The 72,089-nt window shown below is 42.9% G+C and overlaps 1 protein-coding gene across 1 annotated transcript; it reads right to left on the bottom strand.

Annotated features, from left to right (window-relative positions):
• Positions 1-45,843: 45,843 nt before the first annotated feature.
• Positions 45,844-63,114, bottom strand: FUNDC1 (FUN14 domain containing 1). Its single transcript, XM_004587856.3, has 5 exons — positions 62,971-63,114; positions 62,104-62,260; positions 58,483-58,558; positions 50,722-50,850; positions 45,844-47,348 (listed from the first exon to the last, which is right to left on the bottom strand). The coding sequence occupies exons 1-5, from the start codon at positions 62,996-62,998 to the stop codon at positions 47,271-47,273; spliced, it is 468 nt and encodes a 155-aa protein (XP_004587913.1). The 5' UTR covers positions 62,999-63,114; the 3' UTR covers positions 45,844-47,270.
• Positions 63,115-72,089: the final 8,975 nt, after the last annotated feature.

Genomic DNA, 72,089 nt, shown 5'->3' with positions numbered 1-72,089 from the left:
ATCTTAAAAACAGAATATAAAAATACAAATATGACAAAAATACAAATATGACAGCATTACCTGTAGAAAATAGCATTTGGCAAAATGCAATAAGTATTTCTAATGCATATTATCCATAAATCAGAAATACAATAGTTTTTCTTTTATTTAAAAGGAAAGAAGAAAGAGAATTTCCATCCAATGATTTCTTCTCAAATGCCTGCAGGAGTCAGTGCATACCCAGGCCAAATTCAGAAGCCTGGAACACAATCCAGACTTCCCACCTGAACGGAAAGTATCGAGGCACCTCCAATATCACCTGCTGCCTCCCGGGGTGCACATCAGCTAGGAGCTGGGTTCGGAATTGAAGTTGAAACTAAACCTCTAGCCCTGTGGTCCCAGATGTGGGTGTCCTGAGTGGTGGATTAATTACTGTGCAAATACTCACCCCATATATTAGAAACATAAAAGAATGTTCTCCTCTAAGTCATATTGTATTATATATTAATAAAAATAATGAAGACTTTCACCTTACAAGGAAGAAGAAAAGGGCAAAGATGACCATTCTATTAAACATTGTCCTAGATTCTAGTACAATACAGGGGAAAAAAGAGGGGGGTGTTGAAATAAAGAAGTAAAACTAATTCTAGGCAACAGGACATGATTGGGCTCAGTGTGATAACCCAATGGCTAAATCCTCAACCTTGCAAGCACTGGCACACCATATGGGCACTACTTTGTGTTCTGGCTGTTCCACTTCCCTCCCTGCTTGTGGCCTGGGAAAGCATCAGAGGATCACCCAAAGCCTTGGGACCCTGCACCCACACGTGAGACCTGGCTCCTGGCTTTGAATTAGCTCTGGCCCTTGCAGCTACTTGGAGAGTGAACCAGCACATGGAAGATCTTTCTCTCTGTCTCTCCTCTTCATAAATCCGATCCGCCTTTCCAATAAAAACAAATAAATCTTCAGGGAAAAAAAAGGACATGGTTGTTTAAAAAGAAAATCCCAACAAAACAATTTGGAAAACGTGTTAGGTTTGTGTACGTGTAGCTCACTGTATCTATCTCAGGGATGCTTGAATAGCACCCAGGCTAGAAGTCAGTCTATTTTTCCAGGGTGAAGCACAGGTGTGTTTGTTGTTCAGGAGACTGGAAATGGCATTGTCCTCTGAGGCCAAGGATAGGCAAGGTCTGCTAGCAGCCCCTTAACAGAACGCAATTTCCTCAGCTCAGGGTTCTTGGCCTGTGACACGAACTTGCTCTGTGAGCAGCATCTCCCCAAGTTACTTGGCTCTCAGTCATGGGCTTCAGGGGCCCAGCAGAGTCATTGAGAACATGCAGCTCCCACGGCCTACTAGGCAATGAATATGAAGGCCCTTTGTCTCAGACCCAGAACTCCTGGCTCTTCTGTTAGTATCCACAGAACTGTGGGAGGCAAACATGATGACTTGTAAGCAAGAGAAAAATCTCAACTCCTTCACGGTGCTGGCCAAATAGCTACTGTACTGATGTGCGAATTTAGCACCTTCACAGAATTCAAAGCCACTAGTTCTAGTTACAAATCAAATGCATGCATATCTGCACAGAAGTAGCAAACATCCAGAAAATTTGATTTAGTGGAGCAGCATTGTGGTGAACTTCAAACTTCTTGAAACTTCTCAAGTGATAAAAATGTCTTTACTACTCATGGTGGACCCCCTACTCCAGACAACGCCCTGCCCCCAAAATTTATGCTAACAGGGATCTCAGGGTGCAGGTTGACCATTTTGGAAAATCCAACCATGTGATTAGAAAGCTGGCACTGGGGACAATGTGATGGTGTAGCAGGCTAATTTTCTACCTGCAGTGCTGGCATCACATGTGAATACTGGTTCCTATTCTGCTGTTCCACGTCCTATTTATCTCCCTGTTTATGACCTGGAAAGCAGTCGAGGACGGCCCAAAGCTTTGGGACCCTGCACCCGCGTGGGAGACCTGGAGGAATATCCTGGCTCCTTGCTGAGGATCGGCTCAGCTTGGGCCACTAAAGCTATTTGGGGAATGAACTGGAAAATGGAGGCTCTTCCTCTCTGTCTCTACTTCTGTCCATAAATCTACCTTTAAAATAAAGAAATGAATAAATAAATATTTTAAAAGCAAAAAGAAAGGGAAATGAAAAGAAAATAAAGGAAAAGAAATGAAAGAAAAAAGGAAGGGAAGGGATGGGAAAGGAAGGGAAGGAGAAAAGAAAAGAAGGCTGGGACTACGTGCGTCACGTTCTCTGCAGGAGCTCTGGGAGAGGAAGAAGGCTAGAAGTTGAATTCAGTCCACAGACAATAATTGCATCAATCACACCTGTATAATGAAGCTCCAGTAAAAACCTGACACCAGAGTTGGCAGAGCTCCCTGGGTTAGCAATACTCCCACACCCACAGCTCTCAATTGTCAGTGCCAAGAGGAATACATGTCTGAGGACACAGGGGCTTCACCTAGAGAAACTACCCCAGTCCAAGACTCTTCCCCATGTGACTCTTCTAATTTACATCATTAACCTGTTTGTATATCACATTTCAGTGAACTCTGTGAGTCTTCTTAGCAAACAATTGCAACTGAAAGCTGAACTTGCACTTGATGTCAAAAATCTTGGGCCTCTCTTTTCTGCAGCTCAGAGTATCAAATAAATACTTTAAATAATATTTTTTAAAAAGGTAAAGATAGAGCCATCATTTATGACGCTGGCATTCCACAAGGTCTGACTGATTCCTGATTGCTCCACTTCTGATCCACTTCACTGCTGATACGCCAAAGAAGGCAGAGAAGGATGACCCAAGTGCTTGGGCCTCTGTGCCCACATGGGAGATCTGGAAGAAGGTCCTGGCTCGTGATTTGGACCAGCCCAGATCCAGCTATAGCGAACACTTAGGGAGTGAACCAACAGATGGGAGATCTCTCTCTCTCTTTCTCTCTCACACGCATGCTGTAATTCTGCACTGCCAATATTTTAAAAAATGAAATACAATACTTTGTGGCCAAATGGGCCAAGCTAGAGACCATTATGCTAAGGGAAATGAGCCAATCCCAAAAAGTCAGATATCATATGTTTGTCGGGATCCCATATGGGTGCCGGTTCTAATCCCTGCAGCTCCACTTCTCTTCCAGCTCCCTGCTTGTGGCCTGGGAAAGCAGTCGAGGACGGCCCAAAGCTTTGGGGCCCTGCACCCGTGTGGGAGACCTGCATGAAGTTCCTGGCTCCTGGTTTTGGATCAGCGCAGCTCTGGCCTTCGTGGTCACTTGGGGAGTGAATCATCAAGGGGAAGATCTTTCTCTCTGTCTCTCCTACTCTGTAAAATCTGCCTTTCCAACAAAAATAAATACAACTTAAAAAAATTTTTAAATATGGAAAAAGGATTCTTTTTGTTCTTTCATGTATACCTGACTAACATTGTTAAGGCTTTTTCTTAAATGTATTCTAGTTTCCATTTGTATTTTATTGACATTGCATTTGATCTGGGAGTACACACTGGAAGCAGGCAAGCACTGTCTTATTTGTCATGACACTTCTTACATACTGTCTAACATCTTTCATTATCATAACTGACTAACTAGAATGGGCCAAGGCACATTTCTCAAATTTTGCTGTTAGTTTCAGGTGAACGATATTTAAAAACTCATGGGCTCGGCAGCGTGGCCTAGTGGCTAAGGTCCTTGCCTTGATCCCATATGGCCGCTGGTTCTAATCCCGGCAGCTCCACTTCCTTTTTATCTCTCCTCCTCTCAGTATATCTGACTTTGTAATAAAAATAAAAAAATAAATCTTTTAAAAAAAAAACTCAATACATTTTTGTAAAAAAAAATAAATCCAATTTCAGAGGTACATGTGAGATGTCACCAAATGTAAGTGAGTTTGATTAATGCTTTTATGAATAATCATCACATAACTACTCAGATTTATCACTTTAAATTAAATAAAATTCTTTACAGCAAAAGGTTTCTACTAATCTGAAACTGTTGATTTTTGTTCTGAGTTTGAACTGCACCATATTATGACTTGCAAAACTAGTCCCTCTTTGTGCTAATTATCCAAAGGTAAGTTCAAAGTGTCATCTCATTTAACTAAATGTGAAAAATCCCAAAGTTCATTGTCAAAGGCCAAATGCAATTCAGAAGTTCTGGATTTCTTCAGTTCCTGTAGGGCAATTCTTACCATGATGACCATTTTTATCAGGTCAAAAAGGTTCTACAGCTTCAACTAGTGTTAAACTCAAGCAATAATATGTCTGATTACAAAAAAAATGCTGAAAGATTAAAATAATAAATATGATCCTTCATGTGATATTCAAGGGGAAAATGGTCAATATCACATCCTTAAAATGTCAGTCAGGAAATAGATGGGACTGCTCATAGTAGCCCCACTTTCTGGGCCAGAGCCCGACTCTAATGAAACATGAGCTCTCCTTATCCCATAACGTGGCTAGAGGTTATCTGTCCCCACCACGCCATTACCCCCACCCCCCGCAACACACATACAACCTTTGGCAGCCTCCACATAAGTTTTTGCACAAATTCCTGCTTTCCTTAGACAATTTGCTTAGGCCAAAGCACCGGAAGTGGCCTGGATTTCTAGAAGCAGATGGAGGCAGGGCTTATGCTATGCTCCACAGAGCAAGCTAGATTCCTTTTGCTGTTTTCATGTGTCCCTCACTCATGTTACTACAGGAACATTCTTCCTAACTTCTGCCACCAGGGCTCTGCCACTCCCATCTTGAGCTTCTCCTGCTTGCTGCTTCCTGATGCCCTCTCTCACACAAATCACACAGAAACGGGTTCAGCCCTGTCACAGGTCCAAGCTTGGCCCTCATCACCTCTGCAGCAAACACAGCATCCTCCACTTCTGAGATCCGCCCTCCTTCTGTCTTATTAGGTAGTATTTATAAAAGCTTTTGGGGAGTCAGGCGTTGTGATGCAATAGGTTAAATTATTGGTTGGGATGTACACATCTCAAATCAAAGCATAGGTTTGAGACCCAGTAACTTCATTTTAGGTCCAGGTCTGTGCTAACATGCCTGGGAAGGCAGTGAATTATGAGAATCTAAATGCTTGGGCCCCCGCTACACATGTGGGAGACCCAGATAGAGTTTCTGGCTCCTGGTTTCACCCTGGACCATTTCCAGCTTTTGCAGACATTTGTGTAGCAACAAAGCAGAAGAACCTCTATGTGTGTGTGTGTGTGTGTGTGTGTGTGTGTATACATGTGTTTGCATGCATCTCCTGTCTCTGTCATTCTTTCAAATAAATCTTTTTTCTTTTTCTAAAGTACTTTTTAAAGAAAAGATTAACTTTTTTAAAACAAGAGACAGAGGGGAGGGGAGATCTTCCATCCACTAGTTCTTTCCCCAAACAGCGACAATAATCACAGATGGACCAGGCCAAAGCCAGCATCCAGAAGCTTCATCCAGGTTTCCTATATAGGTGCAGGGAAGGGCCAAAGCCTTTGGAGCATTTTCTACTGCTTTCCCAGGCACATCAGCAGGGAGCTGGATTGGAAAAGAAGCAGCCAGGACTTGAACCTGTGCTCACAGGAGATGCTGCTGCTGTATCAGGCAGCAGCTTAACCCACTGCACCATAATGTCAGACTCAACAAATCTCTTTGTAAGAAAAAAGCAAGGTTGGGGGTGGGCAGTACTGTGGCTCAATTGTCTACTGCTCCTCTTGCAGGTACCAGCATCCACTTTGTGTGCTGGTTCATGTCCTGGCTGCTCCGCTTCACATCCAGCTCCCTGCTTATGGTCTAGGAAAACAGAAGACGATGGCCCATATCCTTGGGGTCTTGCGCCCATATGGGAAACTGGGAAGAATCTCTGGCTTCTGACTTCAGAGCAGCTCAGCTCTGGCCGTTGTGGCCATTTGGGGAACGAATCAGCAGATGGAAGATCTTTGGCTCTCCTCTCTGCATATCTACCTTTCCAATAAAAAAATAAATAAATAAATCCTTAAAACAAAAAGAAAAAAGGGGTGAGTTGACTCTCTTCTGTCTGCCCATCCCCCTGTCATGGATACCTCACAGTCATCCTCCTTTGGCCTGGGACATTGGTTTCAGCAACTCCCCCCCCAACACACACACACATATACCCCACAGATACCAAACCCCATGAATGCTCATGCCCCTTATATAAAATGGTATAGTATTTGCACAGAACCTACACACATCCTCCCAAGTACTTTGAACAAAAAGTCTCTAGATTAGTACTTGTACAGTACTGGTACTTGTAAATAGTTATGTCATTCAGCTTCGGGAGTCATCACAAGAACACCATTGGATCATGTCCAGGACAGATGCAGGATTCCTTTTTCCCCCAAAATACCTTTAATCCACAGTAGTTTGAGCCCCCAGACGCAGAGCCCATGAATAGAGAGTGCTGCCTATACATGCATACGAAATTGTACAACCAATGATGCTATACGCTTTTTCTTACAGATAGAATAATCTCTGCATTACAGATGAGACAACTAAAGCCGTGGGAAGTTCGATAACATGCCCAAGTAGCTACTGGGAAACACTGTTTTTAACCTTGTCCTCCAGCCCAGGGTCCTTTCAGTACTTCCATTCATCTGAACCATTGCCAGGAATTCGTGCATTTCTGGAGGCTCCACTTGCCCCATTTCCACTCAGAGTGGATGAGATGTGACCTTTTTCTTGCCTACTCTCTGTCATGTTTATGTGCAGATCCCGTAATTGAGGAGCTACTGGGTCGCAGGAGCTGTTTCTGTACTCCGAAGATGTAGCGATAAAGAAAATAGAGAGAAAACCCACGTCTTGTAAAACTTACATTCTAGTGGGGGAAAGATGTGATAAACAAATACCTAAAGTATTTAGCATGAAAGATGGTGGAGAGTGCTTGGAGAAAAAAATTAACCAGGAAAAGCTATAGAAAGTATTTTTTCTATTTTTTTAAGACTTATTTTATTTTTATTGGAAAGGCAGATACACAGAGAAGAGGGGAAACACAGAGGAAGATCTTCCATCCAATGGTTCACTCCTCAAGTGGCCACAACGGCTGGAGTTGAGCCAATCGGAAGCCAGGAGCCAGGAACTTCTTCCAGGTCTCCCATACGGGTGCAGGATCCCAAGGCTTTGGGCCGTCCTAGACTGCTTTCCCAGGCCACAAGCAGGGAGCTGGATGGGAAGTGGAGCTGCCAGGAGTAGAACCGGCGCCCATATGGGATGCTGGCACGTTCAAGGCAAAGACTTTAGCTGCTATGCTATTGCACCAGGCTCGGACAGAAAGTATTAAATGGAGAAAAAGGATGTTGAAATATTTACAATGGCAATCAGAGAAGTCTTCCATGAGGAGGTGGCATTTAAGCAAAGACCTAAAAAAAAAAAAATGAGGCATAGCCAGTTAAGCCATAGCCTATAGTGCCAGCATACCATACGGCTGATGTACCTGAGAAAGCAGCCGAGGATGGCCCAAGTGCTTGGGCCCCTGCACCCATGTGGAGACCCAGAAGAAGCTTATGCCTCCTAGCTTTGATCATTTAAGGAGTGAATCAGCAAATGGAAGATTCTCTCTCTCTCCCCCACCCCCCTTTGTAACTCTGCCGTTAAAACAAACAAATCCTAAAAATAAAAGAAAAGCAGAGAAAGCAGTTATGCAGTTATTAAGGGATTAGAGGACACGCCCACAGAGCACTGAGTGAGAAGGAAGGAAGGAAGGAAAAAAGAGAGAGAGGGAGAGAGAGAGAGAAAGTGAGAGAAGAAAAAGGAAACGAAAGGAAAGGAAAAAGAACCGGCGCCCATATGGGATCCCGGGTGTTCAAGGCGAGGACTTTAGCCGCTAGGCCACGCCGCCGGGCCTGAAAGAAACATATTTTAAAGAAAATGGCTGCCTTTTGGGGGGACATGCTTACTCCTGTGATTTCTCTGAATATGACTTTCAATATAGAAGTTTGGGGTTAGTATAACTGTTCCAGGTTGTGAAGTAATCATTCCAGTACTTTGGGTCTTTGCACAAAGACAGCCCCTAATTCTAGGTGGCTCCTCCACCTCAGCCAGCCACAAACTCAAACAAGAATTGAGGGCCAGCATTGTGACAGAGGGTTAAGCTGCTGCTGGCCATGCCAGCATCCCATATTAGAGCAACAGTTTGAGTCCCAGCTGCTGTGCTTCCAATCCTGCTCCCTGCTAATGTACCTGTGAGGATGACCCAGGTTCTTGGGCTCCTGCTACCCATGGGGTGTGGGGGGGAATCTGGATGGAGCTCCAGGCTCCTGGCTTCAGCCTAGCTGTTGCAGCCATCTGGACCTTTCAAATATATAAATAAATAAATCTGAAAAGAACAGAACAGAAAGAAAAAAAGAATCAGACCATTTTGACTGGGCAGAGCAGCCGTACAGGGGAAGGTGGGTGACAGACAGGTGTTAAGCAGGGCTTGAATATCACAATGGATTCTGCCCTGAGCTGACGGCCATTAAAGGTTAGAGGGCCGGGAATGGCCTGATGAAAATGGTGCATTTGCCTGCAGCCACCCAGGGGATGGACTGCAGCGAAGGGGTGAGGACACCAGGTTCTGCTTCCACACTGCTTCTTAGACTCTCACAGGCAGCTTTCCAAAGACTGTTGCCTTGCCCCAGTTGCACCAATTAGATCAGAGTCCAGGAGCAGTGTCCAGGCACTACTGTTCTTTCAAAGCTCCCCAGTAAACGACCGCTAACAGGCATGGGGCTTTATTTCAGGGTGACAAAATATTCTGGAATTACTGGGGGGGGGGGGCGTTTGCACAATTTTGTGAATACTGTACACTAAAAACTACTGAGTTATACACTGTAAAGGGGTGATTGTTATGCTAAGACAATTGCATCTCAATGAGAGAGAGAGAGAGAGAGAGAGAGAGAGGAGAGGAGAGGAGAGGAGAGGAGAGGAGAGGAGAGGAGAGGAGAGGAGAGGAGAGGAGAGGACAGGAGAAGAGGAGAGGAGAGAAGGAAGCAGGAAACAGGAAACAGGAGAAGGAAGGGTAAAGAAAGAGAGCACACTCCCCAGCTGGTCCCAATGTGATGCCAGAGTACACAGCAGCGGTTCTAGAGAACAGGTGCATTCTGTCATTCAAAACCAATGCTGGGCCACAGTGGGTTGTACCAGTTGGGAAGGTCCCAGGGAAAGGGTCAGCTCCAGTAGTAAAGGAAACTGGGCCAGGAGTCCAGTATTCCATACCGGAGTGGTTATAGGTGAGGAACAGGAAGAAGGGAGAATGAAAGAAGATGAAGACTTAAGCCAATATTTTGAGTCCCAGCTGCTGAAGACATGCAGCTGTGCTAGAAGGAAGCAACAGCTGGAGGTCAGCTCCTTTTGGCTGAATTGAACTGAGGTGGGGTAAAGAATTTGCGGCATTCAGCAGACAACTGCAGGCTGAAAGGAGAACTGTGTATTTTGACCAGGAGGATGGGAGGCAGCAGGTGTGGCAAGCAGGATTGGATGCTTTCTCAGTCACCATCTTATCCGTCTGTCCCTTAGAGCTGTGTGAATTTAAACAAACTACTTAACCACTCTGACCCTATTTCCAAGGCTGTGAAGTATGGTTGATAATGCTTGTCCTGCCCACCCTGCGAAGTCACTGTGGGAATGGAAACAATGGGGTCTGTGGTTTTCATCAGAGTACGAAAAGCAATTCAATAGAGGGAAAAAAAACCACTGTCTGAGCCATAAATGGAGATGTAGCAATGATATTTACAAAAGTGCCACAACCCTGACTCACTACCTCACGTGCCATGAGGAAAGATGTAGGGCTTTTCACAGGTTATCACTTGTGGAGACAAGGCCTACTCTTCAGCAAATAAGTCACTCATCCTTAAACAGCGTAAATGTTGTGATCCTATTTCTTACTGAACTTAAGCAACCATATCAAAATTGCTGGCTCCATAAATCTCTGCAATTGCCAACATCCTCTATTATAAAGAAGGTCATTGAAATGGTGCCTTGAACGGTCACCAAGGATCTTAAACATCAATTTGTTTATCTAATTTGTCAGACTAACCTTGTATGAAGTTAGCTTTAATTATTTTTTATGATCAAGCAGATAAGATCAGCTTAATGTACATTAGCTAGGTACGGGAAAGAGATGATCCTATTCAGAATTAATGTAAGTTACACTAACATCTAAGGGGCCTGGCATGATGGCTCAATTGGCCCTCATGTCCCGGCTGCTCCCCTTCCCATCCAGCTCCCTGCTTATGACCACGGCCCAAAGCCTTGGGACCCTGCACCCACGTGGGAGACCCGGAAGAAGCTCCTGGCTCCTGGCTTCAGATTGGCCACTTGGGGGAAGATTCTCTCTCTCTCTCTCTCTCTTTCTCTCTATCTATCTATCTAGATGGGTAATCCTGTCTTTCAAATACATAAATAACATGTTGCTAGATATGATAGTCTCCATTACACAGTTACTATACATCCCCTTAAATGATAAGCCACAAAACAAAATCAACAACAGGAGGAAAAAATAGAATCTTACAATTCCATGAAGTTAAACAACATACTACTGAATGACTAATGTGTCACTGAAGAAATAAAAAACAAAATTAAGAACCTTCTTGAAGAAAATGATGCTACTGTATGATCTATGAGTCATTGAAGAATTCAATCAGAAGAAAGTGTTTTGAAGAGATGAAATTAACAAAAAACATAAAAATCCATGAGATATAGTCTCTGCTGATCTTTGTTGGTGAATTGTATCTCCTGTAGGCAAAAATTAGATGGGTTTTGTTTTTTAATCCAGGCTACTAATCCATGATGTTTGATTGATGAGTTTCAGCCATTTACATTCAGGGTTAATACAAATAGGTGGTAATTTGGTCAAATACATAAATATTTCTTAATTAAAGGCAGTAATACTAAGACAATATAAAATGAGCGATGGGTGGTACAAGAGGACTTTAAAAGTTTGTGGAAAATGAAATTACAACATCAGTCTATTGGATACAGTAAAAATTTGAAGTCCACATACAGGGTTTTCATAATACACATTTTCAGTGGACTGTTTGAAGACCACCTTGGTTAATCTACTATCAAATCATATGGTTTGAAGCAGCTTAGCTTGCCAACAACATCACAATCTAAACCATAGATCTCATTTATAATGAGAATGGCATCTAAGCACTTGTTAAAGCCAACCACAGGGCCGGGCCCGGCGGCGTGGCCTAGCAGCTAAAGTCCTCGCCTTGAACGCACCGGGATCCCATATGGGCACCGGTTCTAATCCCGGCAGCTCCACTTCCCATCCAGCTCCCTGCTTGTGGCCTGGGAAAGCAGTTGAGGATGGCCCAAAGCCTTGGGACCCTGCACCCGCGTGGAAGACCAGGAAGAGGTTCCAGGTTCCCGGCTTCGGATCGGTGCGCACCGGCCTGTTGCGGCTCACTTGGGGAGTGAAACATCAGATGGAAGATCTTCCTCTCTGTCTCTCCTCCTCTCTGTATATCCGGCTTTCCAATAATAATAATAATAATAATAAAAGCCAACCACAGACTCCCAAGATTGTTTTGTTCCCACAAAATCCAGGAGCAGGTGTTTAGACTAGCAGTCAAGACATTCAAGTTCCACATCACAGTTCCAAGTCCTGGCTCTGGCTCCTGATTCTACTTTCCTGCTAATGTAGACTCTGGGAGACATCAATGATGGCTCAAGCGACTGATTTCCTGCTACTCACATGGGAGACCTGGACAGAATTTCTGGCTCCCAGGTTTGACTTTAGCTCAGCCCTGACCTTTGTGGGCATTTGGGGAGTGTGGTATGTTTCTGGATCCTGGCCCTAGCCCCTTGGCCCAGTCCTGGTTGTTGCAGGCATTTGAGGAATGAGCCTGTGGACGGGACTTTGTCCTGTCTATCAAACAAGTAAATGAATATATGTGTATGTATATATATATATATGTATATATATATATATGTATATATATATATATATACACACACACACACACATATATATATACACACACACACACATTAAATAGTTTGAAACATCTGTTTCAATATAAATAACTTGTGTTGGTTACTTAGTCAGCACTTGGCCACCATAACTAGGAAAGGACAGATGTGATGAGAGGAGATGTATTTATTTAGGCTTTTCATTGAACTGAAAATTAAAGCCTTCAGCCTACAAAATTTACCATCAGATTAAATTCTGCATGGACTATGCAAAACAAGTCAAATCAAACTGCCTCTCATATCAAGCACATATGTCCATGCTTGAATGCTTTTAAATCAAATCATAACCTAAACCAAGAGATCTAAAGAAAAAAAAAGGGGGCATATTTTGGACTTAGCAGGCATGTGGTCTCTGCAGCAACTCCTCAGCTCTGCTGTGGCTGCACAAAAGCAACCACAAATAATGCATAAATAAATGCAGTGTGGCCATGCTCCAATAAAACTTTATTTACAAAAATAGGCAGCAGATGGGATATGGTCTATAGTTTATTGGCCTCTAATCTAGACATACTAGAAGATAGCTTTTTCACATAAAATAAATTTATAAGAAGCTCTTTATTACATTTTTAAAGTCCTTTTATAATGTCCTCCCATGTCCCTCGAATGCATTTTTCCCTCTCTCTCTCTCTCTAATTTAGGATGCTAAATGAACTGCAAGCAAGCAGCAAGGCAAGCCCATGCTGAACAATGTTTCAACTGGAAGGGACCCCTGAACAGTAATCTGACTTAGTCTCCTACCGGGAAATAAACCTGTGTCTAAATTGCCTCAGGAATTTATAAGAGTTTGATGATCCAGTAAGAGCAATAAGAAAGACTGAATCGGAATTGCCTCAATCACCCACACTCCGCTCACAATAAAATTGTTCTTCCTTATATCTAACCTTAATCCCTAGCTGCTATCTAATCCCATTTCTTTTGGCCTGACTTCTGGAGAGAGACAGACCATCCAGCGTGTCACTTCCTACAACCTTACCCACCACTCTGCCGCAAGTCATCACGCAAGCATGGAGGATCCCTGGGTGTAGGTGGCCTGGTCCCCCTTGGGCAGCCCCCTGAAGACAGGAGCATTTTCCTAGAGATAGTGACGTCATTGCAGAGCGTGTCAGCTCAGTATCTCTTTAAGTGAGACTTACTCGCAGCCCCTCCCCTTCTGTCATTTTGCAGCCAGGCACAGTTATTACAGAGACAGAAATGAGGGGAGATTAAATGGTCGTTGTACTGGCTAACATGGGGTTTTTAAATTATCCATTATTTATTCATTGGCTTCACTGTAAAGTCACGTGGAGACTACAGTTGGCCTCTAAGAGCAAACTAGCAAAATCCATATGAAAATCAGAAAGGCCATTTGGGGGAGGAATGTGACAGATGTGGCACAGATGGGCCTCCTCAAACCTGGCAGGGGAGGATTCACTGTGACGCTTCCGGGCCCCTCACTGCATGGACACTTTCCAAGGCGCAGAAAGGAGTCTTCGCGGCGTGCGCTCACAACCTCAGCCAGAGCTTTCAGTAACAAGTGCAAACCGCCAACAGTATAGCTGCAACCAGTTAAGACCGATGTCTCTCTCCATGGCCACCTCCTCTTTGTCACAATTTCCCTCCTGTGGGGTAGAGGGGGAGGTGCTGTGAAATGACGTGAAAATAAATATTCACTTTAAATTAGATTTCCTGTTAAATAAAACATCACAGCTGAATTGAAGTGTAGACTGTTTTCTTTATTCTATTATTTATGTGAAAGGCAGACAGGAAGCTAGAGACAGAAAGGAACAGAGAAAGAGTTGCCATCTGCTTCTTCATTCAGCAAATGCATAAAACGTGTAGGGTTGGACCCAGCTAAAGCCAGGAGCCTGGGTGGGCATGGGCGGCAGAGACCCCGGTTCTAGAGCTGCTGCCTTCCACGATGTGATCAGCACCCAGACACTTCAGTATAGACTGTGGGCACTCTGAGTTGTGCTTTAACTGGTACACTGAACATCTGGCCTGGAAAAAAAATGGTTTTTTTTTTAACAAAGGGAGCCAACATTATAGCATTGTGCGTTAAGTTGCTACCTACCGTATGGGCGTTCCATACGGATTTTGATTCCAGTCCACTTCCGCTTCAGATCCTTATTGAAATCAGAAGATGGCCCATATGCTTGGCCCCTGCACACATGTGGGAGACCTGGATGAAGCTCCTGACTGTAGCCTGGCACAGGTTCAATTATTACAACCATTTAGGGAATGAACCCAGCCAATAAGTCTCTCTCTCAAATCTAGCCGCTTTTCAAGTAAATAACATTTTTAAAGAAAAAATGTTTATTTGTTTATTTGTTATTTGTTTATTTATAATTTTTTAACATTAAAAAATTAAGCTCTGTGATTTCCCCTTCCACCCTCCCTATTTGCCCTCCCTCCCATTTTACCCTGTATTATTACAACAGTTTAGTTTCTCAACAACAGTCACAAGTCCATCATTTTTGCTATTTAAGTGTAGCCTGACCCTGTAGGTATAGACAGTGGTAGAAAGTCCAGAATTCTATTGTCAAGATATATTTAACCACTTCATTGGGAGTCCATCTTTCATTCAAAAATAAAGATGCACATATTTTTGTATTTATGTGAGAGGCAGAGACAGGGAGGCAGAGTGTTCCCCCATCTAATGCTAAATATTCACATCAACTAAGGCTGGGTTAGTTTGAAGTGGGCATCCAGGAACTCGAAGGGGTCTCTCACAAAGGGAAGCAGAGACCCAAGGACTTGAACCATCACACAGTGCCTCCTAGCATGCTTGTTAGCAGGCAACTGGAATGGGAAGCAACGCCAGGTTTTGAACCCACACATTTCAATATGGGACGTGAATGTCCCACACAGCATCTTAGCCACTAGACCAGATGTCAGCATGCAAGCTTTCTTTCTTCATGACAGCCATTGCCTACCCCCAAACACACATGGATACACACATCTACCTCTGTGTCCTGGTTATATAGTATCAGAAAGGACAAAGACCAAATGTATATGCTGGAAATGAAATCAATGGGATCACACATGTTTAGAAAAACAGTGGCCCCAGAATGGGGACAGTAAAGCAATAGACACTACAAAACAACACAACAACAACAAACATTTCCCAAAGCTAGCCTGTGTACCCACCCTTGGCTGAGGATAAGTACACACAGCCAGGATAGCAAGTCACCACCACCATTCGCCACTCCTCCCAATTCTCCTCTTCCTGTTCTTGCATGCCAGCTCCATCTCCCCACATGCCCTCAACGAGGAGACTGTTTACACTGGCTCAGAGCCATGAGCCTCTGGCAACTGAATCAGCATGTGCCTAGGCTGAAAAATTACTGAGCTGGCCGTTCTGTTTCTTCTAAACACAGGTCATTTCCCTTAAAGTACAATCAGTGCTGTAGCCATCGACAACATTCTGAGTCTGGTTTGGCAAAGCTCAAGTCACCCTGGTGGTCTGAATTGGGCAGTAAGGGATGCTAGGCAGAAGGAACCCTAAACTGTTAATGACTTAGAGCACCAGAATCAAGCCACCTGCAGGCAGCTTTTCCCAAACAACATGAGATGAATACTTTTTCAAAAACATTCCCACTCCTGTGCTGATGAAAGAGAGTCTCAAAGCATACAGGAAAATTAATTTTCTGCTTGGTTATCATCGAAGCAAAATCCTCTCTGCTACAGTCATGAAGATTTTTCTCCTTCCAATTTCCTGCCCTTTGGACCTACAACCCTATCTTCTGATCATTGCCACCCTGTGCCAGGCACCAGATGTGCAGTTCTTCCTATTGCTTTGACAAAGAAGCTGTGCTATTTCCCTTCAACAGATGAGGAAACTGTCAGTTACAAAGTCAGTAAGAGGAGTTAAGGGCCTGGTGTAATAGCTTGGTGACTAAATCAATCCTCATCTTGCATTTGCTGGGATCCCAAATGGGCACCAGTTCTAATCCTGGCAGCTCCACATCCTATCCAGCTCCCTGCCTGTGGCCTGGGAAAGCAGTTGAGAATGGCCCAAAGCCTTGGGACACTGCACCCACATGGGAAAGCAAGAAGAAGTTCCTGGCTCTTGGCTTTGAATTGGCTCAGCTTTGGCTGTTGTGACCACTTGGAGAGTGAATCAGCAGATGAAAAATCTTTCCGTCTCTCCGTCTCTCTATAAACCTGCCTTTCCAACAACAATAACAAAAATAAATAAATAAATATTTTTTAAAAAGAACGAGATGGAATCAAACTAAGAAAGCTATTCATACTATACTGCCTCTGTCGACATTTCAAGCATTTTGCAGGTTACCCTGAATCCAGGAAAAATGGTGAGATTTTAGTCTCAATACTTACACTCTTTGAAGAATTAAGAATGTAGTTACAACAAATGTCACACACCCAGGATCTGTGATTGACTTATCAAAGCAGCAAAGTTACAGAGGCACATGACTATATAGGAACATTTTAAAGGATTTATTAATCCAAAAGACAGAGTAATGGAGGGAGAGATAGAGCGAGAGATTCTCCATCTCCTGGCTAAATGGCAGCAATGGCTGAACCAGGCCAAAGCCAAAGCCATGAACGCCATCTGGGACTCCTACATAGGTGGCAAGAGCCCAAGCACTTCTGTTTTGTTTGTTTTATTTTGTCTTTTTTCCCCAGGCATCTTACCTGGACACTGAGTCAGAACTGGAGCACTTGGAACTTTAACCAGTGTCCTGATATGGGTTTCCAGCATCCCAAACACTGGCCTTTAACCTGCTGTGTTACAATGTTGATATCCATACAGAAACCTTTTTACTATAAAAAATATATGTATACATGTATATTTGTATATGTTTTATATTACGTATAGGAATGAGAATTTGGCACAACAGTAGGTATCCTAACTTCAACCCATATCAGAGTGCCTGGTTTAAGTCCTGCCTGCTCCTGGTCCAGCTTCCTGCTAATGGACACACTGGGAAGCAGCAGATGATGAGTCAATACTTGGACCCATACCAACCATGTGGGAGACTTGGATGAAGTTCCTGGCTCCTGCCTTCAGCCTGGCCCAGGCCAGGTCAATGCAACCAAATGGGGAGTGAACCAGCAGATGGATAATCTCAATCTCTCTCTCTCTCTCTCTCTCTCTCTCTCTCTCTCTCTCTCTCTCTCTTTCTCTCTCTCTCTCCCTCCCTCCCTCCTTTCTCCCTCCCTCCCTCCCTCTCTCCTATTCTGGAATGCCTAGAGGAGCTGACACTATTATCTTCTTATTTGGGAAGGTGGCTTTACAGAAATACACTTATATTAAAATTCATTGGGCCCGGCGGCGTGGCCTAGCAGCTAAAGTCCTCGCCTTGAATGCACTGGGATCCCATATGGGCGCCGGTTCTAATCCCGGCAGCTCCACTTCCCATCCAGCTCCCTACTTGTGCCCTGGGAAAGCAGTAGAGGACGGCCCAAAGCCTTGGGACCCTGCACCCGCGTGGGAGACCTGGAAGAGGTTCCTGGTTCCCGGCATCAGATTGGCGCGCACCGGCCCATTGCGGCTCACTTGGGGAGTGAATCATCAAGGGGAAGATCTTCTTCTCTGTCTCTCCTCCTCTCTGTATATCCGGCTTTCCAATAATAATAAAATCTTTAAAAAAAACTTCATTGAGTTATATACATGAAACTTGTACCTTGATTGCAGTATATTTCAAATTGTCCAAAAGCCATGGCACACAGCTGGGTGCACAGAAAGCCTTCGTTTGAATAAAAAAGGAGCAAGGAGGCTCATGTATAACTCATGAGAAGTCTCTATAAAAAAATGAATTACAAAATGTTTCCTTTAGTGAAAAATGTTTGAAATCTATGCATACTTTCGCCATAATACATTGTTCCATGATCTGTTTGAAGACACCTTGTATATATTTGGATAGGCAAAGGAAATATCTAGAAAGATGAACAACAGCAGCAACAAAAGACTGGCAACATCAGTCGTATGGGGACAGTCAAATATGTAAGGAAGACATAGGCTTATTTCACCATTCCTGGTGGATTTGCACTTTGCAAATGACTTATCTGTTTTAAACATTGGTAAAGAAATACCTTCAAGGACAAAGAAGCACAGAGCCATTAAGTCAGTCTGGTAAGCTGATCTGGGCTCTTGATGCTCTGAGGGAGGTCAGGAGGGAGGGGAGACTCATGCTGCAGGCGTTCTGATGGCCAGTTAGTGATGGAGACCAAATGAGAGGCTGGGGAGTACATGGAAATGGAACATCTTATTCCTAGGCAAACACGTGTTGATACTGTGAAGTAATAATTGTCACTGAATAGAGTTTACATTTTTGCTCATGTCCTTCAAACCCTTGGCTTTCCTGCTCCCACTAGCTTTTTTTTTTTTTAAACTCTTTCGACATGGGTGGGCTTCTGCACAGCAGTTCAGCTGCTGCTCAGGATGCTCACATCCCACAATGCAGCACTTGAGTTTGAGCCCTGGCTCCACTCCCCATGGCAGCTTCCTGCTAATGCACATCAAGTACTTATATTCCTGCCAACCATGGGGCAGACCTGGTTGGGATTTCTGGCTCCCAGCTTGGGCCTGGCCCAGTCATGGTTGTTGCAGGCATTTGAGAAGGGAGTTAGCTATTGAAAGATTTTTCTCTGTCTTTCAAAAGTAAAATTTTTCAAAAAGTTGCAAAAAAAAAAAAACTATTCAGATAACCTAAACCAAAGTGCCATTGGAGTTAAAAGAAATGTATATGAAAACAAGAAAACCAGAAGACCCCACTCCTCTTTCAGATTCCTTTTCCGAAACCACTTGTCTCTCACTCTGTAAAGAGTGTGGTGGAGTGCCAGTTATCATCTCAAAGACCTAAGGGTTTTCCTTTGTGATATGCAAATTTCAGCTCGATTTCCCCAAAACACATGATTATTCTAGTTCTAAATGAGAAAAAAAATGAGCAAGGGAAGAAATTAAATTCATGTACTACATCAGTAAAATAATTTCACAGGATAGTTTTTAAAAACATGTGTTCTTCAACTCTTTGTTTACTCATCATTTTCTTGAAGTTTTCTTCAGTATATTAAAAGAACCTTATACTCCACTCTGTTGCTGGGTTTTTCTATAGCTAAGTTAACCATTTCCTAGAACAGGTTTTCTTAACCTCAGCACTATTAACATCCTGCCCTGGACAATTCTTTGTGATTCAGGTTGCCCTGTGAGGCCCAGAGTGGTTTTTTGTTTTGTTTTCAGATTTATTCATTTATCTGAAAGGCAGCATAACAGAGAAGGAGAAATAAATCTTTCATTATCTAGTTGATTCTCCAAATGGCGGCAAAGTTTGAATGTAGCAGCTTTTGCGGGTCTTCCACGTGGGTGCAGGGGCCCAAGCACTTTGGCCATCTTCTGCTGCTTTCCCAGGCTCATTAGCAGGAAGCTGGATGGGAAGTGTTGCAGCCAGGCCTCGAACTGGTGCCCATATGGGATGCAGCATTGGTTTTTTTTTTTTTTTTTTGAGATTTATTTACTTTACATTACAAAGTCAGATATACAGAGAGGAGGAGAGACAGAGAGGAAGATCTTCCATCCGATGATTCACTCCTCAAGTGACCGCAAAGGCTGGTGCTGTGCCCATCCGAAGCCAGGAACCAGGAACCTCTTCCAGGTCTCCCACGCGGGTGCAGGGTCCCAGTGCTCTGGGCCGTCCTCGACTGCTTTCCCAGGCCACAAGCAGGGAGCTGGATGGGAAGCGGAGCTGCCGGGATTAGAACCGGCGCCCATATGGGATCCCGGGGCATTCACGGCGAGGACTTTGGCCACTAGGCCACGGCGCCGGGCCCGGGATGCAGCATTGTTAAGCAGCGGCTTTACTTGCTGTGCAGCCTAGAATGTTTACCCATATCATCAGCCTCTGCTCCTGAATTGCCAGTAGCACATCCCAATCACGACAACCAAAAGTGCCTAGACATTACCAAATGACAGCTAGGTGGGGGACAAGGGGGCAAAATCATGGCTGGTTAAGAGGCACTGCACTCAAGGATAATATCTGCAATTAGAGCCGCATTAGTTATTTCCAGAAAACAGCAAGGTAGCAAGTCTATTTAAAACAGAATTCATGAAAATACTGTATTTCAAAAAGTTCACAGAAAATGGAATGAAAGAAGTTTGTTTTGGTGCTAAACAACTTTAGAATCCATGCAGTTTCATCAGAATATGCATTTTTTTCATAAAACTTTAGAAATGTCTTTGTGTAAGTTTTTGGAGAGGTAGTAATGTCTGTCATTTACTTTGAAATATGTCATAAGAAAACTAAGATGGATTGAGTGATAAATGGATAGATACCAGATATAAAAGCAAGTAAAGTAGAATGTTCATTGTAGAATCTAAGTGATGGGTGTGTAAATGTTCATTTTAACATTCTTTCAACCTTTCTGTATATTTGAAAATGTTCACCATAAAATGTTCTGGAAGAAGAGTTTATGCACCTTTAACTGTCATAACTAGAGAAATCAAGAGGTGCCTTTCACTTACAAAAAATTTCAGGGAAAGATCTTTGTCAGCACTGTAATAGGGATTTTTATTTTTTGGTCACTTTATTTTTTTTTTCATTTTTAAAATTTTAGTCTTAATATTGTTTACATCGTTAAGGGGCATGTTTGCCCATGTGGGCCTTAGATTAGAATAGGGAGTATTGAGATATGGAGGAAGATAAGTGGGGAAAAATGTTTCAGTTTTTTTATTTTCCTGGTCAGCTGAGGAAAAGAGAAGACTGCTCTTTGCAGCCACACTATATTAGCTCCTGGGGATAGTGGACAGTCATTTGATGATGCCATAAACATCATAATGTGAGGAGGAATATTCTGAGGGTGTTACCTGAGTGGCTTTGATGATTCTGAGACGTCCTCTGCTTCATTGCAACGGGGTTGAGAAAATCTTTTTAAGGTCTATTGGCTGACCATGTTCACCTTAGCGCATCTCCAGACCCAGGAACATGCTGCAAAGCTTTATCAGGAGAGTGGTTCAACCTGTTCTGCTTTCCATCCTCTGATGAGGCAATCAACATCCCCTGCTGGCCTAGATGTGCTGGCTGCAATGTCCCCGTGTGCATCTGCAATTCTTCACTGCACAGGCATCAGCAACTGAAGAGTCCCAGTCTTGATACATGGATTCCAAGGTCAGACCACATATATTGTAACTTTCTCTACGACCAGAGTTTGAGTCCAGCAGTCTAGCTTGGGAGTCCCCCAAAATATCTCTCCTAGAGTGACCTTAGATTTGACTTTTGTGTGTGGCAGCCAGTGCAGGGTCCAGTTCAGTCACTTGCACCAGTCAATGTATATATTAGTGGATGCAACCTGCCTGGCAGTTCCACCCCAGCCCCACCTCTCACGTAAACAGATGGGTGCTGTAACCTAGCCCAACCCAGCCCACCACAGGCCCAGTCTTTACACACATTAGCAGGTGCCACAGTCTACTCAGGGCGACCTCCAGAAGTTTCCACCAGGCCTCCTCCTAGTCCTGATTTATGTGTGTGCCATATGTGCTGTGGGGTAGCCTGGTCTGTCTTGCATCCCATCTGGTTCTCATGCACATCCATACGTGCTGCAGCTTAGATCAGCCTGACCTGATGCCAGATCCACCCCACATTTATGCCAACAGCTGCTGCTGCCTTGACCAGTCTGGCCTGCCCCCAGCCTGGCTGTCATGCTCACCAGCAGGACAGCATATCAATTCCCTTACCAGGCCTACTTCCAGCCTGACATGACCAGCCCCCAGTATTGGCACTCACTAGTATGTAATGTGGCCTAACCCAACTGGCCTGCACTCACTCTGGCTCTCACCAGTGGGTGCTGTAGCCTAATCCAGCCTGATCCACCCTCACACCTGGCTTTCATGTGACCTGGTAAGTGTTGCAGCTAAGTTTGAGATGACCCACCACAGTCTTGGCATTCACTAGCAGGTGCTACAGCCTGACTCAGCCTGGCTCACACCAAGTCCCAACTCTTACCAGCAAATGTAGCAGTGTAGCCCATCCTGACACACTCCCAGCCTCGGCCCGGACGTGAATTGGCAGGTGTTATGGTTCAACCTGGCTTGTACCCCATCCTGGCTCTCACTCATGACGTGTGCTGCAGACTGACCCAACCCAGGCAGAGCCCAAATATATGCGGATGGGTGCTGCAGCCAAGTATGGCCTGGCCTGACTTGACCCAGCCTCAGTTCTTGCACTCACCAGCAGGAGCTATGGCCTAGCAGGGAAATTCCCCAAGATCCCCTACCAGGCCCACTCCCAGCCCCGGTTCTTGCATGTGCTGGTGGGTGCTTGGACCGAGTCCGGCATGGCCTGCCTGTAGTCTCAGCTTTCACTGGCAGTCGTTGCAGCCTAGCCCATCCAGGCCCAGTCAACACCCTATCCTGGCTCTTGTGAGTGCCAGCAGATGCTGTGGCCTGGCTCAGCCCGACTTGGTCTCAGAAATGGCCTAGAATGTCTGCCAGTTACTGGCTGCATTTCTCCCAGCAGTAACACTTGTCTAGGTGCAAGGCAGCCCAGGCAGTTGCTTACAGCTGGTGGATTGATTTTGTTTTTAGTTTTGTTTTTGTTCTTATTTTGCTGCTTTATTTCCATCCAGGATTGTGCTAACCAATCTAACTAAGCTAATCACATGGAAAACCTAATAGTCAAGTGAAAATATTGAGCACCGGGACAGGTGTTGCAGCACAGTGAGGGAAGCTGTTGTATCCCATAACACAATGCCTGGAATTGACTCCCAGCTCTGTGCTTCATTCCAGCTCTTCTAATGTGCATCCCAGGAAGCAGACATTGATGGCCCAAGTACTTGGGTCCCTGACACCCATGTGTCAGGCGGATGGAGTTCTTGGTTCCTAACTTTGGCTTGGCTGAGCCCTGAGTGCTGTGGGCATTGAAGGAGTGAACCAGAAGATGGAAGACCCCTCTTGCCTTCCTTGCTTGTCATGTTGTTTTTCAAATAATAATACATATTTTTAAATGCTGATCATAGACTTGAGTTGCAAGAGACCCCTGTCCTATTCACTGATTGCACAGCTTTTGTAGATGGAGAAATGAAGTCTTAGAGTGGTCATGCCCTTGTCTTTTCAAAGAACTGCTTTACACTGGAAACTTTTTCGCAGTCTTCCAATTTGAAGGATTTTCTTGCTGTTCCTGACATTTCATTAATTAAAAACCATCTGAAAAACAATTTCCCCTCCAGAAGTTTCACTGCCTAATATAAATCAGAAATATTAAAAATCTTCAAGTTGAATCAGATACGTCACCTTCTGTAAAAACTTCTGCTGCCTTTAATTATGATTACCGTTGCCTTCAAGCATTTCATTAAACCATAATTCATCACACCATAATTCAGCCAATGTTTATTTGAAACTACCATATGTCAGGAACTGTGTGCACAGTGCCCACCCAGAGGGCATTGTAAATTGCAGGGATTTATACCAATATGGAATGGCTATGCTGTTGTCATTTGAAGACTTTTAGATTGACGGCTCCATGGCTGCAAGCTGGGACCTTTGATTCCAGTATTCTTCAAATTTTTGAAAAGCAGGTACAAGAATGCGAAGTCATCCAAATCATTAGTCATCAGAGAGATGCAAATGGAGAGCTTGGTGAGATACTGCTGCACCCCCACTGCAGTGTCTACAATATAAACATCTGCTCCTTTACTTGATGGCAAGGAAGCAGCACAACCTGTCTGAGTTGCTGATAGGAATGGAGAATGGCACGGCCACTTTGGAAACCAGTGTGGCTCTTCCTCCTACAGTTAAAAATTACCGACTGTCCATTCCAGAACTTCCACCCTTCTTAGATATTTATCTATAATAGATGACATGATAATAAACTTGGTACATTCATACAATGGGATACTACACAACAGAGGAACAAACAACTAATACACACAACGCTGACTCTCCAAAACAGTATGCTAAGGGCAGCCGTACATTGAGACCCACCACTTTACTCCATACTGACAAAGTGTCCAATCCTAGAGTGCTATTCCATTTTCATGATATGTTTTCTCTCTGATATAACACAACTCACCACCCCATTTCATTGTGGGCATATGGAGTCACTGCAACTGTGGAATCAGTTTTAGAACTCTAAGGGAACTTTGAGGTCATCTACTACAACTTCTCAACTTTTTAATAAAATCTCCTTAAAATCTGGATAACAAGTACCAAAGTAGAGTGAGATACAAGTAAGTCCTAATGGCCTATAACAGGAGGGTGACAACTATGTGAGTAGTATATGACAATTTTATATTTCTACTTTATATTTCTAAGAAGGCTTCAAAGGATTCAAACTCAGAAAAATGATAACTGAGAAGATGGAAGTGCTAAGAATTCTGATATGATCATTCATTACATATTACAGACACACATATCAAATCATCACACTGCACCCCATAAATTAGTACAATCATTCTGTGCCAATTAAAATCTTTTAAATAAAGGATTAAATTTTTTTAAAAAAAATCTTCCTAGGGGCCAGCATGTGGCAGAGCACGTTAAGTTTCCACTTGGAACACCAGCATCTTGTATGAACAATGGTTCAAGTCCCAACTACTCTACTTCTCAGATAGTTTCCTGCTAATGCACCTGGGAAAGCAACAGAAGACGACCTAAAATACTTGGGTCCTTGTACCCATGTGGGAACGCTGGATGGATTTCCAGGCTCCTGGCCTTGACCTGGTTGAGCCCTATTGTAGCTATTTGGGAAGTCCAACAGCAAATGCAAGTTCTCTCTTTCTCTCTCCCTATCTTTCTTGCTCTTGCTCTATGTCTGTCTGTCTGTCTCTCTCATTCACTCTCTCTGTCTCACCCTCTCTCAGAAACCCTGCCTTTCAAATAAACACATAATTTTGAAAAAAAAAAAACCTAAAGTATACTAGTACTGTTCTTCACCTTATTAAACCCAAATTGTGGAAAAATAGACTTTTCATCAGTTTAGGATTTTACTGTTCTTCTATGTGTTCACCCAAGAGAGAGAGCTTGTATCTGCTGGTTCACTCTCCAAGTGTCCATAACAGCTAAGACTGTACTGAGGCCAGAGCCAGGAGCTGGGAACTCAACCCGTATCTATCATGAATGTCGGGAATCAAATTACTTAAACCATCCAGCAACTGCTGTTTCCTGGAGTCTGCATTAGCAAGAAGCTGAAATCAGGAGCTACAGTGGAAAATTGAATCCAGCCACTTCTAAGTGAGGTGTGAGCATCTTAACTGCTGAGCTAAATGTCTGTTCCTGATACACAAGTTTTCATTTTACAGAATGGCCCTTGCCATATGGACAGCAGAATTGTAGGTTAATCTGGATGCTTTTGATTATGTTGTATTTCTATGCCTGCTACTTCCTATTTTATTTATTTATTTATTTATTTATTTATTTATGAGAATGACAGAGGCAGAGGGGACATACACAGGTATATATTCACCTGCTAGCTCACCACCGAAATGCCTACAGCAGCTGGGGCTGAGCTACACCAAAGCCAAGAGCCAAGAACTCCATCCAGGTCTCCCATTTGAGTGATAGCACCCTACATACCATCATCTGCTGCCTCTCAGGCACATTAACAAGAAGCCTAATCAGAAACAGAGAAACCAGGACTTCAGCTGGTGCTCTGACAAAGAATGGGAACATCCCAAGTGGCAGCATGAGCTGCTGAGCCTCGAGGCCTGCCCACTGCTACTTCCTGTCGTTAGTACCCACCCTCAGGCCTCTGCATCCCTCCTTTCCCACCTTTTACGTTAAGCTCTCTAGCAGTTCCTCCCCTCCCCTCATTTTGGTTCACTCTGCTCTGATTAAAGGCATCTTTTCCATAAAAAAAAAAATTTTTGGCATTCTTCAGTCAATAAATGGCCAATACTGAATAGGTTTTCATTCCTTTGAATGGTTATTGCTGTTATGCTTTCCTGTGTCTTTAGCTATAAAAATTCTGCTTAGGGTGGTATAGCAAGATAATTCTCTGCCTATGACACCAGCATGCCATATGGACACTGGTTCAAGTCCTGGAGACTCCACTTCTGATCCAGTGCCCTACTAACGTACCTGGCAAAGCAGCAGAGATTGGCCCAGGTTCTTGGGACCCTGCACCCATGTGGGAGACCTAGAGGAAGCTCCTGGCCCCTGGCTTCAGATCAGTTCAGCTCCAGCCAGTGAGGCGATTTGCAGGGTGAAGCAGTGGGTGGAAGATTTCTCTCTCTATCTCTCCTTTTCTCTCTGTAAATCTGCCTTTCAAATCAAAACAAACAAATATTTCCTGAAAGCCTGTTTCTACAGGTTTGCAGGTCTTGCTTCTGGTGAGATTTTCCAGATTCTCCAGAAAGTTGGCTACTCAGTGGCCATCTTCTTGAATCTTTCCTGAATACTTGTATGACATTCTCATATAAAATACATTCTCAAATAGCCCTGGCTTTGGGGGGCGGGTAAAGGATTATACATGACATGACCATCCCCAGGCAGCTAAGCAGACTTGACTAACAAGCTCATCCCTATTGATTCATATTTGGTTTCCCTTAAAAAGAATCCATCACTGGAAAAAGTTCTCAGCTTGATTGAAATTCCTAGTCATCTCTTGGCTGACAGAGAGTGAAATGACCTCTACTCCTTTCAATGAGCAGATAACAGTTTTGTTTCTTGGATCACTACACACCGAGAACTTTCCAATCTCCGCGAAAAATAAAGACACCCCAAAATAACAAAGCCATTCATTCAAAGGGATGGATCAAGTTCCCAGTGGGGTTGTAATAAATGATTACACTTCCAATGGAGAAGCTGTGTCCCTTCACTCAAGTTGAACAGTAAACCTGAGGCTGTCGGTCAGTCCTCGGGTTTATGTTATTTGGTATCGCTTTTTTTTTTTTTTAACAGCAGGTTAAATGTTTCTATGCTTCAAGGAGCAAACTGAAGTGGAACTATTGCGATGTCTCATATCCAGTTGATCCCTATGAAAGTAATTTCCTCCCCTTTCCCATGTAGAGAATCCTGATGTGTTTTGCTTGCGTAAGCACACGCACCCCAGTCAACAAAAACATATTTCATACCCTCCCGTCCTGTTCCATAGGCGAGGAAGCACACACACTGCTCTTTATCTTACTTTTCTCATTTAATAATAAAGCGTGTTGATTTTTAAAAATTTTTTACATCTAAAGCATTTTCTCATGTTCTTATAGCTAAATGGTACTCTATTATGGAAGTATATCACATTTATTTAATTAGCTACTGATTCATGGTGTTGTTTCCAAACTCTGGTTACAATAAATAATGCTGCAATAACCTTGCGTGTATGGCAAGGAAACTGAATAGGGATTATCTTATCTCCGCAATACAACAATATAGACGGTTTGCTGTTATTATACTGTTTTCCTTCTCTAGATGCCTGAGGATTTATTAGATGTAGTAAGGGAGTCATGAATGTTCTCATTTCTACAGTACATACTTTTTGCCAACACGATTTTACAGTTAGAATTCTTGGAGCTATTGAAAGCTAGCAATCTATTGGGTATCTTGGCATCTATAGCCAATTTCCAACAGTGGATTTGGTCATTCCAAAGTGGCTTTATGGGAGCTCACTAAGCTTCAAATATCAAATCCCTATTTTCACTCACTTCCCCCGAAAAATCAAAAATAAAGATTACCACCGACTGTAATGAGACACCACTTGCCACCACAGTGAAGAACAAAGAAAAGTCCAGAATGATTTGTGTGTAGTTCCTGCTCCTTCATTTATGTTTTGTGGTACTTGGTAATTCCCCTAACTTTGGAATACTTGCTGCCTGCCCATGACACAGATCATCTATGAACTCATTAAGACTCTGCCCACACCAAAACAAAACAATATATTTAGCAAAACATGACTAGTTCATCTCTTTTTTTTATTTACTTGTATTTAAGGATAGGCATTTGTGCTAGCAGTTAAGATATGCCCCATATCAGAGTACCGGGGTTCAATAGGCATTCTAATCCCTCATTCTAGCTTCCTCTTAATGCAGACACCAGGAGGCAGCAGTGGTGGTTCAAGTCATTGGGATCCTGCCACTCACACGGGAGACTTGGATAGAGTTCTGGGCTCCTGGCTTTGACCTAGCCCAGCCAGTGTCAGCTATTGTGGATATTCAGCAGGTGGACCAGTGAATGGGATCACTCTCTCTCCCTCTCTCTTTCTGTATGTGTGTGTGTCTCAAATAAATAATCTTTTTAAATGATCTATTTATCTGATTAGTTATTTGAAAGGTGTAGTGACAGAGAGCAAGACAGAGAAAGAGAGGAAGAATCTTCCATGTGCTGGTTTACTCCCCCAAATGGCTGAAACAACCAGGACTGGGCCCAGGCTGAAGTCAGGAATCAGGAGCTCCATCCTGCTTTCCCACATGGGAAATCACTGGTCCACTGCTTCACTCCCCAGAAGTCCATAACAGCTGGAACTGGCCTGTCCAAAGTCAGGAACCATGAGTTTTTTCCAGGTCTCCCACAGGGGTCTGCACCTTGGAACCCTGTGTCCCAAGGCCTTGGGCCATCTTCTGCTGCTTTCCTAGGACATTAGCAGGGAGCTGCATAGAAGAGGAGCAGCTGGGACTTGAACTGGTGCCTACATGAGGTGTCGGCACTGCAGGCGGAAGCTTAATCTACTATATCATGGCACTGGCCCCAGAATTGATACTTTAAGAGCATGGAGGGGAAAATCAGAACAGCAGGAAATTAAACAATGATGGGGGTTAGTGGTGATTATCAGATGTGAAAACATATTATAGACTCCAAAGTAGAAAATAGCTGAGACCAGTCTGATATTGAAAAAAAGAGGAGGGGGGAGACAAATCTCCTGTGCATGATTCCAAGGAATTTACGTAGACACACCCAAGTACACAGACCTCCCTGGCCCCAGTGGGGGCTGCACACAGTGTCTTCCTTGCCAAAGGTACAGAATGGAAAGGAGAAAAAGGAATCATTCCATAGAGAGGGCAAAAGGGGAGGGAGGAGGAGAATGTCATTGTGTCCTTACAATTGCACCTACAAATCACATTGAAATCTCTTTAATGTTCATTAAAAACAGAAACTTCACAGAGAAGAAATCTGAAAAATAAGCCCTTAGGCAGGTGATCAAGATCAATATCAGCACTGAGGGGCTGGCACTGGGACCCAGCACATTAATCCTCCTATAGTGCCAATGAGTCTGGCTGCTCCACTGCTGATCCAGCTCCCTGCTAACACACCTGGCCCTCACCTGTTGTAGCCATTTGGGGAAATGAACCAGGAAATGGGGAACCAATTTCTCTCTTTCTTGGTTTCTCTAACTCTGCCATTCAAATAAATAGGTAAGCAAATAAATGAATAAATCTTAACAAAAAAAATCAACCCTTATAAGTCCTGTCTGTAATATGTGCCCTGGACATGATATGAGAATAACACTTCCCCTCTGTGGTGTTTCTCCCCCCCACACACAAACCTAGTCTAATCTTGCGTAAAGGTGTCATACAAATTCCAGCCCCAGGGCTTTGTGCTCGGCCATATGGCGGCGTGGTTAAGACACTACTTAGGACACGGGTACTCCATACCAGAGGGCCTGGGTTTAGGTTCTGGCTCTCTACTCCTCATGCCAGCTTCCTGGCAGTGTGTGCCCTGGGAGGAAGCAGGTGATGGTTCATGTACTCACACAGGAAACCTGAATTGAGTTCCTGGCTCCCAACTTCAGCCTAACCCAGCCCAAGTTGTTGTGGGCATCTGACAGTGAACCAATACATGCAAGGGTCTCTCTCTCTCTCTCTGTCTCTCTCTCTCTCTCTCTCTCTCTCTCTCTGCATTTAAAATGAAAAAAATTTAAATTTATTTTTATAGCAAAGTCAGATATATAGAGAGAGGAGCAGAGACAGAGAGGAAATCTTCTGTCTGATGATTCACTCCCCAAGCGGCTGCAATGGCCGGAGTTGAGCGATCTGAAGTCAGGAGCCAGGAGCTTCTTCTGGGTCTCCCACATGAGTGCAGGGTCCCAAGGCTTTGGGCCGTCCTTCACTGCTTTTCCAGGCTGCAGGCAGGGAGCTGGGAAGTGGGGTCACTGGGATTAGAACTGGCACCCATATGGGATCCTGGCATGTGCAAGGAGAAGACTTTAGCCACTAGGCTACTGTGCCAGGTCCAAAAACAGATAAAATTTTTAACTATCAGAGTCATCAACAAGAAAGAATGCCTGAGAACTCGTCACAGGCAGAGCCAGTGCTGTGGCATAGTTGGCTAAGCCTCAGCCTACAGTGCTAGCATCCCATGTGGACACTGGTTCTAATCTAGGCTGAGAAGGCAGCAGAGGATGGCTCAAATGCTTAGAGCCCTGCATCCATTCGAGAAACCTGGAGGAAACTCTGGGCTCTTGGCTTCGGCCTGGTACAGCCCCAGCCACTGCAGCCATTTGGACAATAAACCATCAGATCCAAGATCTTTCTCTCTCTGTCTCTCCTTTTCTCTAATTCTGCCTTTCCAAACAATAAATAAGCCTTTTTTTAAAAGCCTTAAAAATAAACTATGACAGCTAAGAGTAGTGTAAACAGACAGCAAAATCAAATGTCATGTAGTATCCTGAATGGGAGCTTAGACTGAAAAAAAATATATTAAAAACTAAGGACTTATGAATAAAGTATGCATTGTGCTTAAAAATAACCTATCAGTATTGTCTTCCTAATTGTAACAAATGCATCATACTAATGTAGGATGCTGGCAATAGGAGAAACTGGGTATATGGGTATATGGTGTGTGGGACTCTATATACTACCTTCTCAATTTGTTTTAGTAAATGTGAAGCCATTCTTAAATATAGTCTATTTTTTAAAATTGTGCATGGAACATTTTGGTATAGCTGTCACCTTGTGGCCTCTGCTGTAGCTTAACTGGGGAACAGACCTGGAAGTGAAATTGGTGGGTCACATAATTCAACTTTGCTAGATGTTGTCAAATGGAAAATGCTTGTCCCAGTTTTCATCTCCATCATCAGTGTGTGAGAAATGTAATTCTCTTTCCCAACAACACATACACCCTCACGGGTTTTTATGATTTCCAGAACTTTCGATTTTTTTTTTTTTTTTTTTTGCAAATGTCCTAGGGTGAAAAGGTTAGACAGGGTAGAACAAAAAAACATGAGGCAGACAGTTGTTTTAACTTGTATTTCCGTGACTGCTGGGATAAGTGATTATCTTTTTATTTATTGAACATTAGGACTTCCTCTTCTATACCTCCATGTTCTTCTACGCTCACCATGCTTTTCTATTTGTTGGGTTGCCTAGCATCCTTTTCACTTTGGTTTGTAAGAGCTCCTTATAAGAGGGACTTTAAAAAAATTCATTAAAATGGAAGCTAAAGATAAGCTTATTTTGGTGCAAAATAAACTAAAATCCATGCATACATGATATCTTCAAAAAGTTAAAGAAAATGAATATCATTTTTAAATTGCATGGATTTAAAAAATTATTTGCACATAAACCCGACAATTCTGTTTTTCCTAGGAGCTTGTGGAATTGCCTTTGTGTATTTTGGAATATTTGACCATGTGTCAAGCATTTTTCATATCCTTGATTCTGTATCTTGCATTTGGCCTTTGATTTATTTTTAAAATATTTAAAATTTTTAATATTTCTAAAAAACATACTTACTCTTTGAAAAGCAGAGATAGAGAGAAGAAAAGACAGAGAGATCTTTCCTCTGCTGCCTGACTTTCCAAATACCCCCAAGAATGAAGGGGAGGGCAGGTTGCCAGGCTCTCCCACAAGGCTGAAGCTTTGGTCTCCCACAAGCGTAGCTAGAACCCAAGTATCATCAGCCACTGTTTCCCAGGCACAGCAGTAGGAAGATGGATGGGAGCATGAAGTAGCTGAAACTGGAACCAGGCATTTCAAAGTGTAATGCAGGCATCTCAACCAACAGCTTAACCCACTATGCTACAACACCCATGCATATGGGACTTTTTTGTGACACCAAACTTTTAAAAACAGGATGAGTAACCTTGATCCAAAAATTTTAAATCTGGAAAAACTCCAAAATCCCACATTTCCAACTCTGTTGCTTCACGTATGTGAGCATTTGGGATTTGGAATTTTGGGGTTAGACATTGTTGAACCAGTAAAAACTCTATGCGATGGGCCTGCCACAACAGCATACTGGCTAATTCCTCACCTTATATCTGCCAGGATCCCATATGAGTGCTGGTTCATATCCTGGCTGCTCCACTTCCCATTCAGCTCCCTGCTTGTGGTCTGGGAGAACAGTAGAGGATGGCCCAAAGCCTTGGGACTCTGCACTTGCATGGGAGATCTGGAAGAAGCTCTGGGCTCCTGGCTCCAGATCAGCTCAGCTCCAGCCATTGTGGCCACTTGGGGAGTGAACCAACAATTGAAGATCTTTCTCTATGTGTCTCCTCTCTGTACATCTGCCTTTCCAATAATTTTTTAAATCTTTTTTAAAAGTCTATACAAACTTCCCAAACTACACAAAACTCTGAAATGGGCAACACTTCTAGTTAAAAGCATTGTGGGCAAGGACAGTCACCTGTACTAAGACATCAGCGCTTTTGTTCTTTGTCCTATATACATCTTAATGCTGCTTCAAGAAATCCATGACTGAAATAATACAGTGTGTTCCCATATTTCCATCTGAAAAAAAAAGTAAAGATTAAAAAAAAATAGGGCCCAGTGCAGTAGCCTAGTGGCTAAACCCTTGCCTTGCATGCTCTGGGATCCCATATGGGCACCAGTTCATATCCTGGATGCTCCACTTCTCTTCCAGCTTCCTGCCTGTGGCCTGAGAAAACAGTCAAGGACAGCCCAAAGCCTTGGGACCCTACACCTGCGTGGGAGACCTGGAGGAGGCTCCTGGCTCCTGGCTTTAAATCAACTTAGCTCTGGTCATTGCGGCCAATTGGGGAGTGAACCAGCAGATGGAAGATTTTATGGTCTCTCCGCTCTCTGTAAATCTTACTTTCCAATAAAAATAAATAAATATTTTCTAAAGAATGGTAAAGCCTCAAAAAGCTCAGTATCTATTCAATTGACAAGCAGGCAGATGTCCAGGCTTGGTTCTCCGCAGGGTTCTGCCAGCTCAGAGCCACAGCCAGGTAAAGACCTCTTGCCAATGGGGCTCAGCAACAGCTGAGTGGAGGTTGGCTTCCTTAACTGGGTTGAAGTTTGCCACTTACAAACCAGCTCCTCTCACGAGGTTTCTGAAATTCTTAAGCAAAAGTTAATATTCCAGAGGCTTGATGGCTTAGTTGGCTATTCCTCCTTTTGCATGCATTGGGATCCCATATGGTCACTGGTTTGTGTCCTGGCTACTCCACTTCCCATCCAGCTCCCTGCTTGCAGCCTAGGAAGGCAGTGGAGGACGGCCTGGATCCTTGGGACTCTGCACCCGTGTGGGAGTCCTGGAAAAAGCTCCTGGCTTCAGATCAGATCAGCTCCAGACGTTGTGGCCACTTGGAGAGTGAACAAGCACGTGGAAGATCTTCCTCTCTGCCTCTCCTTCCTTCTGTATATCTGTCTTTCCAATGAAAATAAATAAATCCATATTAAAAAAGTTACTGTCCATTCCAGTAGGTCAAGTAATTCACAATAGCAGTAACTGGTATATCAAAGCAGTAGTCTTTTATATAAAATATGGAAAGAAAAAGATTTAAAACAAGGTCTGTTCAATTCCAAATCAGAGTGATTCTAAAACTAATAATTAAAAGTGGGCATTTATTGTCAGCTTTTTTGGTTAGGTTTTAGGATTTTAAGGTTCAAAGGAGAGGAGGTAGCTGGCAAAAGCAGAGACAACTGTATCTTAGGGAGGACAGAGTGGGGTGGAGATAGAGAGCCAGCGGGGTAGAGCCTGCCTGGAGAGAGGACAGGAGCTTCCTGTAGTCTGAGCAGCAGGCAGAGTCCCCTCTTAGGTGACTTGCTCGGGGAGATGCAGAGCACGCCAAGGACCCTGATGAGGTGGCAGGGGTGTGCAGAAAGGCTCCTGCTGGAAGTGGACAGTGTGTCCTCTTAGCACTTGGGAATGTCCCCAGGTGTGGGGCTTTCCCGAGCTGTGAGCATTCCGCTAAGCCTTGGATGAACTATCTGTGCCAAGTTTCATCAGGCCTGGAGGCTCAGGCCCAGGGTTCCAACACTGCATCCTACATAGCAGGGCTGGGTTTGAGCCCAGGCGTTGGTTGGTCCCCATGCTCCCAGCCCCCCAACGCCAGCTCTGCTCCTGTGTACCTTGGGTTCCCTACCATCCAAGTAGGAGGACCTGGATTGAGATACTAGCTACCAGACAAAGCCTGGCCCAACCCCAGCCAGTGCAGGCATTTTGGAAGTGATCCTGTGAATGAGAGAGCTCTCTTTCATATCTCTCTCTGTCTTTCAAACTTTTTTTTTTTTATCATTTTTAGTACTTAGGCCATGCATGTTCATGGAATCATGTGTGAATTCTATAACTCAAGAATACAAAAACAAAACAAAACAAAACAAAACACCTTTCTTTAGTAGGACTAAAAAATCAGAAGAATGGAAAAATCATGTTAAATTTAGCTATTTAGAAAATGAAAAAGAAAACTGCATGCAAAAAAAAAATCCCACCAGAAACCATGGAAAATTGCAAATGGGAAATTGGAAAAAAAAATGCAACTCACATTACAGCAAAAGGTCTAATTTCCTTTAAACTTTGTTTGAAAATAGAGAAGAGGCCATCTACCCCATAGAAAAATGGGAAAGGGAAATGAACAGACATTTCAAGAAAAAGAAATGCAAATGATCCTTAAGCATATGAAAAAAGATGCTCTTCCTGGTAATAAAAGTGCTGAAAATTAAAGTTACACTGAGATACCATTTTCCACCTATCAGATTGGCAGAGCCCCCAAGTTTAATAACACACTGGCTAGAGTCTCCAGTACACTGCTGAAGAGAAGTGGCCAAAATAGATTTTCTCATCTCATTGCAAATACAATCAATATTTCACCATAAAGTATGCTGAGCTGTAGGTTTTTTGAAGATAGTCTATCAAATTGAAGTTCTCTTTCATTCTTTGTGGAATATTTTTATACTAAATAATTATTTCAATTCATTCGATACCTTTTTTTGTGTCTGGTGAGTAATAATACGGTTTTTTCCTTTATTTTGTTAGGGAGGTGAAATACACCAATTGTTTTATAAATGTGAAACCCTTCTTGCATTCCTGAAATGAATCTCCCTTGGTCATACTGTATTGTCTTGTTTTTACATGTTGTTAAATGTTGTTTGTTTTAACAGGATTTTAGATAGATTAAGCTTTAATCTCTCTCACAATGTCCTTGTTAAGTTTTGATATTAAAATCATGATGGCCTCTCTTTAAAAAAAAAATCATGATGGCTTCATAAAATAACTTTGCTGTTTTTATTCCTTGCAGAAATATTCCTACAGATGATCTTATTTCTTCTTAAAATGTTTGGAAGAATTCACGATTAAAGCCATCTCAGCCTGGAGTTTTCTTTCCCACAGAATTGAAACTGCACACTAAAATTTCTTTACTGAATGTAAAAATCTTTAAATACTATTCACATGTTTTATTTCTGCTTGAGTTGCTTCTGGTAAATTGTGGTTATTGAAAATGTAGCCTTACTATGTATTTCCATAACCTGCCTTTCCTGTACTAACTATACCTAAAAGTGACAAGACAGTTGATAAGGAAAAGTTTTTTCTAAAAAAATTCAGGCTCAGGACATTGCGGCATAAAAGATTAAGCCATTGGCTTTGAAACAGGCATCCCATTTTGGCACTGGTTCATGTCTTGCCTGCTCTACTTCCAGCCCCCTCCTTATGGGCTGGGAAAGCAGCAAGAGATGGCCCTACTCCTAGGGTCCCTGCACTCACGTAGGGGACCTAAACAAAGCTCTAGGCTCCTGGCTGCTCCCTGGCCCAGCCCTGGTGATGCAACCATTTGGGAAGCGAACCAGCAGATGGAATATCTCTCTATCTCTCCTCCTCTCTGTCTTGAACTCTGCTCTTCAAATAAATATTAAAAAAAAAAAAAAAAAACAGAATCCACACTCCTAAGTTCTTTGTTCAAGAGCAAGTAATTAAAAAAAAAAAAAGAGCAAGTTATTGACTTGGAACACAGTTGTTTTTTAAGGCCAAATGAACTCTGAAGGGTATTCAAAAAGCTGGTAGAAAGATACATAGGGAAAACTATGCACGGATTTCCATTTTCTGAATCAAAATATACTTAACTTTTAATTTCATTTCCTCCACCTACTTTTCAAAGCCTCCTTTCCATAGATCTGGGCAGTGGTCATTAACAGCAGCTCAAAACATTCAAGTGACACATGTATGATGACTGACATATGCTCACACCACCTGCAGCCACTGCCCAAGCCTTTCTTCTTCCTGATTTGGACAGTGCTGAGACAGAAAGGCAGAGATCACCTGCCCTGTGGCAATAAGGAAGCCCCTTGTGATGGGAGAGCTTCCAACGAGGGGGCGAACCACGTGTTTGAGTTCCTACCACCCACATGGGAGACCTGCCTGGGCTGCTGCGGGGATCTGCATAGCAAATGAGCAGACAGATGACCTCTCTCTTCCTCTCTGTTTTGAAATTTGAAAAGTTATTTTTAAAAAAATAAAAAATTTTCTTTAACCAAAATGAACTTTCCTTTTAATTGTGTCTTTCAACAAACTCCTACTTCCCAATAATTAGGGATACAGTTAGAAGTAGGTAGGGAATATCACTAAGATTGACATGTGGTCATCACTGTTGGGATTTCATTATATTATCCCTTGTACACATACATATGCTTGGAAACTACCATAATAAAAGATTTTCAAAGGCTCTGGTGTGGTGGCTCAACAGCTTGATCTTCTACCTGCTGGCACTGGCATCCCAGATGGGCGCCGGTTTGCGTTCTGGCTGCTCCATTTCCAATCCAGCTCCCTGCTTGTGTCCTAGGAAAGCAGTCGAGGATGACCAAAGTCTTGGGACCTGGCACACAGGGGGGAGACCTGGAAGAAGCTCCTGGCTTCTGGCTTCAGATCAGCTCAGTAATAGCCACTGTGACCATTTTGGGTGTAAACCAGCAGATGGAAGAGCTTTCTCTCTATCTCTCCTCCCCTATGTAAATCTGACTTCCCAATTTAAAAAAAAAATCTTAAAAAAAAAAATGGAGTGTCAAAACCTGAGAATGCAGAATTGTCACTGCCGTAGGGACAAGGACAGGGAACAGGAAAGCAATTAAAAAGGCTGCTTCCCTCTAGCTGTACAGGTTGGCCTTCCTGCGCCAGAACGGCATTGGCATACCCTTCTGGGTCCTCACCCCACCTTTCCCACTCTGCACCCCTTCACTTATCAAGGAAGTCCCCCTGCCCCCCGCTGCTGTGACCTATTCTCCTGGCAAACACAAACACCACGTGATCTTGTTCATACCTGGGATCTAAAACAGGCAAGCTCATACAAATGGGGTGGAGCAGGGGAGGGATGAGAGTGGGAAGAGACACGCATATTGTTTAAAAGATACAAAACCTCAGGCAGGAAGATTAAGTTGAAAAGAACTACTGTGCACTACAATGGCTACACTTAATAAACTCATTTATGTATTCAAAAATCATTGAGAACAGATTTTTTAAAAAAGAAGATTTTGTTTTTGTTTGAAAGGTAGAATTACAGAGGAGAGACAAAGAGAGGAGTCTTCCATTTACTGGTTCACTCCCCAAATGGCTGCAAAGGCAAAAGTTGAGACAATTCTAAGCCTGGAACCAGGAGCTTCTTCTAGGTCTCCCACATGGGAGCAGGGTCCCCAGGCCACAAGCAGGATGGGAAAGTGGATCAGTTGGGAAACAAACTAGTGCCCATATATAATAGTGTTGTCACAGGCAGAGGCTTAGCCACAATGCTGGTCCCAAGAATGGATTTAAGTGTTCTTATCACACATAGAAGCGATAATTATACAAAGTAAGGCAACATTATCTTGATTGCACTATTTCACTGTGCATACATATTTCAAAACATGTTGCACACCACAAATACACAAAAACTTTCCTTGACAGGGCCAGCACTGTGGTATAATAGGTCAAGCATGCATCTGCAGTGCTACATCCTATATGGGCACCGGTTTGAGTACCAGCTGTTCCAATTCCTATCCACCTTCCTACTTCTGGCCTGGAAAAGCACCAGAAGATGATTCAATTCCTTGGGACTCTACACTCATGTGGCAGATCTGGAAGAAGCTCCAGGCTCTTGACTTCAGATCAGCCCAGCTCTGGCCATTGTAGCCATTTTGGGAATGGACCAGTGGATGGAAGATCTCTCTCTCTTTATCTTTCCTTTTCTTTCTGTAACTCTGCCTTTTCCAAGAAAAAAAATATTTATTAAAAAGACATTTATTTCGTTATTTATTTATTTGTTTGAAAGGCACAGTTACAGAAAGAGAGAGACTGAGGGAGATCCTCCATCTGCTTGGAGATTGGACCAGGATGACGCCAGGAGCCTAGAACTCTGGAACTCTGCGTGGGTCTCCCATGTGGGTGGCAGACACCCAAGCACTTGAGCCATCTTCTGCTGCTTTCCCAGGAACATTAGCAAGGGGCTGGCCAGGACTCAAGCCAGAGCTCCCATGGATGCCGGTGTTGCAGGTGGCATGTTAACTAGCTGTGCCACAATGCCAGCTCCTTAATTGTCAACTTTTAAAATAAATTGAAAACAAAACAAAATAAGAAAAAGATTCACCTGTCAGGAATGCGCACCAGCACAGCTGCCAAAAGAATCCACCCTGACTATCTATAACACCAAGAGAATCCTTCGATTAGTAAATACAATGGGAAAGTGAGAAATCACCAGATTTTGAGAAAAACTTATAACAGCCTCTGTAAGAAGTAATAGAACTAATTCTTAGAGGACACAGGGATTTCAGAGAATAAAGAAGTATAGGCTGCAATAGAAAAACAGCATTGCAGTGATGGAAGTTTCTTTGAATGAATGATGGCTGACAAATATGCAAAATAATGCAATAAAAAAGAAGAAGAAGAAAAAGAAAACACTGAAAAGTTATAAGGCAGGGTAGGTGTGTAGTCCAGCAGGTACCTGCCAGTTAAGACTCCTGGCTCCATGTCAGAGCTCCAGGGTTTGATTGGCCACCCGACGGGAGATCTGGATTTGAGTTCCTGCCTCCTGCTTTGGGTCTAACCCAGTCCCAGTCATTGTGGCAATCTGGAGAGTGACTCAGTGGATGGAAGCTCTCTCTCTTGCACTCTCACTCTCACTCGCTCTCTCTGCCTTTCAAATAACTGAATACTCTGTTTTGAAGTTATAAAGGAAAAATCTACATGCCCCAATGCCCAACATATCAGTGGTTAACAGACATTGCATCACTCAAATACACATTAATGAGGGTGTTGCATCAAAGAGACAGAGCAGTACATGGAAAGAACCACCAGTGGACAGAGAACAATTCGAGCCACAAAATACAGTATTAGATTACAACTCAAAGGATAAAACCAGTGCCCATGAATCTCTATGGAAATGACTGGATAAACCAATGGGGGAGAAAACATTCCACTCTCATGCAGAATTCCAAAGACTTTATGCAGACACTCCACCCCAAAGTGGGGGGACTTCATTCCACACACCTTCCATGTAGACTGCTTATGATCATCTTCCAAAGAGCATTGTATGGAGAGCAGGAGGGAAAAGAGTGACTTTACAGCAAGAAACCTGAGAAACAATCTCTCGGCCAGGTGATCAACCGCAATAGTAACAAGTCATTGTGACCGTTATGTTCCTTTGATGTGATGTGACATAATGACACTTTATGGTTTTATTCTTCAAAGCCACCTTAACTCCAGTCTAATTTTGGAAAGAAAAAAAAAATCCTGCAAGATGGGCATTCTGCCACATTACAAAACTGTAACAATGATCAAAAATAAAGTACGAGCAGTGGTCACGGCCAAGAGGAGCCTAAGGAGACATGAGGACTAAATGGAAGGTGGTAACCTGGATGTGATCCTGAAACAGAAAAGGGACATTAGGTAAAAACCAAATCTAAGGGGCAAGTGTTATGCTATAGTGGATTAAGCCACCATTTGGAATGCCTACATACCTTATCCAAGTGCCTGAGATGAGTTCCCCCTCTGCTTCCCACCCAGCTCTCTGTAAATGCCCAGGACAGCAGCAGATGATGGTCCAAGTACTTGGGTCCCTGTGCCCCATGTGGAAGACTCATGCTGACCCAGCTGGATGTTAGGATAAATCAATCTCTCTCTCTCTCTCTCTCTCTCTCTCTCTCTATCCCATCACTCTAATGTTCAACAAGTAAATTAATTTTAAAAACTAAGTATGAATGCACACTTTATTTAATAATGTCAGTATTGGTCCATTAATTGTAACAAGAATTACAACAATGTAGACTCCCAACAGTATGCAGATGTAGGGACATTCTTTATGGGAAGTCCTTTACTTCTTGCTCAATTTTTCTGTGACTCTAGACTGTTTCTAAAAATTAAAGTCTAATTTTTTAAAAAGTATAATTTGCTTGAGGCAAAAACAAGAATCTTCAGAATGAAAGCGCCCGAAGAAAGTTGAGTATAATGAAAGAAAAACATTCAGAAATTGTTACATGTTTCGTTTCCAGTATTCTGAACCCCTCCCTCTCAGAGTTAGTGAATGCTTCTTTTGGGGCTTTTGATAATGTAGAGAGTGAATTTTGACCCTCCCGCAGGCCCTGGCCGTGATTTTTAAATGCTGTTAAATGTTAGCTATGTGTATCTTCTTTGTGACAATAACAACGCTCAGTGAAAGGACACTAATGTGTTTTTTGTAAGTCCTCTAATTCCATTTTCAAAAATTGAATTAGAAAAAAAGGTTTTGAGTTTCAAAAGTCCAAGGTGAAAGGAAAAATTCAAAAAGCTTTCAGAGAAAACAAGGAACAAAAGGTTACTGAGAAAGGTTCCAGAGCCGCCTGGCCTCATTTATATGACACTAAGATGAAGAAATACAATGAGGTAATATCTTCACAATTCTAGGGGGAATAAATACTACTCGTTTTGAACTGCACAGGGACAAGGTATTTAAAAACATACAAGAACTCAGCAAGTTTACCTTCCACACTCCGTAAGAATTAGTCATGAAAATAATTGAACAAAAACACAAGCAATCCAGGAAGGACGAGTTAGGAAAGAGTAGGTACCGAGTCATTCCAAACTGGGGGAAAGGACAGGAAGATTCAAAAAATAATAAATTAAGAGGCTTTATGCTATCTTGAATGGTGAAGTTTCATACACATTTCTTTTTCTCTGGGGCCAATCCCACCACTTCATTCCACACGGAAACATGTTTATGAAAACATCACATAGTGAATTCTGTTCACTTTCCCTCTTGCACTGTGTTTACTGATATATTTGCATTTCTTTTTGCCAAATGTATTTTATGCTTCTTGCTTATCTTGTTTTCTCCATTTCTCTGTTTCTTTCTTCTTCCTTTCCAGTCTACACTTAGACTACTTGTTGAAACGTTATTTGTTCACAATTATTAGGGAACACATTTAGGAATTTCCCTTAGAATTCGTGATGCATATAACCCTCAAAGTGTGAGGTGAATCAACATGCCATGGAACAATATGTTTTTTATACAGCAGCTCCAAATATCTAGTATTTGTTTTGGGTCCTCCACACCCGCCCCCCAGTAGCTGTATCTATGACTACAACCAAGAACATGTGGTGCTGCTTTAGATTTGCCCACTGGAGTGGGTACTGGTGCCACACCCTTTTTACTGGGCCACGGTGCTCATGGGTCAGCTCAAGTGCACCCTGCTAACTCTGCTAGCAGCTCCATCTCCTCCTGAGGACATGGCCCTCCTGCCTGGGAGGGTGCCTATGCCCACCCCTGAGTGCACAATGCAAACATCTCACCAATTCAGAAACAGAAAAAGGCAGCCCCACAGCATTCCAGGTACCTGTTTTCCATCGCAGCTGTAACAAATTACTACAAACTTGGATATGAAAAAAAACAAACACAGGTAGATTATCTTAACCGGAAGGGGAGAAGCCTGGCCTGGGTCTGGCTGGGCTGAAACGCAGAAGTCAGTAGAATTGTGTCCACAGCGGCAACAGGAAAGAACACATTTCCTTGCCCTTGTCAGCACTAAGAAGCCACTAGCATTCTTGAGCATGCGCACCCACCTGCTCCATCTTCAAGGGCTGTAACCCAACATCTGTCTGATACCTTATTCCATAGTCATCTGCCTCCCTTTTCTTTAAAGATTTATTTATTTTTATTGGAAAGCAGATCAGATTTACAGAAAGACAAAGAACTACCATCCACTGGTTCACTCCCCAAACAGCCGCAATGACTGGAGTGGCTGGAGCTGAGCTGATCCAAAGCCAGGAGCCAGGAGCTTCTTCCAAGTTTCCCACATGTGTACAGGGTCCCAAGGCTTTGGCCCATCCTCAACTGCTTTCCCAGGCCACAAGCAGGGAGCTGAATGGGAAGTAGCAGTCGGGATATGAACCAGTGACCATATACGTAGAGGATCAGCCTAGTATATACATAACTGTGCAGGCACCACTATCAGGTTTCTTAAACTATGTATATTATATTGAGAACAACAACTTGAAGGGGTGGGTATTCAGCTTTGTTTAGATGTTGCTCAGGAAGCCTGCATCCCTTTATCGGAGTACCCGTATTCAAGTCTCAGCTCCACCCCTAATTGTACCTTCTGATAAAGCTCAACCTGGGAGACAGCAGTGGTGGCCACGTGACCAGATTCCTGCCACCCACGTGGGAGACCCGGATTAAGTTCCAACCTCAAATGTAGATGGGGAAAGGAAAACATCGTGCACATATGGGCCGTGATCCAGCAGATGGGAATTCTCAGTCTCTCAAGTCAATAAAAGAATATAAAAAAGATTTGAAACTACTGTTTTGGGTGCTAAATATTAACATACATTCACTGTAAAAATGTCAAACACCTGGCCCAGCACAGTAGCCTAGTGGCTAAAGTCCTCGCCTTGCACATGCCGGGATCCCATATGGGCACCAGTTTGTATCCCAGCGACCCTGCTTCCCACCCAGCTCCCTACTTGTGGCCTGGGAAGGCAGTCGAGGACGGCCCAAAGCCTTGGGACCCTGCAGCCACCTGACTCCTGGCTTTGGATCAGCTGGCTCAGCTCCAGCTGTTGTGGCCACTGGGGAGTGAATCAGCAGACAGAAGATCTTCCTCTCTGCCTCTCCTCCTCTCCGTATACCTGACTTTCCAATAAAAAAAAATTTTTTTTAAAGAGAAAATCAACTACTAAAAAAAACTTAAAATACAGTAAAAATGTTGAAAAAAGAAAGTAAAAATCTGTATCAACCTGAGAAAAGCAACATGAACACTTGGTGTGTTATATTTGCCCAAATGTCCTTCCAAAACAATACAATCACATTGTTTGCAATCTGATTTTGTCATGAGGTGTGTGGATTACTCGCAGATCAATTATACAGCTCTAAATTGCTCTTAATAATTCTACAGAATTCTATCATTTGACGATACCACTAAAGCTAGCAATAATTTAACAAAAATCAGAATGCAAGAGAGACTTTATGGCTTTTCTTCTCTCATTGGAGGGAATTAGGAGATATTATATAATGCTAGTAAATTAAGACAGAAAACTAAAGTACAATATTTAAATAAAGACAACCTCCATGATGATGTACATTTTTTTCTGTAATGAACACATTTCATTTGTGTTGCATTTGAAAAACGAAAGCACATTAAAACATCTTTTGTGAAGCAGAGTGGGAAGCACTGCAACAATAAAACAAATCTGTCAAAATGTTCCCATATATCTTTTAAAACCTAGACCACAAAAGAGCTATGTTCTATATACTCAATTTTTAATAAATCTTGGGAACAGCTTTTATGGCTTCAAACGTAAAAATCCCCATTTTACACAAGGGCAAGCTGATGTAGACTTTTCATTGCTACCAAGCCTCACAAAGTCATTTCTGATGGTGCCTGGGACTCACTGGGCTCCAACAAAAAGAAAGTGCACAGGTAATCCCATTGGGTGCTGGTTTGTGTCCTGGCTGCTCCAGCTCCCTGCTAACAGCCTCAGAAAGCAGTGGAGGATGGCCCAACTACTTGGGCCCCCGCACTTGTGTGAGACACCCAGAAGGAGCACCTGGCTCTTGGCTTTGGAGATGCCAATCCTGGCTATTGCAGTCATTTGGGGAGTGATCCTGTGAATGGAAAGATCTCTCTGTAACTCTGCCTTTCATATATATATAATATATATGATTAGTTGTGCATTTGTTTCAAAGGCAGTGACAGCGTCTAAGACTCGGAGATCTTCCATCTGCTGGTTCATTCCCTAAATGGCTGGAACTCCATCTAGCTGCCCCATATTGTGTGGCAGGGACAAAACTTGAGCCAGCATCTGTTGCCTCCTAAGTACATTAGCAGGAACCTGAATCCAAAGCAGAGGTGCCATGACTCAAGCCGGGCACTCTGACATGTGAACAGGGGTTTGAAGCCACAGAAGAGCCCCTCCCTTCCTATGTTGTTTATAGCTCCAAGTTTGCTTTCTTTCCCCTCTGACCCCAATAGGATAGTGGTCACACATGCCATATAAAATTTATATTACAATCAATTCTCACCTTTTCATTTGTGATATGGATGGAAAATCCTTCAGGAAAGCATTTGAGATTTGTTATACAAATTGCACAAATTCTTTGTGAAAAGTAGCAAATTGTCAGGACACAAATAAGAGACTGATGGCTTTTGACTGCTTATGAAAGACTACACTATTGTAATAATATGGGGAAAATCAGTTGTGGGAAGGGAATTTGGGGAGAGGGTTAGGCAAATTCCAGAGCCTAAAGAATTGTACCATAAAATTAAAAATAAAAAGGAAACGAGCAGATTGTTAAAAAAAAAAAAAAGAAAAGAAAGAAAAAGCAGCAAATTCTTGGGCTTCCAGTTGATTTACTGATCAATGAATGGCTCTAAGCAGGGAGCTCATCTGATATCATTTGTGGTTAGTTCTGATAATATTTTGACTCTCTAGTTAACCCTAAGAGAAAACAGCATCTGTGACGAAGGGGATAATGGTTCACTGCTGTTACAGTAAAGCCACGTGCGCTCACATCCTCCTTGCCAAAGGACGGCACTCCGATGCTGTGAGGCCACCCTGCTAGATGAATTTGTTTATTTTACATCAAATGATTCTGCGGATGAGCTCACCTCCTGTGATAGGTGCAACACAGCCAAGCTTCTTGTTATGGTCTGACATGCTCTAATCCCACTGGCTACAGAACTGATGAACTGTATGCCTTGGCAAGAGAGAAACTGTGTTCGGGCACTCGCTTCAGTTTGATGAACACATTATTCACTGAGCCCTTGAGAAAACTGTGAAAAGGAAAAAAAACAGTCAAAACCCAATTTGAGCAAATTCCATCTACAGTGGTTAGAAAAGTCTTTTCAAATCCAACTTTTTATTGACTTAAGGCTAAAACAAATGAATGACTACTCTTGTAAATATTCAGATAAGAAGGTGAAATGGCAAAAAAATATAGATAGATAGATAGTGCTATCTTTTCCAGGTTTCATTTGCGTATCTGGACTCTGAAAGTACTTCTCTTTCCAGGTAGCGCTCATTTGCTGCTGAGTCATAAGTTAGGTTCTCCTAGTCAAGCATTACACAGTTCTTCATAAGTTTATTGGGGCATCTATTCAATTGAAAAATTGAGGCAAATATTTTGTGTCCTGCAGCTTGCTGAGTGTACAGTGTATCATGCACAGAAATGAACACACTGAGCCAGCTAGAAGGGTTCCCAACTGCAGCCTGCTGCCTTGTATGGGCTCACACACAAGTGGTGCCAAGAAGTGCGGTCAAGGTCCTACCCACGGTGACTGCCATACTCATGCATAGTTGCCCCTTTCAATGCAAAAGCTTAGCCAACTGGAAAGAAAAGACGCTTAGAGAATAACAAACATTTATAAACAAAAGCACTTCGTATTAAGAAAGTCTGAGATTTATTCAGCATTATATTTGAGGCACTAATGACAATAATGCAGTAAATTCAGATTGAGTTCACATTTAATTGTCAGGAGTCTTGTGATAATGCAAACACACAGCCTGTAACCAGTCCTGGAAGCATGATATGTCCTATGTTTATAATACACACACAGATTACAGGAGCTTCCTATGAAACATACATGGTCAAGCCTTTCAACCTAAAGACTCCAATTTACATTGCCCTACCTTTTTGCCCAACTCCAGCCTAGAATTCTGTGGACAAAACTAAAATTCAAAAAGCTTCTATGGGTCAAGCAGCCTCTGAGGGAGTGTGACACCGGCCCTGAGAAATAAGTAAACTGTTCTGGTGTTCAAGCAACATAATGAGACCAAAAAAAGCCTGAAGTCTTGGTAGTTACATCGCGGACTAGATGAGGAAGACAATTCTCTTTAAGTGACAATCTTTTGATTACAAAGAAAACTGAAATGCTCCAGAAAGGAAATTCACACTATACTACCAAATAGTTTTAAATTATTTTTTAAACCTTTTGGTAGAGAAGACAGGGCCAAATTGAGGTTTTTAGAATTAAAATGGAGGCACATACAAAGTTAATAGTATGATGATCCAATTATATGTACCCTCAAAATTACGAGCTTTTCTCGGGCTGCAGACACATAAAACAAATACACAAAATAAAAGCTTACATACAAGAAGACACTTTCAAAACTACAGACATCAATAAAAGGAAAAAGAGCTTCAGACCATGATTTTGTCTTTCCTTAGAAGAGCCTTCTTTGAAATGTGCAGCTGTTACACAAGCAAAATAAAAATTGCAGGAAAAACAACCTAAAAATTGTTTTTCAATTCCATCAGCAGAATCTATTAAATATCATTAATAATTCTATTATTTCTAAAGTCTTCCACACAAGGGCATTGTGGTTCTCCAGCTTATTACAAAAAAAAATTTATCTTAAAAGAACAAAAATTCAGCTCTAATATTGAAGCAGTAACACAAATTTGCAATTATCAGTACTCTACTACTCTAAAGCACAATGAGTAACACCACATTTAAACAGATTTTAACATGTCCCTGGGCAAGAAGTCCAACTGCTCTTTTTCTCTCCAAATGTTCATCTAATAGTGATATTTCACAGGCTAGTTTCTACACAGTTACAATTAAAAAAATGATGGAAGCCACGTTTTGCTCAGGAATACTATTATTCACATACTAAATGGGTTGTTTTACAGCAGATACTCGTTTGCCAAGCTTCAGATGGCAAAATGCTAAGTTGAGAGTTCAGTTTTTTCCAACAAGTTGTTTTTCTTTGCCCTGGAGATTCTGTCGGCAAGTACTATTGAGAGAGCACCCCGTTGGCTCCACTTCTCTTCTCACTTGGAAATCCACTAAGGTGGAACCTTCGTGGTCTTAAGATGCAAGGCCCAGCAAAAAGCCTCCCACAAATCCACTGGATATCACAATGTTCTGTTTGATAAATTCTGTTGCCTGAAACAGAAAGTCCACTTAAACAAAAGTACTTTTAATTATGGATGCAACTTGAAAACATACTAAGTGAAATAAGAGACCAGAAACAAGGACAAACACTACCATTATTCCAGTAACATGAATAGTCAAATTCATGGAGCCAGGAAATACACCAGGGACATGCATTTGGCCCAGCAGTTAGAATGCCTGCCTCCCACACTGGAGAGCTTGGGTGTGAATATGGGCTCTGGCTCCTGACTTGAGCTTCCTGTTGCTGCAGACCCTGGGAGGCAGTGGGGATGGCTCAAGCAACTGTGTTCCTGCCACCCATGTGGGAATCCTTGATTGAGTTCCCAATGTTCAGATTCACCCCGGCCCAATCCCAGCTGGCTTATGCATTTGAACAGTAAGCCAGCTGTCTCTGTGTCTCAAATGAATAAGTTAGAAAAAGAAAAGAAAAGAAAAGAAATTTTTTTTTTGTTTAAAGATTTATTTATTTTATTACAAAGTCAGATATACAGAGAGGAGGAGAGACAGAGAGGAAGATCTTCCGTCCGATGATTCACTCCCCAAGTGAGCCGCAATGGGCTGGTGCGCGCCAATCTGAAGCCGGGAACCTAGAACCTCTTCCAGGTCTCCCACGCGGGTGCAGGGTCCCAATGCATTGGGCCGTCCTCAACTGCTTTCCCAGGCCACAAGCAGGGAGTTGGATGGGAAGTAGAGCTGCCGGGATTAGAACCGGCGCCCATATGGGATCCCGGGGCGTTCAAGGTGAGGACTTTAGCCACTAGGCCACGGCACCGGGCCCGAAAAGAAATTTTTAATGAGGCAGGCATTGGGTACAGTGCTTAAGAAACCCTTGGAATGCCTGCATCCTGTATCGGAGTATCTAACTCAAGTCATGGCTACTCTACTTTCCCATTCTGCTTCCTGCTGACCTGGGGGTAGTAGACAGATGACAGCTCAACTACTTGGGTCCCTGTCACCCAGATGGTTCCTGGTGTCAGCCTGGCTCAGCCCTGACTACTGTGGACATTGAGGAAGTGAAAGAGTAGATGCAAAATCTGTCTTTTGAAATTAAGCAAAAGGAATAATTTTTAACAAATGTAATAACAAAAAATAGACACTATAAAAGGCTGGGGGAAGAGGAAATTGTGGGAATTGATATTTAATGGGTATAGAGTTTGTTTGGAATGGTAAAAGTTCTAGAAATGGACAGTGGTAAAGACTGGAGAAGTGTGAATGTACTGGATGCCACTGAATGGTAAACTTTATTATTACATATATTTCACAATAAAAATGCAAATTTTAAAAATAATTTGAAATAATAAAAATAATAAAAATAATTTGAATTTTAAAAATACATTGAATGTGGAGGTAACTAACATTCTCAACTATGTTCTTTAATTCAATATTCAGCAAGAACTGCTACGCATCTACTATTGCAGGTGTCAATGACCACACAAGATCCCAGAGCTGGGACAGGTGTATAGTGGGTAAAGCTGCTGCATCAGCATCCTATACATTCACTGGTTCAAGTCCAGGTTGCTCCACTTCTGATTCAGCTCTCTGCTAACGCACCTGGGAAAGCAGCGCCTGCACCCAAGTGGAAGTCCTGGAAAAAACACCTGGCCTTCCGACCAGCCCAGCTCTGGCCACTGCAGCCATTTGGAGAGTGAACCAAAGGTAGAATTCTCTGTCTCTTCCTCTGTCCCTCTCTCTGTAACTTGACCTTTCAAATAAATAAAATCGATCTTTTTTTTTTAATTTGTAATTCATTAATTACATTGTATTATGTGACACAGTTACATAGGTACTTGGGTTAAATAAAATCAATCTTAATAACAATAAAAATTCCAGAGCTGCCCAATACAAGCTGCAGGAGCCTAGAACTCATGGCCAGGCCCAGGAAGCTCCTTAGCTGTCAACATAATAAGTCTATGGGCAGCAATAGTCTCTTGGACACCTGTAGAGAAGATGCAAACGGTCTATTCATCTGAATGCTAACACAAAGAATTGAATAAATCGCCACAGCAGGCACAGACACATTTGCTAATAGCCCATTTAGCCAGCTAGAAAAAATGTGCAGGATCAAAAGAAACACCACCTTGGTAAAATATTTGACCTAATTAAGATCCTGAGGAAGCCATTAGACAAGGCCAGAGTACGAGAAAGTTTGCCTGGAAGCCAGGAAGGGAAGGGGAAAAAAAAGCAGATGAGAGGAACAGTTTAATCTGAGACTAAAGGAGACTTCAGAGACATGACAAGCAAAAGTAACAAAGAATTCTTCATAGGGCAAAAAGGTCATAAAAGGTACCGTATAGAACCATTTCAATGTGAACTATTTGTTAGGCAGTCTTACAGTATCCTGTTACACTTTTTAATAATAATGGTATTTGGAGTTATGCAAGAGAACATCTGTATTCTTAGGCGATACATGCTGAGATATTAACAAAGAACAGCCATGTTGCCTTAAATAGTTTGGCAAAATAAAAAAGCATAAATCTCACCCAGAGAAACACATGCACTAAATCACAAGTTGGTGATCTGGGCATTCAGAGCATTTGTCGTTCTGTTTTTCAATTTGGTTTCAATTTTTGAAATTAAAACGTTGGGGGAAGTCAAAGAATGAAATAAAAACAAAGGCACGGGAATATTCAATTCAACTTAATTCAATCCAAAACAGGAAATAAGAAAAGAAATGCACCAAGATGTAAATGTTGACACTGATACATTTAATTATATTGATAAATAGAAGGCATATATTTTCAAACTATTCTACCTCAAGGAAAATATCTATTATAAGTTTTACTGTGTTTTGTATATACATACATATTTTAAAAAAGAGGAAAAAAATTTTTTTTGTTTTTTTTAATGTTTCTTCTTCTACTTGAAACGCAGAGAATATCTTTTAGCCGCTGGTTCACTCCCTAAGTGCCTGCAACAGTCATGGCTTGGTTAGGCTGAAACCAGGAGCCTGGGCCTTCATCTGGGTCTCCCACACGTGTGGCAGGAAGCTGGATTGGAAGCGGAAGAGCAAGGACTCTAACCAGCAATCTACTTATTTGAGAAGAAAGAGGGATGGGGAGTGGATTTGGGCAGCATAGAATTCTTCCATCTGCTGGTTTACTTCCCAAATGCCCAGCAGCCAGGGCTAGCTAGGCTGAGCCAGGCTAAAGTCAAAAGCCCAAACTTGCATCTGGTCTCCCCATTTGGGTGGCAGGAACCCAATCTATGATAATTACCATAACCATAAGCCACCAAGTGGCTCATCTCAAATTTGACTTAATACTCCAGATATCATTAAGAACACATTTTAAAAAAACAAGATAATCCCCACATTTTTGGCTGAGACCACCATAGTAACAAAAGTCAAAATTACTTATCATCTTACTTCTTCGATTATATTGTTGATTTCAGGTGCTGCTTTATTTGCTCGTTTCTTAATCTGTCTTTTTGCTTTGTTTACATCTTTTTCAACCCTCTTCCAGTCAATCTGCACATAGCCACTGTGACTGGCAATCTGAAAACCATAATAAAAATGGTGAATTCAAAACCAGTTCGGTTATTTTAACTAATCTATTACTCAGGAACATCTGAACATTTAGAGTTCAAGAGCTCTACAAAATATAAAGGTAAGACATTACTACTTATTCATTAATGTATTCATTCAGCAGGCATTGTCTATTCTGTGCAAAGCACTAACTAGTGATTTATGCTTCGTGTCTGTTTTCCCTAAATGATTTAGAGTTCCTAGTTAGAGGTAATGAATACAGTGTTAAGAAAAGTATAGAGTAGGATGGGAAAAGATTCCAAAAATTGTAGTATAACTGTGCTATAAATCTATCACACCCTTTGGAATAGAGAGCTGGCTAAAAAGACAGACTATGCAAGCTATTTAGCAGATAAAAATATCTTTGAAGTAACAAGATGCTTAATTACTAGGGATCAGAAGCTCATTAGTTCCCTAAAAGAAGTCCAAAGTAATCTGATAAAGGCCCTTCACTAATTCTGACCTGGTACTTAATAATCAAAAATATTTTCTCATAATTGCATTTGAAAGTATACCTACAAAAGAAATATGCTCTGCCCAAGTTCCAAACATAAATGCTCTTAATAAAACTATAGCTAAATGCATATGAATCATAAGAAAAGCCCCCCATGGTGCTACTGAGATGCTACCAAGTCCACACAGAAACAATTCTGTGTGTGTATCTGTCTGTGTAGGCTAGTTCAGGAAGTTAGCACCTCCAAATGGCATCAAAATATAAACACATGAGAAGTACACAATTAAGCACATATACCATTGCAAACCAGTCCTATCAATCATATGCTTCATTCTCTTGTATTGTATCACTTTGACTTTTTATCACCCACAAAATATCTCAAATAATTAAAAACATCAGATTTTCTATAAAAAAACATCAGATTTTCTATAAAAAAAATCAGATTTTCTAGAATCTTAGATTCTACTTTGTGCATAAACGAACAGAATTTATTCATTTACCTACATTTCCTCCTGTATTTAGTCACCTGCTATCACTTCAAACTCCAGACTCAGCAGGATAGAGTGGTAAACACATCAAACGGCAAATGCAAGCCCCTTGGGATAGAACCTGACCCAGCATTTTGGATCAAGGGAGCGAAATCTTTGGAAAAGAAGCCTTTTTTACATATAGATTGAAGACTCCTCCCTTACTTACATTAAGCAAACTGGCTGATTACTCTGAAGCTTTTGCAGAATTTAATTTTGCCAAATCTTAACATATCTTCTTACTGCAAAGCTTGTGAGAATACCAAGATTTTATGTAGGTATATGGCAATCCCCAATTTGTCATTTTCAAGACCTAACATTTTAAGTTACAAAGCTTTTTTAAAAAAATGTGTCCTCATACTGAGTTATCCTGGTGATAAAATAACCAAAATAACTTAGCTATATTTTCTGGGTAACCCCTTACCTAACTCCCACCCTCAGCTAATGAGTAAAGGAAGCTAAGACATTGTAAGCTAATTCTCACAAGTAGTATTCCACACAATATTCAAAAGTATTTTTAACACAGCCACTGGTCACTGAAAAACTAATAAATCCGAGGTTATCTGAGACAGACAGACTCCCCCATGTTTTGGGATAAAATGTCACACAGCTGCAAGAAAAGTCAAAACAAAACAAAAGCAAAAACAACGAGCACACACCATGAAAGCCCTCTAGGGTCTCCTGGCTTCTCCTAACAGCAGCAAGAGTCTCTCTTAGCTCCACATGCACCCTCAATGTCATCCCACCAAGTACCCATCTCTCTCGGCAGGCTGAGAACGTTGCCCCTACAGTCCCATTGAAATAATGCCAGGCAAATGGACGGGGCATGTTGAATGGATGGTACAAAGATAATCAATGAAAATCAAAATCCCCAAAGCTGTATTATCTGATCTGACTCAAATATTAACTCTTGGCACCAAAGCGGACAAGCTAGACTATTCTAAAGGGCCCTATCTTGGCTGCTAGTGAGTGGTCTCTCGGACACTCAAGGGAACTGCTGCCACTGCAGTTTTGCTGGGGAAGTTCATGGCTGTGTTCCCTTGAAGGCAAATCTGGCCAAATTGCAGGACACAAGTCTAAACGGGGCAGCATGCAGAGATAGGCCAGCACAAGCAACCTATCCTCAGGGGGATTCAGGTACCTGAACCTGAGCTCCTGTAATCTACAGAGGAGACCCAAGACAGTTTTGGACTCCGAGTCTCTGCCTGGCCCAATCTTGGCTGTGGTGGTCATCTGGAGAGTGAATCAGCACACGGAAGATCTGCGTGTCTGTCACAAGTTCTAAAAAAAAAATCTAAAAACCAACAACTATGTATAGATTAAAAAAGAAAAATCTCTTTGCACCAAAATAGTTTTTTAAAGAGATTTATTTATTTATTTATCTGTTTGCTTATTTATTTATCTATCTATTTATTCATTTATTGAAATTTGAAGGGCAGGTCTACAGAGGGATCTTCTCTACACTGATTCATTCCCCAAATGGCCCCAGTAGTGAGAGCTGAGCTCAGCCAAAGCCAGGAGCTTCTTCCATAACTCCTACGTGGCTGCATGGGTCCAAGGACATGGGCCATCCTCTGCTGCTTTGCCAGGTCCTAAGCAGAGCTGGATGGTGAAGTGGAGCAGCCAGGGTTCAAACCGACGCCCCCATGGGATGTCATCACTGCAGTCAGAGCAATAGTCTGCTTAGCCACAGCACCAGACCCAACTGTCTCTTAATGTTCCATGGGCTGAAAGATCATTTGAGCGGCTGATGACATGGCATAGCAAGTTAATCCTCTGTCTGCAACATCTGTATCCCATATGGGCACCAGGTGAGTCCTGGCTGCTCCACTTTCAATCCACCTTCCTGCCTATGGCCTGGGAAAACAGCAGAGAATGGTTTATGTCCTAGGGCCCCTGCACCCACGTGGGAGACCTGGAAGAAGTTCCTGGCTCCTGACTTCAGAACAGCCCAGCTCAGGCCACTGTGACCTGGGAAGTAGACCAGTGGATAGAAGATCCCTGTCTCTCTATAATTCTGCCTTTCAAATAAAAATAAATGCATCCTTTAAAACATGTTTGATTTACTTATTTGAGAAAGGCAGATAGATGGTGACAATTCCCATACAATGAGTCACTCTGCAAATATACACAAGGGCAGGCAGGCTGAAGCTGCAAGCCAGAATTCAATCCAGGCCTCCTGCATGGGTGCCAGGAACCCAAATAATTACTTGAGCCATCACAGTTGCTTCTCAATGTCCTCATTAGCAGGAAGCTGAAGTTGGGAGCTGGAGCTAGAAATCAAAGCCAGCTACTCCAACAAGGGACGCAGGCATCATAAACAGAGGCTTACTTACTAAGCCAAACACCTAACCCTTTGTAAATCAGTAAACAAGCAGGGGGGCAGGGAAGGGGCAGACTTAGAACAGACAGTATATAGAAATCAGCTTGAAAACAATCAATCATTTATGTCCTCACATAGATTAAAAACATTATGTGTAATTCAAAGAGCTCTCAATGGCCACAGCGGGAACAACCTGAGCAACCAAACATTACTAGATATAAAGCACTGTATGAAACAAATGTCCATGAGTCCACACTGTAAGTGAATTGGATAGATCACAGTATAAAACTATTTATATTCAACAACTGGTTCAGGGGACCAATGTAACAGGAACTACGGGTGAAGGAAATGTTTTACGGGGCAGGAAATTAGCTGAATCAATCTCATGAAAAGTCTCCCAGACTGAAAGAGCCCAGCTTAATGCATGATAGGGCCACAGAAAAGTACATCAACGTGAGAATTACAAATAGGCAGCGAAAGGCTGAGCTTCGGCCACTGCACCCATCTGGGGAGTGAACCCGCAGATGGAAGCTCTCCGTCTCCCTCCCTCTCTGTAATTGTGTCTTTCAAAGAAAGAAATATTCAAATATGTAAAGTCTTAAAAGCTATATCCCTTGGGCCCGGAGTGATAGCTCTGTGGCTAAATCCTCACCTTGCACATGCCAGGATCCCATGTGGGTGCTGGCTCATGTTCAGGCTGCTCCACTTCCCATCCAGCTCCCTGCTTGTGGCCTGGGAAAGCAGTCAAGGATGGCCCAAAGCCTTGGGACCCTGCACCCGTGTGGGAGACACAGAAGAAGCTCCTGGCTCCTGGGTTTGGATATGCTCATCTCCAGGCATCGTGGCCACTTGGGGAGTGAACTGTATCTCCTCTGTATATCTGTCTTCCCAATAGAAATAAATAAAATCTTAAAGAAAAAAAAGCTATACCCCTCGTGCACAATTTGTCCAGAAGATACTGGAAGATGTATTCCTCTCAAATAGATCCAACAGAACTAACAGTAAAGCAAACGATCCATGACAACAGCAAAAGAAATATCCCAGAATGGCACTGTGGGGAGATCCCAGGATAACGTACAGTAGAACTCTGGAATGAAGCTTGTCCCCAAGGTTAAACTGACAGCCTAGTTAATGCATGCAACCACGAGTGGAGATTTAGACAACTAATAGTTACTCTGTGAACAGTGATCCGACACAATGGTGGAATAATACATGGATGATGGGGTAGAGGCAGAAAGCACTCAGTTGTGTGGCATGGGGCAGGGGCAGGTGGCAAAGAGGGAAGTGCTATAAATAGCCTGCTTTTCATCTTCTATAATGGGAACTGTTCCACACTCCAACAGTTAACACCTAAAATTCAAGGACTAAGAAATGCCCAACTGACTTGTTTAAGGAAAAGGAGATTCAGCTGAGTTCAAGGTGGCTGGAGAGAGTAAAGAAAAGCAGAGGGTGACTCTAACCTGTAACAAGCCTTGTATGTTGACCCTATCTATTGTGTTTATAATCCATCCCTTCCCCCAAAAATAAAACCAACCAAAGCAAAAGACTTATATCATTGCCTTTTTTAAAAAAGATTTATTAATTTACTTGAAAGGAAGATTTACAGATATTCCACCTGCTGGTTCACTCTTCAAATGGCCACAATGGCCAGGGCCATGACAGGCCAAAGCCAGGAGGAGCCAGGAACTTGCTCTGGGTCTTCCACGTGGGTGCAGAGGCCCAAGGACTTGGCCCATCTTCCATTGTTTCTTCAGGTGCAATGGTAGGGAGCTGAATCAGAAGTGGAGCCCTCGACTTGAAACAGTACTCATATGGGATGCTGGCATCAAAGTAATGGCTTACCCTGCTGTGTGCGCCACAATGCTGGCCCCTATCATTGTCTACTTTAAGATGGAATTGTGGTAAACCACTACTGGAAAACACTTAATACTGCTACTGTAAGTTTTTAAGTTCTAAATAAGCAAACCTTTATAATTTAGTGTAAGATTATAAAAATATGAAAATGAGGGCCCGGCGGCGTGGCCTAGCAGCTAAAGTCCTCGCCTTGAACGCGCCGGGATCCCATATGGGCGCCGGTTCTAATCCCGGCAGCTCCACTTCCCATCCAGCTCCCTGCTTGTGGCCTGGGAAAGCAGTCGAGGACAGCCCAAAGTCTTGGGACCCTGCACCAGAGTGGGAGACCTGGAAAGAAGTTCCTGGTTCCCAGCTTCGGATCGGCGCAGCACCAGCCCGTTGCGGCTCACTTGGGGAGTGAATCATCGGACGGAAGATCTTCCTCTCTGTCTCTCCTCCTCTCTGTATATCTGACTTTGTAATAAAAATAAATAAATCTTTAAAAAAATATGAAAATGGGCTGACGAAATACTAGGTAATTAGTCTAAAGGCCACTTATTACTCTATTTCGTCTTTGAGTTTCCTCCCACTAACTTTCCAAGACTGGTTACCTTTGTGGGCAAAACTGCTTTGAGGTGGACAGGTTCTTCTACATTAAAGGCTTCAAGGAACACATGGACCAGGTAAAAAACAGCAGGTGGCAACGGTAAGCCGGCTTCCCATGATGCACACGGAGGGCCACTGAAATGGACTACACTGACATGCAGAGTGGAATAAAATACACAATGCTGAGGCTAGTGCTGTGGCACAGCAGGCTAAACCACAGTGCTCTGTATCAGAGTGCTAGCTGATATCCCTTCCAGCTCCCTGCTAATGCACCTGGAGAAGCAATGGACAGTGACACCAGCACTTGAACCCCTGCCACCCACGTGGCAGATGAAGATGGAGCTCTGGGCTCCCAGCTTTGGCCTGGCCCTGCCCTAGTCATCAGAGTGAATCAACAAATGCAAAATCTCTGTGTTATTCTGCCTTTCAAACACATAAATATGTGTGTGTGTGTGTGTATGTGTGTGTGTGTATACACAATGCTCTCTATTCTAAACATTTCTGGAAAATCTGCCTTAGTTTACCCTTCTACAGTAACAAAAGTGACAACTCAATTTTCAAAATGCCTATAAAATTAAGTACAGATGATGAGCTGCTTACTAAAGGGCTTTTTTAAAGACACATTCCTTCTGTTGGTGCCTTTATTGGGAGTAATCAAGTTATTCCTTGTGCTAACGTCTAATTTTAGTCCTTTACATAAATATGCCAGCATTTGTACCGAAGTGAATTTTACTTAACCTGATTCTGACCTGGATTTCTAGCAAATCAAGTCGACACTTGGCACGGAGGCCTGCAGCCCCTCTGTCCTCCAGGTAGGACACTGATCATGGCTCGTCAGGAGCTCAGGTGCTGATGGCAGATTCTAATTGCTGTGAACAACCACTTTCTTTTTTATTTTTATTTTTTTTATTAAATTTATTCATTAATTACATTGTGTTGTAATTTCATAGGAACTGGGATTCTCCCCCCACTTCCCCACACCCTCCCCCCATGGTGGATTCCTCCACCCTGTTGTGTAACCATAGTTCAAGTTTAGTTGAGATTCCCTCTTAGCAAGCACACGCCAAGCATAGAGTCCAGCACCCTATAGTCCAGTCAAGTCCAACTACTTATCATCAACCACTTTCTAAAGCGGGTACAACTGACACTTCCCTATGTCTTTAAAATTATTGCTAACATTTATTCCCAGAGATTTTTCAATTTTAACATTTGCTAGATTTGATCCTCAGAGAATATTTTTGAGAAAATACACAACAAACAGACACAAATGCTAGATAATATCCTGATAAACATCATCTGGTGGCAAAGCATTTTAAATTTCAAACCCACGTGCCTCAAAAATAGAATTACATATGATTTTTTAGACCCATTTTTCCATTTTATATATTATTACGGCTCTCTTTTTTTAAGTTACAAATTGCTGATAGTAGTTTTATCTGGAGAAAAAAACTGTATGTCTAAGAAACAGGGAAGAAAGCATTTGAATTTTTCCAGGCTATGTTTAAAATGGTCAGTATGAGTAAATCATACTATTGAAATATTTGATTCGTTAGAGAGAGGCTTCAATGGAAATTTGGACAATAAAAATGGATTTTTAAAACTCAATCTTTTGACTTTAATGTCTGTCTTCTTAAATAGCTGGGCTCCAACTATGCTTATTAGAGAGCTTAGAAGTATTTAAGTTGTTTTTCATGGCAACTGTCAGTTGTCAAAACTCATATTCTTTCATAAACATGCTTTTAAGAGTTACTCCTTCCATTAAAATGGACAGGAAAAAAAAAATTAGGAGTGAAATGGCTAACCTTGACTTTCTCAGTTCCCAAGCGCTACCCATGTAAACCAAGGCAAATCACACATACCTGAAGGAGAAGAAAACCACCGCCTACTGCAGTTGCTGCAAGTTTTCCAACCTTCTGGAACAAAAATCCTGCACACCTTTAGTGAAAGATAACAAAAGATGACAACAATCAATGACGACTCCACCTTCCCTACTTTTCATTCCTTCCCTAATAAAACTTGAGAGCCTTCCCATTTCTTTTCATCATGTCCCTTACCTGCTCAGAAACCGTCAATGTTTTCCCTTGGCTCTATAGGCTACCTAAAATATCTGAGATGTGCTTCAAAATCAAGGATGGAGAGAGGGACCGTATGGAGGGGAAAAGCAGCTACTGAAACTCAGGGTTTCAGTATACTCCTTCTGTATTTGCGTAAAATGAAATTTTCCATGATAAAAACATCTGTTTAGTTTTGCCTAATAGAATCAAGATGGTCTGAAAGCCTGACTCATCTCCCCCCTACCCGAACCTTCTGCTCCAGCGCTAGTAGCTCCCAAACCGGCCATCACCTTTTTTCCAACAATTCATATCCCTGCTTTCTACCCAGCTCTGCCAAAGCATTCCAATCCTTGAGGGTCCAGCTACAGTTCCACCTTGGTAACACTTCAGTCCACATTTCTCATGGCTCATCTATCCTATCAAAAAGTCTCAGCCATACTTCTGTTGTGATTAATTCTCTCCATCAGTGAACTCACACCCCCTCCAGTGAGATTCATACTGTGCAAAAGAATCATGAATTTCTAACTCTACCCTTTAGCACTGAACTGAATGGTGTCTCTCCAAAATTCATGTCCTTTCTTAAACCTTACCACATGATCTTATTTGAAATTAGGGTCAAACTGCAGATATAATTAGTTAAGATGGGGTCACACTGGGGCAGGGTGAGCCCTTAATCTGAGTCATACCATATGAACACAGACACAAAGAGTCAAGACGACCCAGCGACAACAGAAATTGGAGTAATATATTGTCCACAAGCCAAGGGACGACAAACGCTGCTGGCAACCTCCAGGATCTCGGAGACAAATATGGTTGTCTCAACCTGCCGCATTTATGGTACTTTATTACACAGCCCTAGAAACTAAGACATCTTCCTCAGCGGAAACTCCACATTTTCAACCACACAACAGACTTCTCAAACACATCTTCAAAACGTCCCAGAGCACAGAGCATCTTCCTAGCCAAACTGAATGTTGCTATGGTCCCAATGTGTGAGAACTCCATTCTCCAAGTTTGCCACCTGATACTCATCTCGTTCATCCTTGGTACAACTGACTGCAAAGTTCTCTATACCAGGAGTCTCCCAAAAGCTCATGGAAAGCACACGTTAGTAGTGGATTTCAAAATCTTTAGCACCAAAATAAAACTTATAATTCCATTTTCCCACACACGTTCTGAAGTTCCCTAGCACACTATCTCCAAAACATTCATTGACTCTGTCTTCTCCTTTCTATTCTCAAGGGCATCATTACCTTGCTTCCAGACTACTCTAAGGGCCCTCTTAACTGGTCTTCAGCCCTCGTGTCTCCTAGCAACCACCCACCCTGATTAGCAGTTTTAACTTATCATCATCAAAAATCTATAGCTACCTATAGCTAAATATAATCCCTTCAGCCTCCCATTCGTGTCCTGAATTGTTAACCAGTTAGGCTAACACCTACTAACAGCTCTCTCCTCAACACCCAGCACAATATGGTAGCAGTTTTACACCCTAAGAAAACTGCAAGAAATTGACTGCAGTGAATCTAAACTCACTGCGGCACATCATTCGTGCAATGATTCGAGTCCTAACACACAGCTCTGGGCTGACACCCGGCTAGAATGCAAATGCATGCGTTTCCCATAAAAAACCTGTCCCTAGGTATAGCAGTCAGCAACAAAGGCGCAACAAAGGCAGTGAGAGAGACAAGCAACCATCAGGAGTGCGCAACCCTGCAGGCAAAGAGCCGCACGAGCCCGTGTGACCACTGCCTTACGGGCACCAGGCTCGAATGCAAACCTCCTTATGCCCACTGCTCTGTCTCATAGGCTCTTCAAGCACACTTCTGCCACACTTCTCACCAACTTCAGTCTATCACAAGAAAGCAGATAATGACTTGATAATGCCATTTTTCAATTCTATCTACAAAAAAGAGAGGGGGGGGGACTTTCAGCTTGGATTCACATTAACCACTCACAGATTAGATAACACCAAATTTTGTGAGCTTATTATTTAAGCAAAGGGCCATCCATTGAATTATGGGGATGGAGGTACAAGCAGCCTATGCAGAATTATCTGAAGAACCAGGGCCCAAACCACACCTGTCTCTTCCAACAGCAGTCTTTCCTTATGAAGTCCTATTAAGAAGTACGTAGCATGAGTCACTGCGAGACCTCTGTGTCACAGATCCACACAATGAGTTTCCATCATCAAATGCAATTTACCAAAAGGCACTGAATGTGACACTGTCCCAAGAGGCATGTACAACACAAATTAGCCTATACTTACTGAGCAGAGATAACGCAATGTATAAACATTAACTCAATGGAAGATGAATTTAACTTAATACCTAAGGAGAAAAAAATGACCACTCACAAGTTAAGCACCCTTACTTAGTTAACTTCATAAAAATTCTGCCCACTCATGAACATTTAAAATAAAAGGGAAGGAAGAGGCGTGCAAATTGGGGTGGGGTGTTCGGTGTGGCAGTTCCGTTTCTGTGTGGGCTACCAACATCCCACGTGAAGAGTACCTGATTCAAGTGCAGGCTGCTCTGCTGCTGATCCAGCTTCCTACTAATGTGAAGCCTGCGAGAGAGGGAGCAGGTGATGATGGCTAAAGTGCTCGGGCCCGCCACCCACGTGAGAGACGCCGACTACGTTTTAGGCTCCCGATTTCAGCCTGGCCAGGCCTAGGCTGCTGTATGTAAGGACAAAGCCAAGGGATGGAAGGTCTCCGGCTCTTTCTTTCTGCTGCTTTTTCAATAAAACTAACGGAAAAGAATTCAAAACAAACACCAAGTTGGCTTTGCCCCTTTTTGCCTGGCTACACTTCTATTTCAAGGTCAATGGAGCAGCTAGCGTGTCATCATGTCATCTGAAATGCTAGCAACTTAGGCTAAAGCTTAGGCTAAGTGCTTACTAAAAAGCACTCCTCCTTCGTGCACCCCACAGTATCACTGGAGTAAGCAATGAGTCCCTTTCATTTCCGCACAGAAGCAAGGCTCTAACAACCGTCACCTGCACGGGCCCCAGCATCAGCCGCACCAGCGGCAATCAGGTTCGAGCGTTTTCTGCTGTTCTCTACAGCAGCTCAGCGTCCTCGAGGCCGGTCCCGCGGAAGGAGCTCCGACAAGGAACACCGACAAGCACAAAGCTGCACATAGTGAACTGTCCCTGACCTCAGACCCACCGCAGGGGTTCAAAGGGAGAAAGCCGGCCATCCTGAGGGAAGACGGGGGGGGGGGGGGGGGGGGGACCCACCCAAGCCCCACAGGGAGCCTCTGAAGAGAATACAAGGAGAAAAGGTACAGACAAAAGCCTGAAGAGAGGGCTGTGCTGGAATGAACAGTGCGCACCCACTGAATGCGCATGGGGACTCCGGCCCAGGAAGAACAGGACAGCAGCGACGCCACCAACGCAATGTAACGAAAAAGATGTTCTCACCAGCCAGTCACGCCACCCATGACAATCTGGGTGGCTACTGAGTATTTTTCTACCATAGGTCCCGAGCTGTGGCCAAACACTCGAGTCCACCAATGGTGTCTTCTCGCATACTCAGTCAAATCCAACACTTCGTAAGAGTCGTCGTCGCTTTCATAGTCTTCAAAAGACAAAATGGAAAACACAGATTTACAGTCAATCCAAAGGCACAAATGGCCCAGCCCTTTGGGTCGGTGACAAGTAACTGCTACTTTTGGCCTATAGCTTAAGGAGAAAAAAAAAAAAACAAACAAGCCCATATGGAAAGGAGTTTAACTCGGCTCCTGGCATCTAGGGCCTCGAGAATAAAGGAGCTGGCAATACCAATCCAGTCTCCTTTGCAAAGTCCCGGGGCTAGTTCAAAGTTACACAGCAATGAGGGATCAACCCCGAGTCGCAGCAGGGTCAGGGTCAGAGCAGGGTCTGTTTTGACCATTTGGAGAGCGGGATCTCCACTCGCAGAAAACCAGGCAGCAGCAAATGAGGAGAACCACTTTCGAATCAATACTCATTAAAAGAAAAATAAAAAAGCGTCTGAAGATGGGAGATGAAGGGCTAGGAATAAAGGTAGGCAGGCGGGTAGGGCAGAAGGTGGACTGTGTGTGTGTTTGGGAGGGCGGAGGAGGGTGCTGAGTGAGGGTCGCTCTCCGCCCGAGTCCCGCAGGCAGGGGAGGGAGAAGGGGTTCAAACAGCGCTGCTTCTACCAAAAAAAAAAAAAAAAAAAAAAAGACCCTGGGAACCCTTAAGTCGAGGAAGAAAAAGGCGACCCGAGAGCAAGGTCGAGAGCTGTGAGCCGCGTCCCAGATATTACTTCGGGCCCTGCCTGCTCACCTTGGGGAGGGGGGTTCCGGGTCGCCATGATACCGCCGGCGGCCTGTTCTGGGGTGGTCCCCGCCCGCCCTCCTCTCCCTGGCACTTTAAGGGCCGCTCTAGGCCAAGGTAGACGTCTATGGTTTCGTTTTTCCACCCCCCTCCTCCTTCTCCTTTTTCCCCTTGGCCTCCTCCCCCTCCAGCCGCGTTGTCCTGTCTCCGCCCATTCCTCGTCACGCAAACCCTTCTGCGCAGGCGCAGGACTCAGACTTGGGGGAGGGGACGGTGGGAATTGCAGCTCCGCGGGGGCTTATAGGAATTGTAGTCCCATGCCACGCAACTGTGACGGAGGCGGCGTTGCGGGCTGTAGCGGCGATTAAGGGAGAGGGAGTAACCCAGATGAATTTACGTAATCTTAATTTCTCGATTTTGTTTTAAAGAGCCTCGAGGATTGGGTCGAGAGGCGTCACATGGAGGCATAAAGGGGAAACTAGCTTGACATTGACCACGTCTCCTTGATCAAACCTCATTCTGAAGGCTGTTCTGAGCTTCTTATTTGTCTGGGCCTGCGTCTTATGCCATGTTTGACCTGCCAAGTCCAGTTGCGGCGAGAGTACAGCTGAGTCAATTTAATGAGATTTCCCTGCCTGGAAGATCTAATCATTTTCGTATCTACTCAAATTCCTCACCCCCAGCCTTGCTACCTGCTCATCCAAGCAAGGATGTTTTCATTAAAAATACTGTTAAGTCCACCTTGCAGCCATGAACCTGCCCTTAATGCCTCCTGTTGGTAATATTCCACTCTTGGGTTCCTCGCTCTGATCATTGGCTATCCTTCCATAGTTGTCTGCATTTTTCTTGAGTCCAATGAATTATCCCTATAAGTCATGGCCTTAACACCTATTTCGATAATTCTGAATATAGCTTTCCTCAGTATTTTAGTAAATGTCAGAAATAAATTTTAATAGTATTTTCCGGTATCAGAATTCCAACATCTGAAGAAAGGGCTTTTTTCTTTTTTTAAGGAGTTAGTTATTTGAAAGGCAGAGTGACCCAGAGAGAGGGAGAAAAGACGGAGATAAAAAGCTCTTTCATCTTCTGATTCACTCCCCAGAGGGCTGCATTAGCCATGGCTGGGACAGGCTCAAGCCAGTTCACTCTGCAAGTGCTGGGGATTCGGTCAGGCTGAAACCAGAGGCCCCACGTGGGTGGCAGGAGCCCAAGAACTTGGGACATCATCTGCTGTCTTCCCAGGCGCATCAGCAGAGAGCTGGATCAGAACCTCTGTGACATGGCATGCCAGCGTTACCAGGTGGGTGGCTTAATCAACATCATACCACAGCATTGGCCTCAGAAAGTACTTTTTTTTTTTTTAAAGAAATGAGAGAAATTCGTCCTCATACTTTTCTAGGAGGCAAGGGTGAAAAAGAAGGTAAAGGGTGAACTGTTTCTGAGGTCCTGCTACAGGGAATGGGAAGTTGGTCCCTCACTGCACATTTACTGCCAGAAACCCGAAGAAGGTAGACGGTCCTGGGAGCTGACCTGAAGGGAACTACACAAGAGAACATCATTTTGCAGTCTCATTCTTGTTACTTGACTGTGACACAAGAGCAAGGAAGCCCCTCACCCGGAAGCCCCAAGAGCTTCTGTACAATGGAAGGTCATGTTGATCACCAAACAACTGACTCGAGCTTACCTAAACCAGCCCCTGGCATGTTTGGAGCTTGCATTGCATGCACTTTTGCTTCATAATTAAACAAAACAGCCCCTCTAAAATAAGTTTTAAAGGAAAAACAAAGAATTCTGGCACAAATCACTTTACTTAAAATATTGACTTGCATAATTCAGTTGATTTTTTTAAGCTCTGATATTTTAGTTTTTTGACATTGCAAGATTGCTTCACTCATTTTCTGACCAAGAAAAGCATATAGTTTTTCTAAGCATGTAACATCCCTATAAAATTACTTAGCTTCCTTACCAATTTGTTTTAGGAAACTAATAACTATTAAGTAACTTATGCTTACTTCTTATCATACCCATACAAATAATTAACCTGTTAGTTTCAATGATATGCTTTTCCTTTTTAAAATTGAAAACAAATTTTCTGTTGCCATGATACAATACAATGACCCAATCTAATGGAGACGAACAAATCATGAAAACAGGAAAATTCTGGCAATCATTTGACTTAATTAAAATTTTATTTTTCATTTATTTATTTACATCTAATTTGAAAGGCAGAGATACAGAGATCCTCTGTTCTGTGATTCACTGCACAAATGTTCTCAACAGCTGGGGATGTGCCAAGCTGAAGCATGGAGGCTGGAACTCCACCAGCATCTGGCAGAAACTGGATCCGAAGCAGAGGAGTGAAGACTTGAAGCAGACATTCTGATAAGAGATGCAGGAGTCTTAAGTACTGTACCAAATGTCTGTCCCAATCATTTGATCTTATCTATTTTTTAAAGTTGTATTTACTTATTTGAAAGGTAAAGTTAATGAGAGAGAGAAAGACAGAGATCTCCTATCTGCTGATACACTCCCCAAATGGCTACAACAGTCAGGTCTAGGCCAGGCCAAAACCAGGAGCCTGCAACTCCATCCAGATTGCCAATGTGGGTATAGGGGCCCAAGGACTTGGACCATCTTCTGCTGATTTTGCAGGCACATTAACAAGGAGTTGGGTCAAAAGTGGAAAAGATGGGGCTGAAACCAGAGCCCAGATGGGATGCTTGGGATGCCAGCAGTGGCTTAACACACTGCACTATAATGTCAGGTCCCTACCAGCAACTATTAACCAATTAACATTTTTCACCATTGTGACAGTTAGATGGGCAGGTAGTCAGCATCAATATCCTGTCAGAATGAGAAAGGGGGAGGGGCATCTCAAAAAATTTTAAGATGCTTGCTTCTGCTCAAAAGGTACTTTAAAAATTATTTATTATTATGGGAAATTCAAAATTACAGAGAGAAAAAGAGACAGAGAAATATCTTCCACCCACTGGTTCACTCCCCAAATGGCCACGATGGTCAGAGCCAAGCCATTGTGAAGCCAGAAGCCAGGAGTTTCTGGGTCTCCCACATGGGTGCAGGGTCCCAAGGCCTTGGGCTGTCCTCACCTGCTTTTCCAGGCCACAAGCAGGGAGCTGGATGGGAAGTGAAGCAGCTGGGACATGAACTGTTGCCCATTTGGCATGCCTGAGCTTATAGACAGAGGATTAGCCAATTGAGTCTTGGCACCACCCCCAGAAAATATCTGTTAGCAAGACAAAAGTGCTGTTTTGCCCTTCAGAGTTTTCAACTTATCATGAGTTTGGAAAGAAGTTATCAGTCACTCCCTTCAGATGGCTTTTTGTTTTATCAAGAGCAAGCTGATGAAATGGCTCAGTTTGCTAATCCTGCCAGGCGCAGCTACTCAGGAGGCTGAGGCCAGAGGATTGCTTGAGTCCAGGAGTTCTGGGATGCAGTGTGCTATGCCGATTGGGTGTCCGCACTAAGTTCGTCATCAATATGGTGACATCCCGGGAGCGGGGGACCACCAGGTTGCCTAAGGAGGGGTGAACCAGCCCAGGTCGGAAATGGAGCAGGTCAATTTGCTAATCCTCCACCTCCAAGTGCCAACACTGGTTCACGTCCAGCTGCTCCACTTCCCATCTGGTTCTCTGCTCATAGCCGGAAAGCAGCAGTAGATGGCCCAAGTCCTTGGGACCCTGTACTCATGTGAGGAACCTGGAAGAAGCTCCTGGCTCCTGGCTTCAAATTGGCTCAGCTCTGGCCATTGCGGCCACTTGGGGAGTGAACCAGCAAGAGGAAGATCTTACTCTCTGCATCTTCTTCTCTCTGTATATCTGCCTTTCCAATAAAATTAAAAAAAAAATCTTAAAAATAAAATCCATTCTTTAAAAAATAAATAAATAAAGAGTCAGACAGGATCCCAGCTGTGGCTTTCTAGTGGCTTTCCCCTGCCCTCTTGTTGATTGTTGGCCATTGTTCTGCTCACTAGAATTGTACTTAAAGGACACTGCTTCCAGCATTTTCTTGGGTCTTTCTTGGCTTACAGCCCCTCTCCTGGTGCTGCGCATGAGGGCTGCATCGTTCATATCTTTAATAAATCTTGCTTTGCCCACTGAAATTGTCCACGTGAAAATTCTTTTGTGTGAGACAAGAACTGAAGTTGCCTGCAATTTCATCTCCCTTCCATACTCCAGCCCTTGTGATTAACTTCCGAGCATTTATTTTATTTATTTTTTTTTTTGGTTCAATACACTACCCATTTGCCAGCCCATTCCTAATGAAGTACGAAAAGAATAGAAAAACAGCAAATGACCATGGAGATATGAAGAGGGGAAAAAAAGCATGAAAAGAGAATACTATAATTAGGAGAGCAAGATAGAGGGTTAACGGAGTCAATGACAGACAAGTGACACTTTGACATATTTCTCACCATATCTGCCAACTACACAAAGGTGTCACTTTCCTGTGAAGCTTCACCCCTTAGTGAGCCTTTGCCATTTAGGATCAAATGACTATGGAAAAACGAGGGTGAGAATGAAAACAGAACTGTATCTTTCTAATGCCAAAGAATAGAACTTTGTATCCAACTGTACTAAATAAATAAATAAATAAATAAATAAATAAATAAATAAATAAATAAAAGGAAATCACTTCTATAAAGACTCAGAAGCCAGAAGAAAGGTTTTCTCTTTTAAGTGTTCTTTTTATCTGCTTGAAGACAAAGGGAGAGAAGAGAGAAAAAGCAGGAGAAAGAGAGAGATTTTCCATCTGCTGGGTCACTTTCCCAATGCCCAAAATAGCCGGGAGTGGATTAAGGCAAATCCAAGAGCCTGGTACTCCATCTGAGTCTCTCACATGGGTGTCAGGGGCCCAAATGTTTGAGTCATTATTTTTTGCCTCCTAGCATGCATTAGCCGGAAGCAGGATTGAAAGTTGAGTAGCAAAAAAAAAAAAAAAAAAAAAAATAGCTACGACTCAAACCAGTGTTCTAATGGGATGTGGCTGTCCCAAGCAGCAGCTTAATGCACTATACCACCGAGCCTGTCCCAGGAAGGAAGTTTTTAATGCCATTCCCTTCCATGTGGTGGTGATACACCCTTACCATTATCTTAAAGAAGTTTGTTGTAGAACATGCTTTTCTAGTACAATTTTTTTTTCCTACTCCTTAGTAACAAAAATGCTGGCATTTTCTGGGCTGAATGACCGGTGCTCTAGTGTGTAAATTGTCCACACAGACTTCAAAACTACCATCATCCTCCTGGTTTGTTCCACAGGGTGATTTTTTTTTTTTCAATTCCCATTTAAAACTTTGTTTTGTCAGCACAGATAAACATTTTCATTATAAACACTTGTATCTGTGACTGTGGCCAAACTTTTCAGTGGCTTTTGTTTCATTGTACATGGGTGCCAGCTGGAGACCTTCTACCCAGCCCAACCTCAACCACTGCAACCATTTGGGAAACGAACCAGTTGATAGAAGAGCTCTCTCTCTAACTCTGCCCTTTGAAAACACACACACACACACACACATACATACACACACACATACATACATACACACACACACATACATACAGAGCCGCAATAAAATATTCAGAAAAAAAGTTTGTGAGCAACCTATTTGAGCGTTTTCTCTAATCCATAACGATGCTGAAATGAACCCTTCCTCAAGGTCTCCCCTTTGGAGACCTCATTTGTTAAAAACAATTTAGTCAGAATTAAGAAACAATAATGAAGCAGACAGGACAACAAACAGAAAATTGAAAAGCCCCTGGGAAATCTTGCCTCCATACCTTAGCTACACCTGTCACACCCTACTAGTTTCTGCATTTGAAGGAGCTGCAGAATTTAACCAGCTCAAAACCATCCCTGCTCAACTGGCTAATCCTCTGCCAGCAAGCAACTGTATCCCACATGCGACCCAATTCATATCCTGGCTGCCCACTTCTGACTCAGCTTCTTCTTGGTTTGAGAAAGCAATTGAAAATGGCCTAACCTCCCTAACCCGCATAAGCTCCTATAAAACTCAGATTAAAAAAAAAAAAAACCAACCACTGGATGGACAAATAACCAAAGACATATAGAGAAGTCATGGAAAAAGAACCGTACGTGATTCTTCATGATTCTTTAGCACTTACAAGCTCTTCAACATAAATCCGAATAATCCAGCACAGTAATTCTCACTTAGCAGATAAGCCAAACCTACAAGCACTAAGGACAGTCTTGATGTCTTCATGTGATATTTCCATAGGACTGCACAGTTAGTCACTGTAGCACTGTCGAGAACAGTAAAATTGGAAACAACCCAAGAGTTCAGCATTAGGAGACTGGTTAATAAGCCGTAGCATAGCCACGCAACCACAGCTGTCATAAATAAATCAGAATGAATGAGGAAGTTCTCCGTTGCCTGATTTGGAAATCTCTCTAGCATATGTTGTTAAAGGGGGGTGAGGGGAGAAAAGATGGAGAACATTGTGGTGCTTTCTTTTGAACAGCTTCATTGAATTTTAACTTGCATATTTGTCAGTTCATCTATTTAAAGTGTATGCCTTTTATCATATTGCATTATTGACTTTAAAAAAATTGCGCAGCAAGTATGTACATTGTAAAACTTCCCATTTTAACCATTTTTTAAATGTGTGTTTAATTTCATCTACTGAAAGGAGGTGATGGTAGCAGGAGACAGAGACAAAGTCAGAGAGAACAATTTTCCATTTGCTGGTCCACTCCCCAAGTGTTCAGAGTGGCCAAGGTTGAGCCAGAGCAAAGTCAGAAACTTAGAAGCACTTGAGCTATTATCCGCAGCCTCCCAGACTGCCTGAGCAGGAATTTCAATCAGAAGCAGAGAAACTGGCCCTCAAACCAAGCACTTCGACATGGGGTGTGGGCATCCCAAGCAGGAACTTGGAACTAAGCCAAAACTAGGAGCCTGCTCCGGGTCTCCCACATGGGTGCAGGGTCCCAAGGCTTTGAGCTGTCCTCTAATGCTTTCTGAGGCCACAAGCAGGGAGCTGGATGCAAAGTGGAGCAGCTGAGACATGAACTGGCACCCATATGGGATCCTGGCACATGCAAGGCAAAGACTTCAGCCACTAGGCTGCCGCACCAGGCCCCTAGTCTACTTTCTGTCACTATGAATTTGCCTATTCTGAGTACTTCTTTTACGTGAAATTGTAAAATAGTTTTCTTTTTATGTCTGGCTTATTCACTTAGCAAATGTTTCCAAGATTCATCCCTGTTATTATTGGAACATCCCTTTGTATTGGAGCTTCATTTCGTTTTAATGGCCACACGGGCCATGCAGGTCTTTCTCATGGGTTGCTGGGGGATAGGGGGTCAAGCACTTGCGCCATCATCTGCTGCTTCCCAAGTCCGACAGCAAGAAGCTGGAGCAGAAGCAGAGGAGCTGGGACTTAAACAGGCAACCATCTGGGCAGCAAAGGGCAGATAGACGATTCTCCGTGTAACTCTGCCCTTCAAACACATAAATACATCTTTTAAAACAGCAGCAACAACAGCAATAGCCCTGGTTTCACCTTCTGAGAAAGAGAATGCTTCTTACCGCTGCAGGCTTGTGGGAGAAAGAAGCAGGTCCTGTCAAAGCCCAAGTCAGTCTGCCTGTACAGAGAGAAGTTTGGGAGTTTCTGGAGTTTAGGTAATTTGGAAGGAACGGCGTGAAACAAAACGATAGAACATGCGTGACAAGTGCAGCAGACAGGGATGGGAAAAGCCCTGCTAGCACAGACCTTCACAAATCAGATCTTCACGGGCACACTATTTTCAAAGATGGCTGCTGAGTGGCATTGGAGGCACGTCATACAACACTGCAGTGAACTACCAAGTAATCCCTGTTAGTCGACATCAAACTGCACAGGCTCTAGGCACAAGGTTGGCTGCAGCTGATTGTGTCCAGTTTTATCAGGGACCCTGGAAAGATAGATAGTTCAGAATTTCTCTCTCTCTCTCTCTCTCTCTCTCTCTTCCTCCTCCCTCCCCCCCCCACCGCTTTTGCAAAATTAGCTATTATGGGATGGTTATTTACTCTGCAACATTAGGCAATTATTATGGGCTGTTAGTATTTCTGGCAGCCACGGGAAGCTGGCTGTTTGGCAAAGGGTGGGAAAACCCTTTGTTAGCTTTAGTTTCGAAACCTACACAGGCTAAAGGAAAAAAAAGTAGACTTGAATAGCAAGTTATCCACTCTCTGGTCATTGAACAATTTCTGCAAGTTCCAAGTAAGTAAAGAATAATTTACTTAAAGGAGTACTTTAAAAAATGCATGGCAGGGGAACCCTCATGTTTCTTCAAAACAATGTTAAGTTTTTCCTATATACAAAGTACAGGAATGTCAAATTACACTGATAGTTTTTACCCCTAATGTTATATTAAAGTAATGATTCTTGTAAACTGCACACAGCATTGCAAATAATATTATCTTGCCATTTCTCAAGTTACAGTATTCTGGAATTGAAAATAAAATAACTCCCATAGGAGAACAGCGGTTGAAGAAAGTCTGTTGTCCTAGGAAATAAATGAAATAAAAAACAAAGCTGACTTTTCCTGATCCTTTCAGGCAAAGATAGCATTGCTGGAGGAATTAGACCCACACTGCCTCCTACTTGTGCCTCCAAAAGCAGGGTTCTTACTAGCCCAGGACTATTAACAAAAGCGGAAAACTGAAGCCATCATCTCTTATTGTAACCAGAAATGCAGGTACGTGAAAGAAATAACACATTGTGCAAAGAAAGGCAGAGCGACTAGCTTAGCAAGAATGTCACCCAATTATTTAACAAAAGGAAAAAGAAAGCAGACCTTACACCAGATCAGTAAACATGTTACTGTTCAGAAATACCCAGAGGAGAAAATCGCTCACGAGTTTGAGATAGAGCAGGAAAGGAAATAACCCAGGATCAGATATGGAGCCTTCAAGTTAGAGGCAACATTTTGTTGCAACACCTGGCTCATCAGAGGCTCTCTAAGGCTTGTTGGTGAGTCCCAGGAAAACTACTGAGACTGTTTTTTTTTTTTTTTTTTTTTTTCTGGCTAGTTTTCCTATAACTCAAATACAATTCCTCAGGGGACCACAGAGCAAACAGGTGGCCAGCACAGTCAGCCCCGAGGGTGTC

The sequence above is a fragment of the Ochotona princeps genome, chromosome X (assembly GCF_030435755.1).
Source record: "Ochotona princeps isolate mOchPri1 chromosome X, mOchPri1.hap1, whole genome shotgun sequence".
In the NCBI taxonomy this organism is placed as follows: domain Eukaryota; kingdom Metazoa; phylum Chordata; class Mammalia; order Lagomorpha; family Ochotonidae; genus Ochotona; species Ochotona princeps.
The sequence above is the reverse complement of the archived record's forward strand: the minus strand, read 5'-3'. Positions and strand labels throughout refer to the sequence as shown.

Bases quoted from the DNA above. Each gene is read 5' to 3' on its own strand.
- FUNDC1 (XM_004587856.3), bottom strand. From the start codon at position 62,998: ATGGCGACCCGGAACCCCCCTCCCCAAG. The intron at 58,559-62,103 runs GTGAGAACATCT...CTTTCACTAAAG, and splicing joins ATGGGTGGCGTGACTGGCTG to GTGTGCAGGATTTTTGTTCC. The intron at 50,851-58,482 runs GTATGTGTGATT...TATGGTTTTCAG, and splicing joins GTGGTTTTCTTCTCCTTCAG to ATTGCCAGTCACAGTGGCTA.